The 51,000-nt window shown below is 46.5% G+C and overlaps 1 protein-coding gene across 2 annotated transcripts; it reads right to left on the minus strand.

The window, feature by feature from the left end:
• Positions 1–8,034: 8,034 nt before the first annotated feature.
• LOC144691861 (1-acyl-sn-glycerol-3-phosphate acyltransferase gamma-like) lies at positions 8,035–48,458 on the minus strand. Of its 2 annotated transcripts, none has more exons than XM_078560432.1 (9): positions 48,354–48,458; positions 30,754–30,978; positions 29,103–29,272; positions 28,025–28,186; positions 23,589–23,742; positions 21,319–21,421; positions 20,027–20,102; positions 18,316–18,514; positions 8,035–12,796 (listed from the first exon to the last, which is right to left on the minus strand). In XM_078560432.1, the coding sequence occupies exons 2-9, from the start codon at positions 30,929–30,931 to the stop codon at positions 12,708–12,710; spliced, it is 1,131 nt and encodes a 376-aa protein (XP_078416558.1). In that variant the 5' UTR covers positions 30,932–30,978; positions 48,354–48,458; the 3' UTR covers positions 8,035–12,707. The 2 variants fall into 2 exon arrangements, with proteins under 2 accessions (XP_078416558.1, XP_078416557.1); XM_078560431.1 differs by lacking the exon at positions 48,354–48,458 and adding an exon at positions 45,467–45,629.
• Positions 48,459–51,000: the final 2,542 nt, after the last annotated feature.

Below are 51,000 nucleotides of genomic sequence, written 5' to 3' on the forward strand. Positions count from 1 at the left end.
CTGACTCTCACTGGGGGACAGTTCCTGAAGGTGCTGACTCTCACTGGGAGACAGTTCCTGAAGGTGCTGACTCTCACTGGGGGACAGTTCCTGAAGGTGCTGACTCTCACTGGGGGACAGTTCCTGAAGGTGCCGACTCTCACTGGGGGACAGTTCCTGAAGGTGCTGACTCTCACTGGGAGACAGTTCCTGAAGGTGCTGACTCTCACTGGGGGACAGTTCCTGACTGGTGTATAAATAGTCAGGAACCATGACATATTACACAAACAGCTGTAATTGTGCAACTTCAGCCAGGATGGCCATTGCATAACAGGACAACAGACAGTTCACTCTGGGTCAATTGTTCCAAATCAAACTAACTATTCACTCCTCATGTTCCATCTCCCTTATCATCAATCTTTGGCACAGAGCACACTTTATTCTTTCATAGGATGTGGGTGTCACTGGCAAGGTCAGCATTTATTGCCCATCCCTAATTGCTCTTGAACTGAGTACCTTGCTCGGCCATTTCAGGGGGCAGTTAAGAGTCAATTACTTTGCTGTGGGCCTGGAGTCACATGTGGGCCAGACCAGGTATGGACAACAGATTTCCTTCCCTAAAGGGCATCAGTGAACCAGATGGGTTTTTACAACAATCAAAACACCTAGCCAGATCCCACTCTTGGGGAGCAAGCAGCACTGTGGAGTCAGAGAAACTGAATTATATCACAACACCCAGCCACCACCTGCACTAAAAAGGAGGCTATTCATCCCCTTGAGTCTGTTCCACCACTATTCAATGAAATCTTGCCTGATCTGTATTTAACTCCACCTACCCACCTTAGCTCCGTAGCCCTTTATACCCTCACCAAACAGGTGGGAGGTGGGTTGGAGAGACAGTTCCAGATTCCCAATCCACTGTATGTACAAGTGCTCCCTGATATCACTGCTGAACAGCCTGGCTCGAATTTAAGATTGTGTGCCCTTGCTCTGGAATCTCCAACCACATTAAATAGTTTTCTCTCTCTTCACCTATTAAATCCTTTAATCTTCAAACACTTCAATTAAATCACCCCTTAATCTTCCTTACCTCAAGGGAATGCAAGCTGAGTCTATGCAATCTGACCTAATAGTTTAACCCTTTCAGCCCCAGTATCATTCCAGTGAATCTATATGATGGCCCCTCTAAGGCTAATACATCCTTCTCGAGGAGCAGTGCTCAAAATGGAAATGCTCAAGATGTGATGTAGCCACAGTTTTATATAAACGGTGACATAACTTGCAGCTTCTTGAAATAAACAGACTAATAGGATGTTGGTCTTTCATTTTTATTTTTAGCATCTGTCTACTTGTTTTCAGTGATTCACAAATCCCTCTGTTCCACCACAGTCCTCAGCTTCTGAGTTTAGGAAATATTCTGGTCTTGTTTTCTTTGCTCCAAGGTGACCTCCCCCTTCCCCACGATGAACTCGATCCCAGTTTTGTCTCTTCACTTAAATCTATCAATGTCCCTTTGTAACTTTTTGCTCTCATCTTCATGATTTACTGTGCCACCTAACAGGGTCATCGGCAAACTTGGATATACATATGTACATAAGAATCAGCAGCAGGAGTAGGCCACTCAGCCCTTCGAGCCTGTTCCAACATTCAATAAGACTCTGCTTCCACCACCTTCTGAGGAAGAGAGTTCCAAAAACTCACAACCCTCAGAGAAAACAATTCTCATCGTCTGTCTTAAATGAACGGCCCCTTATTTTTAAACAGCACCCGTTAGTTCTGGATTAGGGGAGGTGGTGGCATGGTGGATTGTCACTGGACTAGTTTTCCAGAGACCCAGGGTAATGGGTTCAAATCCCACTAGGGCAGATTGTGGAATTCAAATTCATTAAAAGTCTAACGATGACCATGAAACCATTGCCGATTGTTGTAAAAACCTATCTGGTTCACTAATGCCCTTTAGGGAAGAAAATCTGCCATCCTTACCTGGTGTGGCCTACATGTGACTCCAGGCCCACAGCAATGTGGTTGACTTTTAAATGCCCGCTGAACAAGGGCAATTAGGGATGGGTAATAAATGCTGGTCTAGCCAGTGACACACTCACACCCCATGAACGAATAAAAAAAATTCCCTCATAAGAGGAAACATCCTCTCCACATCCACCCTGTCAAAACCCCTCAAGATCTTAAAGGTTTCAATTAAGTCACCTCTTACTCTTCTAAATTCCAGTGGATACAAGCCTAACCTGTCCAGCCTTTCCTCATAAGACAATTCGCTTATTCCTGGTATTAGTCCAGTAAACTTTCTCTGAACTGCTTCTAACGCATTTACATCTTTCTTTAAATAAGGAGATCAGTGCTGTACACAATACTCCAGATGTGGTCTCACCAGTGCCCTATGCAACTGAAGCATAACCTCCCTACTTTTGTAATCAATTCTCCTCACAATAAACAACATTCTATGACCTTTCCTAATTACCTGCTGTACCTGCATACTAGCCTTTTGTGACCGATGTACTGGGGCACCCAGATCCCTCTGAATCTCAGAGCTCTGCAATCTCTCACCATTTAGATAATAAGCTTTTTTATTCTTCCTGCAAAATTAACTATTTCACATTTGCCCACATTATGCTTCATTTGCCAGATCTTTGCCCACTCACTTAACCTGTCTATGTCACTTTGTAGCCTCCTTATATTCTCTTCACAACTTACTTTCCTACCTATCTTTGTGTCATTAGCAAATTTAGCAACCATTCCTTCAGTCCCTTCATCCAAGTCATTTATATAAATTGTAAAGAAGTTGAGGCCCCAGCACTGATCCCTGTGGTACACCACTCATCACATCCTGCCAACCAGAAAAATACCCATTTATGCCAACTCTCTGCTTCCTGTTAGCCAGCCAATCTTCTATCCATGCCAATATGTTATCCCCTACACCATGAGCTTTTATTTTCTGCAATAACCTTTGATGTGGCACTTTATCAAATGCCTTCTGGAAATCTAAGTACAGTACATCCACCGGTTCCCCTTTATCCACAGCACATGTAACTTCTTCAAAGAGCTCCAATAAATTGGTTAAACATGAATTCCCTTTTACAAAACCATGTTGACTCCACCTGATTGCCTTGATTTTTCCTGAGTGCCCTGCTATAACATCTTTTATAATAGCTTCTAACATTTTCCCTAAGACAGTTGTTAGGCTAATTGGTCTATAGTTTCCTGCTTTCTGTCTCCCTCCCTTTTTGAATAAAGGGCTTATATTTGCTATTTTCCAACCTAAAGGAGCCTTCCCCAAATCTAGGGAATTTTGAAAAATTGAAACCAATGCACCAACTATCTCACTAGCCACTTCTTTCAAGACTTTAGGATGATGTCCACCCGGACCTGGAGATTTGTCAGCCCGCAGCCCCAACAATTTGCTCAATACCACTTCCCTGGTGATTGTAATTTCCCAGAGTTCTTCCCTCCCTCCCATTTCCTGATTTACAGCTATTTTCGGGATCCTCTATAGTGAAGGTCGAAGCATAATACCTGTTTAATTCATCTACCACCTCCCTACTTTCCATTATCAATTTCCCAAACACACTTTCTATAGGGCCAATGCTCACTTTGTTAACTCTTTTCTTATTTATCGATAGAAACTCTTACTATCCACCTTTATATTTCTAGCTCATACTCTAATTTTTCCCTCCTTATTAATCTTTTTGTCATTCTTTGCTGTTCTTTATATTCTTTGCAATCTTCTGACCTGCCACTTGTCTTTGGGTAATTATATGCTTTTTCTTTAAGTTTGATACTGTCTTTAACTTTTTTAGTTGACCACGGATGGTGGGCCCTCACCTTGGGATTTTTCTTTCTCATTGGAATATATATATATATTCTGTGTGTTCTGAAATATCCCTTTCAATGTCTCCCACTGAACTTTTATTATATATCCCTTAACCTAGTTTGCCAGTTCACTTTAGATAGCTCATGCCCTCATAATTGCCCTTATTTAAGTTTAAAATATTAGGCTTGGATGCACTCGTTTCTCCCTCAAAATGAATGTAAGATTCAAACATATTATGATCGTTGCTACCTGGGGGGCCTTCACTTTGAGGTTATCGATTAATCCTATCTCGTTGCACATTACCAGGTCTAGTATAGGCTGCTCTCTGGTTGGCTCCAGAGCGTGCTGTTCTAAGAAACTATCCCAGAAACATTCTATGAACTCCCCATCTATGCTACCTTTTCCCATCTGATTTTTCCAGTCTATATGTAGATTAAAATTCCCCATGATTATTGCTACACCTTTCCTGGCAAGCTCCCATTATCTCTTACACAACAAAAACAGAATTACCTGGAAAAACTCAGCAGGTCTGGCAGCAACGGTGGAGAAGAAAAGAGTTGACATTTCGAGTCCTCATGACCCTTCAGCAGAACTGAGTAAAGTTAGGAGAGGGGTGAAATATAAGCTGGTTTAAGGTGGGGGGTGGGGTGGGGGGAGAGAAGTTAGGGGGTGGGGGGGGGTGGTTGGTAGTAGGGACAAGCAAGAAGTGATAGGAGCAGATAATCAAAAGATGTCACAGACAAAGGAACAAAGACGTGTTAAAGGTGGTGATATTATCTGAGAGAATGTGCTAATTAAGAATGGATGGCAGGACACAAGGTACAGGTCTAGTGGGGGTGGGGTGGAAAGACGAACAGGGCATTACAGGTATAGATTTAAAAATAATGGAAATAGGTGGGAAAAGAAAAATCTATATAAATTATTGGAAAAAACAAAGGTAGGGGGAAGAAACGGAAAGGGGGTGGGGATGGGGGAGGGAGTTCAAGATCTAAAGTTGTTGAATTCAATATTCAGCCCGGAAGGCTGTAAAGTGCCTAGTCGGAAGATGAGGTGCTGTTCCTACAGTTTGCGTTGAGCTTCACTGGAACAATGCAGCAAGCCAAGGACAGACATGTGGGCATGAGAGCAGGGTGGAGTGTTAAAATGGCAAGCGACGGAGGTTTGGGTCTTTCTTGCGGACAGACCGCAGGTGTTCTGCAAAGTGGTCGCCCAGTCTGCGTTTGGTCTCTCCAGTGTAGAGGAGACCGCATTGGGAGCAACGAATGCAGTAGACTAAGTTAGGGGAAATGCAAGTGAAATGCTGCTTCACTTGAAAGGAGTGTTTGGGCCCTTGGACGGTGAGGAGAGAGGAAGTGAAGAGGCAGGTGTTGCATCTTCTGCGTGGGCATGGGGAGGTGCCATAGGTGGGGGTTGAGGAGTAGGGGGTGATGGAGGAGTGGACCAGGGTGTCCCGGAGGGAACGGTCCCTACGGAATGCCGCCGGGGGGGGGGGGGGGGGGGGAGTGAAGGGAAGATGTATTTGCCATTATCTCTTCTTTGATATCCTAACCTCCTGTGTTGTTACAATTAGGGGGCCTGTACACCACTCCCACAAGTGATTTCTTGCCTTTATTATTCCTCATCTCAACACAAACCACTTCGACATCCTGGTTTCCTGAACTTAGGACATCCCTCTCTAATATGCCAATCCCATCATTAATTATCAGAGCCAGCTCTCCATCTTTTCTAACTTCCCGTCCTTCCTAAATGTCACATACATTTCAATATTTGGTCCCAATCTATGTCATCCTGTAACCGTGTCTCTGTAATGGCTATCAGATTGTACTTATTTATTTCTATTTGCTCTATCAGTTCATCTGTTTTGTTTCGAATGCTACATGCGTTTAGATACAGAGCCTTTAGTTTTTGTCCTTTTATTATTTTTGTAGCGTCTAGCCTTATCTGCTGATTTACTCCTGGATTTGTACCCTGTCCCTGTCTGTTTATCATTTCCCACATTAATAGTTTTCTCTCTTGCCTTGTCTCTACTCTTTGGTTTACCACATCTTCCCAAATTTGATTCCTTGACCCTGCTATTTAGTTTAAAGCCCTCTCTACTTCCCCAGTTTGGCGGCTTGCGAGGACACCAGCCCCAGCACGGTTCAGGTATGGACCATCCCAACCGTACAGATCCCATTTTCCCCAATACTGGTGCCAGTGCCCCACAAACCAGAACCTTCTCCCACACCAGTCTTTGAGCCACACATTCATCTCTCTAATCTTACTTGTCCTATCCCAATGTGCACGTGGCTCAGGTAATAATCCAGAAATTCTTACCTTTGAGGCTCTGCTTCTTAATTTGGTGCCTAGCGCCTCACACTGACAGCCTCCTTCCTCATCCTATGTCATTGGTACCTACATGGACCATGACCACTGGATCCTCCCCCTCCCACTGCAAGTTCCTCTCCAGCCCTGAGCAGATGCCCCAAACCCTGACACCGGGCAGGCAACACAGCCTTCTGGACTCTCGCTCTTTGATTCAGAGAACAGTGTCAATCCCCCTTACAATCCTGTCCCCTAATCTCACTACATTCCTTTTTACTCCCCCCTACCCCCACTTGGAGGCTTCCTGTCCCACGGGGCCATGGTCAGTTAGCTCATCCACCCTGCAGCCCCACTCTCATCCAGACAAACTGAGACCCTCAAACCTGTTGGACAATTGCACAGGCTCACACTCCCGTCCTCTGGGTCCCCTTACCTGCCTCACTCACAGTCACACTCTCATGTCCCTGGCCACTGAACAAATCAGAAGACCCTGTCCTAATGGTGTGACTGCCTCCTGGTACAAAGCATCCAGGTAACTTTCTCCCTCCCTGATGTGTCACAGTGTCTGCAGCTCAGCCTCCAGCTCAATGACTCTGAGCTGAAGTTCCTCGAGCCACAAACACTTACTGCAGACGTGTTCGCCCTGGATCACAATGTTATCCAGGAGCTCCCACATGCTGCAGCCTTGGCACATCACCTGTCCTGCCATCCTTAATGTGTTTTAAATAGTTACTTAATTATATTAATCACTTATTTACATTGCTCTTTTATATATTTTATTAACTTTACCAAACTGTGCACTATTTTAAACCTTAGGGATAGAATGGAACTTACCAGATACTCACCACAGCTCGCTCCTTTCCCTGTCGTAGAGCAAGAACCAATTTCTATGGGATGAGAAAGATAGAAAGGGGAAACAAACGACTCCTCTCCCTTCACTGAACTTCCCTCTCACCAAACTCCAAGTCATCACTCAGTTAGCCGGCCGCAGTCTTTTTGCCTTCGTATATCTTCATCCAAATCATTTATAAATACGGCGAAACCTGAGACCCTGTCCAAATCTGTGGGGGACATCACAAGCTGCATCATGACAATATGAGTGCCTGCATCATGACAATATGAGTGCCTATCCATTAGCCCTACTGTCTCCTATACAATCCCCCATCCACTATCCCAACTGCATCCATCCTCTGCTACAATTCCCCATCTACTATCCTATCTCCATCCTCCTATACAATTCCCCATCCATTATCCCTATCTCCATCCTCCTATACAATTCCCCATCCATTATCCCTACTATCTCCGTCCTATACAATTCTCTATCCAAGCCATTAAGTTGCCTCCAATTCCTTGCACTCGTATTTTTGTTGTGTGCAACATTATTGAACACCTTCTGGGTATAAGTAGCAGGACATTGGCACTTCCTTATTTACCAGCTTCGTCATTTCCTCGGTTAATTCAATTGTTTTTAAACACACCCTTTACAAATTCATGTTGGCTCTATATCAGCTGATAATTACACACTCACTGTCTGTAGTGACGGAATCTAGTCACCTCTTCACAACGGACATGAAAACTAATGCACCTATAGTTTTGTAATTTATCCCTGCTCTCCTTAAATAGTAGAATGACATTGACAATTTTCCAGTTCAATTCTTGAACTTATATTTGTAAAATGCATTACTGCCCGGTGCCTGGCCCCATGTTCTGGAATTCCCTCTCGAAACCTCCCTCCCTTGAAAACCATCTTTAAAACCTACCTCTTCAAGCAAGTTTCTGCTCCCCTGTCCCAGAGGCAGAGAGAGAGGGGAGGGGTTGGAGAGAGAGGGTGGGATTTAATGGGGTGATTTCTATAAAATGCCCCCATGGCTCAAGGTGGTGAAATCTTCTCGACAACAGCATCAAACCCAACACTGGAACAGTGGAATTGTTTACTTGTTTATTCTGAAATGCAAGATTATAACAGCTCTCAGCCCAGTCCGGTGAAGCTGGGGCATGATTCATCCAGTTCAAATTTTTAATCCCTGAAAGTCCATGTAGACATTTAGCAGAACATGCAAAACGGTGAGAATCAGGCGCTCAGGGCCACAACTCAAATGGCAGGAAGACAGAAAGGGTCCTGTCCCATTCAGAGGACTGTATGGAGTATACTGATTCATCAACGCTAAACTCCAATAACACTAACATCATGGCTCCAGTGTGTTTACACACTCATCTACACTTATTAGTAGGTCCATGCCCAGGCCTTGATACCGTTATTCAGGACTGTGTAACAGAGGGAAAAACAGACAACCATTCAAAGGAAGGACCTGCAGTCAGAAACTGCTCATGACAGTCCTGAATGGCAATAAGCAGCCCCACATCCCACCAGTCAGGCTGCCTCTTGCATTTATAAGGGGTATTTAACCCATGTGCACCGGGTGTACAGATCAGTTGATTTATATCGAGTGTTTATGTCCAAGATTCTGACTCCCACTATCCCCATGCAGGAGTGTAGTGAAACTCCCCTGGTGGGGTAAGGAGTCTCGAGTAGAGTCCAGGTCCTCTGTGTGTGGAAATACCCACACTAATATTTTTATTACACCTTTATTAAAATGAACTACCACAAAAATCATTACTCTTTTTATAAGTGAATATTCCCCACATCCCAGGTGGGGAATTAGTGTGGGACCAGATCTCTCTCCATAACCAGTGTCAAACACTCCCAGGACAAGTACATCATGGGGTTAGATACAGAGTAAAGCTCCGTCTACACTGTCCCCATCAAACACTCCCAGGACAGGTACAGCACGGGGTTAGATACAGAGTAAAGCTCCCTCTACACTGTCCCCACCAAACACTCCCAGGACAGGTACAGCACGGGGTTAGATACAGAGTAAAGCTCCCTCTACACTGTCCCCATCAAACACTCCCAGGACAGGTACAGCACGGGGTTAGATACAGAGTAAAGCTCCCTCTACACTGTCCGTGTCAAACACTCCCAGGACAGGTACAGCACGGGGTTAGATACAGAGTAAAGCTCCCTCTACACTGTCCGTGTCAAACACTCCCAGGGTAGGTACAGCATGGTGTTAGATACAGAGTAAAGCTCCCTCTACACTGTCCCCATCACACACTCCCAGGACAGGTACAGCACGGGGTTAGATGGAGTAAAGCACCCTCTGCACTGTCCCCATCAAACACTCCCAGGACAGGTACAGCACAGGGTTAGATACAGAGTAAAGCTCCCTCTACACTGTCCGTGTCAAACACTCCAAGGACAGGTACAGCACGGGGTTAGATGGAGTAAAGCTTTGCAATGTTCCGCTGTCTCTGAAGTGCTTTCTCTAATGGGGAATTTTTCCCATTCCCTCAGCCCTGTTGTATATGATGTCAGTCGATGTGAAATAATTTGGCTGAAAGAAAAATACTGCGGCTACTGGAAATCTGAAATAAAAACAAAAAATGCTGAAAAAACTCAGCAAGTCCGGCAGCATCCGTGGAGAGAGAGACAGAGTTGTAATAACTTTACACAAGCCCCATTGTTGGAGAGCTCTGAACAGCAGTCGTATAGACTCAAAATGTTAACTCTCTCCATAGATGCTGCCAAACCTGAGTTTTTCCAGCATTTTTTGTTTTTATTTGAAATCTTTCGGCATTGTGCTGGATTTGGAGTGTTGACGAGAATGCCACATGGGGGCCTCAGTGTCAGTGACTGCTTGAAGGACAAAACGGCTGGACAGCACACGGCGGCCTCTCAGTGCACACTGCTACATTAATAAACCTGAAATGATGCCCCTTTCCTATGATATGTTATCCTGTGCTGCTTTCATCACAAAGTGAGGAACTGGATGAGAAAGGGAACACCCCACGCAGTCAGTGCCATGAGCCGCTTGCAACCCAGTGAGGTAAAGTGGTCACATCCCAGGCTCAGGCCACACTCCACAGTTCATTCAGACTTTTACTTTAAGTGCTCACAACATCCGTTCCCTCAAAAGAATAAACCGAGCTCAGTGTTCACTTCTCCCCACAGGTTAATCAACCCCGCTCCCCTCCCCTCCCCCAAATTCTTGCAATTTTCATCCTATCAACTCTCCAACAATGGGGCTTGTGTAAAGTTATCACAACCCACCCCAGGTGAGATTATTTCCTCCATACGCTTGGCTTCTGACTTTCAGTTGAATTCCTGGTATATTTGCCCATTTACTTGTTGGACCAAGCTTGCTGGTTTTGTTTTATTTTTAAAATCGTGCTTTCCACAATTGTGTGGTGTGTAAATGAGCACGACGGCCAGGGGTCCCTGTGACGAGCAGCTCTCAGGATAACACAAAAACTCTTCCTACTCTGAGTGTAACAGGATTTTGGCAGGAGGTGGTGGTTGGGGAGGGGGGGGAAAGCAGCAAGCTTTGGACAAAGGGGTCTCAGCTCTCTTCCAGTGCCAGGACCGGGGAGGGAGCAGGTATAGGGAATGAACTCTGTGAACGTAATCGGCGCTGTGGGCCACAGTCACTGAGTTAACATTTTCAGAGTGAGTTAGTAATTATAAATAGTTTTTTTTTCAATTATGTAACTAAGCAACAAAATTATCAGAACCAACCCCTCACCTGAGCCCCATGACTCTGTGGGAAAGGTGGAAGTGATAGATACAGACACAGGCAACTCTCCTTCTAATACAGTTCCAGCTATTTTCAAATGTTTCATTTTAAATTCTGAGCTCCAAATATGTAGGGATTAGAGTCCGAAAATAGAGTTCACCTACAGAGGAAACAGAGACATGTACACATTGTAGACATACATAGGCACTTTCTCTGTTACTTGATTGTGTTATACTTCAAGATAAAAGGGATGGAGCCATTCAACCCTATGAGGAAATTAAGAACAAACTCGATTGTAACCTAAACCCATTGTGGACAGAGGTTTCTAACAGTATATTTGGAGTGTAAATGGGATTAAAACCAGAGGGTGCTCAAAGTCCAAAATGGGCTTTTCCAAAGATTAAAAATTAACACAAAGGTGCAATTAGTTACTGGTTCCACTGAATACCTCACTGCGCAGTTAGCTCATTGCCCAGAATCCCAGCATCATTGAAATCCACCCACAAAGCTCCACTTGCACACTGTAAATACAATTGGAATCCTAAAATGTTGGCTTGGATTTCCTCCTGAATCCAGATTTCACCTGCTCCCAGCTCTGTGTTAACAATAGCGTGCTCCTCACAATGGAATGCTGATCTGTTTGGCTGGTATCAGGAGGTGAGGTGTAATGTCACATTGCTGTTAGGACTGAAACAAAAAAACTGGAGAATTTGGGATGATCAATTATAGGCTGGAAAGGGCTGGGGGAGAGGGGTGGAGTGAGAAACTCTCCACTAAATCCAATCAATCCAGCTCAGACTGTGTGCTTTATATTAGTGCCATGTCAGACCCCTTCACTCTGGGGGTCCCCATCACACAGCACAGATCCCCTTCAGACTGGGGTTCCCATCACACAGCACAGATCCCCTCAGACTGGGGGAGTCCTGTTACACAGCGCAGCACAGAACTGCTCCCTCAACCCTTGTCCAACCCGGAGAGTGGGGGCAGGGGCTGGGGTCTTCAGCACTGTCTCACCGTGACCTCATCCTGTGCCACAGACCAATCAAATGATGAACCTATTCCTGCTTATTCAGAGCTCAAATACACTTGTCAACCCCCAGGTCCTGTTTAACACACTGGGGTCTGGTCCTGGGCAGAGTCAGCATTCAAGATCGAGAGAGAGATAGTAGGCAGGCTGCATGTTAGAGTTCCAGAAGAGACCCCCAACTTCAACCTCAGCTCAAATTACCTTCATAATCTCACCACTAAACTCAAAAAGTCAGTGACATGATTTGATGAAATTAAAGTAAGAATCATTGACCTCTGAAAGCGAGTTCAGTCTGGAATCTGGGAGTGGAGACTTGGTTTGGGGTGGGTGGCAAAAAGGAGATTGAAGGAGGGGAAGAAAAGGAGATTGGAGGGGCAGGAGGAAGGGAGAAGATTATAGAGGATAGAGATGTGGGAAGGGGGGGTGGAACTGTTGTGGAGTCAGGGATCACTACGTCTCTCACTCAGAGACAGAAAGTTACTATTGTGTATGCTGGATGACATTCAGCTCATCCTTGATTTTAAATTCAGTCAGTAGGCAGCCACAATAACACTGCACTGTCCCCTTGGTGCCAGTGTCACTGATCCATTAGTGATGGGTCAGTGCAGTGACAATCACCGGCACTGTAAGGATTCTAACAGCATCAGTCAGTAAACATTATAAAAAGAATCTGGATGGATGGTTACAAACTCAGTCACTTGTAAAACAATATCTTTTGTCAGATCACAGGGTCTTAGAACAGAGGTGGTGGGAGGTTGGGGGGGGGGAGGTGTGGGGGTTTGGGAACCATGGACAGGGATAGGTAATGGTGGACAGAGGGGAGTCAATGGCGTGGATTGGTGGTCAGCACAGCTGCCCATTCACAGGTTGATTATGGAGTAGCCAATTATTGTCTCCTGGTCACTGTTAGTTGCTGTCAGTAGAGAAGAGCAAAACATTCCTAAAAATTCATAAAGTTATTTTCAATAAGCAGCTCGAAGTCTTTCCATTAATACTTCTACATCCTCTTCTTAAATTCCTGGTTTCCGTAACTGGACCCTTTTCCAATCTCTGTCACTCCAATAAGCCACCGCACACAGAGGGATGCTGTGAAAACAGGGAGAGTAACTGGTAAAAATCGAAAGAGGGAGAGACTCTGCTGAAAAACACTCAAATTCAGATTAATAACAATCTCAGGGCTTGATAACAAGTGTTTAAGGTCAGAATCGTATGCATTAACTAGGCAGATTTCACCCAGTGAATCAGCTTGGGATTCATTGCAGACCATTCACAGGGGGTAACACCCCAAAGAGCACAGAGTAGAAAATTCCCCTGCCCTTTCCACACAGTGCTGCAAGTTTCTCCCCCTTAAATATTTATCCAATTCTCTTTTGAAAGTTATGACTGAATCTGGTTCCTCTGCCCTTTCAGGTGATGCATCCTAGATCACAACAAGTCACCATGTAAAAATGTTTCTTCATCTCTCCTCAAGGTCTTTTGCCAATCACCTTAGATCTGTGTCCTCAGGTTATTCACGCTTCAGCCATTGGAAATAGTTTCTCTTTATTTTCTCTAATAAACCCTTGATAATTTTAAACACCTCTATCAAATCTCCTTCCAGCCTTCTCTGGTTCTCCAGCGTCTCCACAGAACTGTAGTCACTCATTCCTGGAATCATTCTAGTAAATTTTGTCTGCACCCTCTCAAAATGTGGGGCCCACAACTGGACATGTTGCTGTAGCTGGGGTCTAACTAATTTTTAAACATAGGCTGACCATAACTTCCTGGCTTTTGTACACCATGCCTATATTTTCACCTCATATTTTACTACTTTGAATTTCATCTGCAATAGCTCACCTATTCCACCAGTCTATGTCCTCTTGAAGTGTGTTCCTATCAGCCTCATTGAGGTGAGAGTGACTGCCCTTGACATCAAGGCTGCATTTGACCGAGTGTGGCATCAAGGAGCCCTAACAAAACTGGAATCAGGGGGAAAGCTCTCTGCTGGTTGGAGTCATACCTAGCACAAAGGAAGATGGTTGTGGTTGTTGGAGGTCAATCATCTCAGCTCCAGGATATCACTGCAGGAGTTCCTCAGGGTAGTGTCCTTGGCCCAACCACCTTCAGCTACTTAATCAATGACCTTCCTTCCATCATAAGGTCAGAAGTGGGGATGTTCACTGATGATTGCACAATGTTCAGCACCATTCGCGACTCCTCAGATACTGAAGCAGTCCATGTCCAAATGCAGCAAGACCTGGACAATATCCAGGCTTGGGCTGACAAGTGGCAAGTAACATTCTTTTTGTTTTAAATCGTTCCTGTGGGTGGGTGTCACTGGAAAGTCCATCATTCACTGCCCTCGAGCAGCCGGTAGTGAGTCGCCTTCAACGAGGGCCCTTTCAACAGGTAGTTAACAGCCAACCACATCCTCTGGGTCTGGTGTCACATGTAGGTCAGACCAGGTAAGGATGGCAGATTTCCTTCCCTGATGGACATGAGTGAACCAGATGGGTTTTTATGACAATCCAGTAGTTTCATGATTATTACTGAGCTTACTTTTATCTTTCTGATTAATTAGTTGAATTTAAACGCTCCCAACTGTTGTTGTGGGATTTGAACTCCTTTCTCCACAGCCATTAGTCCGAGCCTCTAGATTACTAGTCCAGTTACCACTATGATACCATCCCCCACTTAATTCATGCCACACAAGTATCAGGCAATGACCATCTCCAACAAAACAGAATCTAACCAGCTCCCCCTTATTCAATAGCATTACCATCAAGGAATCCTCCACCAGCCTGGAGGTTACCATTGACCAGAAACAGAACTGGACTAGCCACATAAATACTGCGGCTACAAGAGCAGATCTGAGGCTAGGAACCCTGTGATGAGTAGCTCACCTCCTGACTCTCCAAAGCCTGTCCCCACTTGCCTGGATGAGTGCAGCTCCAACAACAATCAAGAAGCTGGACACCATCCAGGACAAAGCAGCCCACTTGATTGGCACCACATCCACAAACATTCACTCCCTCCACCACCGACACACAGTAGCAGCAGTGTGTACCATCTACAAGATGCACTGCAGGAATTCACCAAGGCTCCTTAGACAGCACCTTTCAAATCCATGACCACAACCGCCTAGAAGGACAAGGGCAGCAGACACATGGGAACACCACCACCTAGAAGATCCTCTCCAAGCCGCTCACCATCCTGACTTGGAAATATATCGCCGTTCCTTCACTGTTTTGAAGTATGTGCCCCCAGTCTCTGTTCCTGCATCCCTTTGAAATTGTGCGAGTTAGTTTACATTCTCTCTCTACAGTACTGTGCACAGTTTTGTTCACCTTACTTGAGGAAGGATGTAGTTGCACTGGAGGCGGTTCAGAGGAGGTTCAATAGATTGATTCCAGAGATGCGGGGCTTGTCTTATGAGAGACTGAGCTGTTTAGGGCTATACTCGCTAGAGTTTAGAAGGATAAGAGGGGATCTAATTGAGGTATATAAAATGCTAAAGGGGATAGACAAAATGGACGTGGAGCGGATGTTTCCCCTTGTGGGGCATTCTAGAACAAGAGGCCATAGTTTTAGGCTAAGGGGCGGTAGATTTAAATCAGGGATAAGGAGGGATTACTTTTCTCAAAGGGTTGTGAATCTGTGGAATTCACTACCTCAGAGTGCAGTGGATGCCGGAACGCTGAATAAATTTGAGGAGACAGACAGATTTTTAATTAGTAACAGGTTGAAAAGTTGTGGAGAGAGCGCGGGAAATTGGAGTTGAGGCCGAAATGAAATCAGCCATGATTGTATTGAATGGCGGGGCAGGCTCGAGGGGCTGAATTGCCGACTCCTATTCCCAGTTCTCATGTTCTTATCCTCCCTTCCAAATTGTATCACCATGCCATTAAATTTCATCAGCCATGTGCTTGCCCATTCCACCAGTCTGGCTACACCTTCCTGAGGTCTGTTACATCATCCTCATTGTTTACTACATTTCAATTTAGTGTCATTAGCAAACTTTGAAATGATGCCCTGTATATACCCAAGTCCAGGTCATTAATATATATCAAAAAGTGTAGTGGGTCCTAATACCATCCCCTGGGGAACATCACTTTATACCTCCCTCCAGTCTGAAAAATAACTTCACCACTACGCTCTGCTTTCCTTTAGCTATCTTGGAGTTTCCATGCTGCCACTAAAACCTTTAAACACATAGAATAGACTTGTTAGCAAGATTGAAACCTAAAACATCTTCTGAAAATCTATAAACAAACCATCAATTATAATAACACAACACATGCATTAGGAGCAGGCGTAGGCCATTCGGCCCCTCGATCCTGCTCCACCATTCAATAAGATCACGGCTGACCTGACTGTAACTTCAACCCCACATTCCTGTCTGCCCCCCATAACACTCTTGGTGATCAAAAATCTAACTCACCTTTGAATATATTCAATGGCCCAACCTCCACTGCTCTCTGGGGGAAGAGAATTCCACAGACTAATGACCCTCAGAGAAAAGAATGTAACCTCATCTCCATCTTAAATAGGAGACCCCTTATCTTTAAACTGTGTCTCCTAGTTCTAGACTTCTTCACAAGGTGAAACAATCCCTCAGCATCCACCCTATCAAATCCCCTCAGGATCTTATATATTTCAATAAGATCACCTCTCATTCTTCTAAACTCCAAAGTGTCTGGGCCCAACCTGTTCAACCTTTCTTCATAAGGTAAGCCCCTCATCGCAGCAATCGAGTGAACCTTCTCTGAACTGCTTCTAATGTATTTATATCCTTTCTTAAATAAAGGAAACCAAAACTGTACACAGTACTCCAGGTGCGGTCTTAGCAAGGCCCTGTACAACTGTAGAAAAACAGTCCTACTTTTATATTCCATTCCCCTTGCAATCAATGCCAACATCCCATTTGCCTTCCGAATCACTTGCTGTACCTGCATACTAACTTCTTGTGATTCATGTACCAGGACACCCAGATCCCTCTGTACCACTGAGTTCTGCAATCTCTCTCCATTTAAATAATATGTTGCTTTTTTATTCTTCCTGCCAAAATGGACAGTTTCACATTTTCCCACATTATACTACATTTGCCAGATCTTTGTCCACTCACTTAACCTGTCTGTATCTTTTTATGGCCTCCTTATGCCCTCTTCAACTTACTTTCCTACCTATCTTTGTGTCACCAGCAAATTTAGCAACTATACATTCAGTCCTTTCATTCAATTCATTGATATAGATTGTAAATCCTCTGTTAAATCCACAAGCCTCTCTGTTACTTCAAATAATTCAATCAAGTTAGTCAATCAAGATTCGTCTTCAACAAATCTGTACTGACTTTTTTAATTAACATATTTTTTCCAAGTGACAATTAATTTTGTCATGGGTTATCATGTCTAAAAGTTTCCCCAATTCCAATGTTAGGCTGACTGAACTGTAGTTACCTTGTTTCTCCTCTTTCTTTCCTTGAACAGGAGTACAACATTTACAATGTCCCAATCCTTTGGAACCACACCTGTATTCCCAAGCCTCTACAATTTCCACCCCTACATCGCTCAGTAGTATAGGATGAATTCCATCTGAACTCAGTGACTTTTCTATTTTGAACCCTGCCAGCCCTGCGATATGGGCAGGTTGGAGTGTACGCCCTGGAGTGTAGTACAAGTACCTGATCTTTATTGATTTTTATCCTCACCAGTTTGTCTATTGCCTCCCACTTTGCTGACATCAACAGAAACCTCTTCTTTAATGAAGCAGCAAAGTACTCAATACCTCAGTAATGCCCTCCACATTCACAAGGATTTCTTTAGTCCCTAATTGGCCACCGTTCCTTTGACTGCCCCTTTACCATTTATAAAGAGACTTTTGGGTTTCCTTTGCGTTACCTATTAATCTGCTCTTAGACAGTCTCTTTGTTCCTGTTATTTCCTTTTGCAATTCTCTGCTGTACTTACTGTATTCAGCTTGGTTCTTTACTGAATTGACTGCAGCATTTGTCATAGCTGCTTTTTCCTGTTTCTTTTTTACCTCGATATCTTGGGGAATTCTAACTTTAGATGCCTCGCTTTCCCCTTGTGGTTGTGTCTAGTCCATACCCAAAATATCTCCTCTTTGAAGGCCTCCTGTTGCTCATTTACTGTTTTATCAGCCATATCATTGATTTTAATCCACTCTGTCAGGTTCTTTTTCAACACTCTGAAATTATCCCCCTTCCAGTTGTGTATTTTCACATTTGATTTGTTCTCATCAATAACATTTCTAAATGTGGTATAGCACCCCTGGGATAATGCCCCCCAACGCCCCCATCCTTGCCATTATAAGTCAGGGTCCCTCAGATGTCCCATGGACAGTTATCAGTGGAGATTTCTCAATCTTAGTAACACTGATAGGAGATTGGTGGGGGCATGAGGAGTTTAAACATTACTGAGCAAAATACAGTGGATGCTAGAAATCTGAAATAAAAATCAGAAAATGCTGTAAATACTCAGCAGGTCTGGTAGTTTCTGCGGAGAATGACATGATCGACCTTAAACCTCAACACATTTTCTCTCTGCACCAATGCGTTCAGACCAGTTGAGTATTTCTAGCATTATCTTTTTATTTTAAGATGTTACCTGCTCCAACGAACAGCAGGAATGAACAGATGAGGACTGGGGAACCACTGACAAACACGCCGAAAACAAAGTTTAAGAGTGGCGTCAGGAGCACAGTGACCCAGAAGAGCCAGTTGAGGAAAGGCCACGGTCGACGGCGAGGCTGGATAGGTTGCCCAGGGAATGTGCCATCCTTAGCGTATTGTTCCTGGAGTGCATCCTAGGGAAACAGAGAAAAATACATTCCCATTCAATATGTTTCTGCCTGAGAAGTGCAGCAGCCTCAGATCAGGGCCAGACCCCTCTCAATACTAATCCTGCTTTACACGGTGGAGGTAAATCACATTCCCAAAAGATGTGAAGCAGACAAATAATTTAAAGATGCTGTATCATTTGACTTCATCACAGATCATCAAACCGCAGTGAGAAAGGGAACTGTAACAGCAACCTAAGGCAAACGTGCCCCCAGCTGCAGGGTAAGGTGTGGAGGGGATGGGGACAAGGCACAAGGAGGAACAGCATCCTCAATGCCCAGGAAGTACCAGGTGGGAACAATCTCAGCTCAGACCCCTTCACCCTGTACAGACAGGTTAACATCCGATAACTGACATCGAAAAGGGGATTGAAGATTATGGCACAGCAGCCGAGCTTGGGGACCATTTCTCATTCCTGCTGCGTCTCCTGATGGGATGGTCATGAATAATACACTTTCTCTTTGGGGAATTTAATCCACATTGAGGTTCAGACGTGTCAGTGCCCGATTTAGAGTGAAGCATCCAGCAGATGAAATTGAAGAAGTCGGTATCATTTAACACAATAGCTGACCCTGTCACCTTGCAGTGACTGTATAAAGGACCAAGCCCAACACTTACAATACGTACTGATAGAGGGGGCCAGCAAACCTCATTTGGGCATCAATATTCACTTCAGTGGATTCATTATCCAGTACAAACCCAGATACACTGAACACATTCAAGGAAGATTCAGTGCGTGTGGGACCTGCCAGTGCGTGTGGGACCCCTATCCCAGTGAGAGCCAGTGCGTGTGGGACCCGTACCCCAGTGAGAGCCAGTGTGTGTGGGACCCGTACGCCAGTGAGAGCCAGTGCGTGTGGGACCCGTACCCCAGTGAGAGCCAGTGTGTGTGGGACCCTGTCCCAGTGAGAGCCAGTGTGTGTGGGACCCGTACCCCAGTGAGAGTCAGTGCGTGCGGGATCCGTACCCCAGTGAGAGTCAGTGCGTGCGGGATCCGTACCCCAGTGAGAGTCAGTGCGTGCGGGATCCGTACCCCAGTGAGAGTCAGTGCGTGCGGGATCCGTACCCCAGTGAGAGTCAGTGTGTGTGGGACCCGTACCCCAGTCAGGGTCAGTGTGTGTAGGACCCGTACCCCAGTGAGAGTCAGTGTGTGTGGGACCCGTACCCAGTGAGAGTCAGTGTGTGTGGGACCCGTACCCCAGTGAGAGTCAGTGTGTGCGGGATCCGTACCCCAGTGAGAGTCAGTGTGTGCGGGATCCGTACCCCAGTGAGAGTCAGTGTGTGCGGGATCCGTACCCCAGTGAGAGTCAGTGTGTGCGGGATCCGTACCCCAGTGAGAGGAACGGAGATGATAAAAATTGAATTGAAGTAACGTCTCGGTCACATCCCAAAACCAACATTTCTCCCAAGCTCGACCTTCACTCAACTGAATTCAGGATCCATTATGAACAAAAACCAAACTCTAGATGTGTCATTACCTTTTCCTGGTACAGTCTATGGAGCCAAGCTGCACATTCCTTCTCATCTTCAGGAATATCTTCTAGAGGGAACCTCCTGTCAAACAAACCACAATATCTGAAGCTGTCTGGAACTTCGCTCTGACTGACATTCTCAAGGCTGACGTAACTAACTGCGGTGAACACACACACACTCACTCCTCCCTACACACATGAAGATGTTCAAACACCCAGAGACACAAACTGGTACACCTCACCCCGCCCCCCCCCCCACCGCCCCCATCAGAGGCACACACTTTGGTACACACCTCACATGGAGACATATGCACCCATGGATAGACATTTGTTCACACTCAGGTGTGCTTGTCTCACATATTCAGATGCATGCACTCTTATTTTATGCAGGCCGCTGTCTATGTGCACAGACACCTGTCCACATTCTCCCTCAGAAAATACACCCGCTGTATTCTTTGTAGTAACGATGGTAAGTGACATATTCCCACATTTATACTTTGTGAATTCACTGATTGACTCAGGTCACACAACAAGAGGCAGGTCGGACAGGGTGACAGGGGAGGCAGCCCTGAGGAGGCATTTTCTTGTATTTTCCTTGCAGAGAGAAGGCTGCTAACACCAGACCCTTGGACAACTGTCCTTCTCCCAGTTGAGACTTTGGAGTAGGTGAGGAGACCAGGTCAGCCTGCACAGAATTCCAGATAGCAACATGAAAATAGAAAGGGAGGTGAGGCGTACACAGGAAGGATGCAGCTTATTCCCACACGTGAGGAAGACAGCACGTGTGCACACATCTACCACCTAAAGATCTTGGAACTACTTAGCACGGAAACAGAGGTCACTCAGCCCATCAAGCCTGTGCCAGCTCTTTTAAAGGCCGATCTAATTAGTTCACTCCTTAATATAAAGGCAAAATACTGCAGATGCTGGGAAACTGAAATTAAAAACAGAAAATGCTGCAAAAACTCAGCAGGTCTGGCAGCATCTGTGGAGAGAGAAACAGAGTTAACATTGAGTCTAATATGACTGCTCATCAGAGCTGAGTCTCACTGCCCGCTCTTCCCCCACAGCCCTGCAAATTTCCTTCCCTTACAAGTGTTTATCCAATTCCCCTTTTGAAAGTTATTATTGAATCTGGTTCCACTGCCCTCTCAGGCGATGCATTCCTGGCTGGGCAAAAAGATTCTCCCCCTCTTGTCAATCATGAGCAAAACAGGTTCAAGTTGAGAAATCTGAGTGAGTGAGGTTCTGGTGGCAGACTGACAGATATTTCTCATCACTCACCGCCTGTTTCTCACCTGATACACATGTCGGCGTGGTACTGCTTGCCGTGCAGTATGCCCAGTAGAGTCGGGTTCTTGTTGTCTCGGAAGTTTAATGTCACATCATACACAGCAGCAACTGAAACACAAAAGCAGTGATCGAATGAAGAGGACTGTGGAGCAGCAGGAATCGCTGTAGCACTTGTCAGGGCAGCTCACACACTGGTCCCTGGCCTTCAGACTGTGATGGCTTTTAACAGCCAGGCTGAGGAAAGGGTTTTTTCTTATTCATTCACAAGATGTGGGCAGCACTGGCTAGGTCAACATTTATTGCCCATCTCTAATTGCCCCTAAAAAGGTGGTGAGGCTCCCCAAAGTTGTTGTCACTGTCTGGCCGGGAACACCCCCAAATTGTTAAGCCCCAGGGCAGATGAACTGACTCCCTGTCTTTATTCAGCCCCCTCACTCTGTCGGTCACAACAAAATTTAACTTAAAAAGGATCGCTTTCACGGATACCTTTTCCCCCAAACCCAATCGTTCTGGTTTTGGAGGAACGGTATATGGAACAATCCTTGACTGATAGGGAGTGGTTATTGAGCATTGTGGCTGTTGCAATTAGAGATTCCAGTAGAATTGACTCTGGTAGATGAATAGTCGGTTTTGAGGTTTCAGTCGTGTTGAGTTTGGTATAGAGGGAGAGAGATCAGAAAATGGCGATTTGCAGGGGTACTGTGTGTGGCTGCTGCTTCTGAGTGAAACTCCCTGCACTTGTTCTCTCTCAGAACACCCACCAACAGAGAGACACCGGGGCAGCGTTTCAGCACACTTTTATATGTATATTCCACGTGGGAAGTGAATTCACAAATCTGTCTGGGCATTGTAGGCGGGATTTCTTGCTGAGGTGATGCTCTTGTCCTATTATATCCCATTGTCTCTATCGGGGGGAGTAATTAGTTTCTGGATGTCTTTAGAAGCATCTTGCCTGGCAACAGGGTGGGGTTCCATTACTTCTTAGGGAGTCACCCTGCAGAATTCCAGCCAGTAACTTGTCTGCATTTTTAAAAACTCAGGTCTTATTTTTGAAGTCCAATATTTCCGGATGTAATTTGGTGCTTCTCCTTCATTATCATGACAGAGGTGAGCTACCTAAATGAACTGCTGCAGTCCATGTGGTGTAGGTACACCCACAGTGCTGTTAGGGAGGGAGTTCCAGGGTTTTGACCCAGCGACAGTGAAGGAATAGTGATATATTTCCAAGTCAGGATGGTGAATGACTTGGAGGGGAACTTTCAGGTGGTGGTGTTCCCATCTATCTGCTGCCCTTGTCCTTCTAGATGGCAGTGGTCATGAGTTTGGAAGGTGCTGTTAAAGGAGCCTTGGTGAGTTGCTGCAGTGCATCTTGTAGATGGTACACACTGCTGCTACTGTGCGTTGGTGGTGGAGGGAATGAATGTTTGTGGATGGGTTGCCAATCAAGCAGGCTACTTGGTGTCCTGGATGGTGTCGAGCTTCGAGTGTTGTGGGAGCTGCATTCATCCAGGCAAGTGGGGAGTATTCCATCACACTCCTGACTTGTGCCCTGTAGATGGTGGACAGGCTTTGGGGAGTCAGGAGGTGAGTTACTCACCACAGGATTCCCAGCCCCTGACCTGCTCTTGTAGCCACAGTATTTTTATGGCTAGTCCAGTTCAGTTTCTGGTCAATGATAACCCCCCAGGATGTTGATAATCTTTGTTGGATGAGGATTGAAGAGAGGGGCAGGCATGGCTACTGTGGTTCAGGGTTGTTTCAGAGTATCTGAGTCTCTGGGAATGTGAGCAAGTGGTAGCCAAGGAATCTGCAAAGCCCAATACCAAACACCTCGAATTAGCCAGAGTCAAAAACTGAGACACCAAACCCAGTTCAACTTTAAACTGAAAGAAATGCCCGACTGTTCCCATAGGGAAGTTAATGACCAGTCTCTTGAGACAGGCGCGGGAGCTGCGCATGTAGAAGGAATATTTCCTTATTGTTGGGCTGTGACAAGTGATTCCCTAGGGATCTGCTCTGGGACCTTCACTTTCTAATGACCTGGATGAAGGGATAAAGTGGTATATCCAAGCCTGTATGGGGGCACAATGAATGGGAGACAAGAGCAGGGCGTTAGTCTGATTGGAGGTGCTGGGGTGGGGATGAGGGAATAGCATGCTGGGACCTGGCATCAGAGGCTAGGAGGGTTCTTAAATCCAGCAACACACAAACTCAGCAATACAAGAAACAATCTAAGGTGGGGTTACAAACTGTGTCACTGACTGGCCCAGCTCACCTGTTCCCCTGAGGTATTCGACAGTGGTGGTAAACCCTTTGGTCCTTGGTAACAGGTGATATTTTAGTTTTGGCAAACCCTTCGATTCAGCGACCTCCATACTAATACGATGCTTCTTCTCCGTAAACCGTGTGCCTTCGCAGTACAACAGGAACTAAAATAGGAAGAGTGTCACAAATAAAGGGCCTTCTCACAACTGACTTGTAATCAAGGGTATGCCCACACGCACTCTCACTGGGGTATGGGTCTCACACACACCGACTCTCCCTGGGATACGGGTCCCACACACACCGACTCTCCCTGGGGTACGGGTCCCACACACACCGACTCTCCCTGGGGTACGGGTCCCATACACACCGACTCTCACTGGGGTACAGGTCCCACACACACCGACTCTCACTGGGGTACAGGTCCCACACACACACACTGACTCTTACTGGGGTTCGGGTTCCACACACACCGACTCTCACTGGGGTACGGGTCCCACACACACCGACTCTCACTGGGGTACGGGTCCCACACACACCGACTCTCTCTGGGGTACGGGTCCCACACACACCGACTCTCACTGGGGTACGGGTCCCACACACACCGACTCTCACTGGGGTACGGGTCCCACACACACCGACTCTCACTGGGGTACGGGTCCCACACACACCGACTCTCACTGGGGTACGGGTCCCACACACACCGACTCTCACTGGGGTACGGGTCCCACACACACCGACTCTCACTGGGGTACGGGTCCCACACACACTGACTCTCACTGGGGTCCTGGTCCCACACACACCGACTCTCACTGGGGTACGGGTCCCACACACACACCGACTCTCACTGGGGTACGGGTCCCACACACACACTGACTCTCACTGGGGTACGGGTCCCACACACACTGACTCTCACTGGGGTACGGGTCCCACACACACTGACTCTCACTGGGGTTTGGGTTCCACACACACTGACTCTCACCGGGGTATGGGTCCCACATACACGTTGACTTTCCCTGGGGTCCAGATCTCTCTCACACACACACCCTGGGATACAGGTCCCACACACACTGGCTCTCATTGACATGGATTGTTATGACAATCAATGATAGATTCATAGCTTTCAATTCCAGATTTATTAATTGAATTTAAATGACACCAGCTACTCCAGTGGGATTTGAACCTGTGTGCCCAGAGCCTGGGCCTCTGGATTACTCCTCCTGTGACAATCCCACTGTGTCACCGTCTCCCGTCTCTATAGTTCTCTCTGCGGTTTTCATGTCCGTCAAACTTAAAACTGCACACTCTACTCCTACTGTGGTCTGTTAGCTTGTTCAAACTCATCATTAGATTTTTGCTCCTGTATTGTGCCATTTATTAAATGCAGGTCGTTGTTATGCTTCTTATCGTTGTATTTCCCTGCACTCACCTCTTGGTATTTGCTTTTGCCAATGATATCAAACTTAAAGGAGAAGGAGTGGTAAACAGTGAGAATGATACCAATCAACTGCAACAGGACATAGGCTAGCAGAATGTGTAGACAAATGGCAGATGGAAACTATTATAGGGAAGTGTGAGGTGATGCATTTTGGTAGAAGGGATGGAGAGAGGCAATATAGACTTAATAGCACAGTTGTGAAAAGTACACAGGGGCAGAGGGGCCTGGGTGTGCATGTGCCCAGGTATTTGAAGGTGCCAGGACATACTGAGAGAGGTTCGAATCTTGGCTTCATCAATAGAGGCATTGAGTATAAAAGCAGGGAAGTTATGCTGAACTTTTATAAAACTCTGGTTAGGGCCCCTACTAGAGTATTGTGTCCAGTTCTGATCACTACACTTTAGGAAGGATGTCAGGGTCCCTGAGAAGGTGCAGAGGGAATTTACCAGAAACGTTCCAGGGTTGATGGATTTTAGCAACAAGGTTAGGTTGGGGAAGCTACGCTGTTCTCCTTGGAGCAAAGGAGATTGAGTGGAGATTCGATAGAGGTGTCCAGGATTATGACAGGGTTAGATGAGGTAGACAAGGAAAAGCTGATCCCATTAGGGAACAGAAGGCATAAGGATGAGGGAAACACACATTGAAAATTTTGGGCAAGAGATGCATGAGGAAGAACATTTTAATGCAGTGAGCGGTAGAGATTGAGGTGAGGCGCTGGCAATAATCTTTCAATGTTCCCTGGATTCAGGGGAGGTGATAGAGGACTGGAGAATTGCAAACATTATGCCCTTGTTCAAAAAAGGTTGTAAAGGTCGGTCCTGCAATTACAGACTAGTTAGTTTAACTTCGGTGGTGGGGAAACTTCTAGAAACAATTATTCGGGATAGAATTAATAGTCACATGGAAACACTTGGATTGGTTTGGAAGAGTCAGCATGGATTTGTTAAAGGAAAATCATAGCTCATTTGCTGGAGTTTTTTGAAGAGGTAACCATGATGGTTGATGAGGGCAAGGCCGTTGGTGTGGTGTATATGGGCTTCCAAAAGGCGTTTGATACAGTGCCACACAACAGACTTGAGGAAAGTTATAGGTCATGGGATAAAAGGGACAGTAGCAATGTGGATACAAAATTGGCTGAGGGATAGGAAACAGAGGACAGTGCAAACTTCAAAAAGGACATCGACACATTGGTGGAGTGGGCAGATAGGTGGCAGATGAAGTTCAATGCGGAGAAGTGTGAGATGATACACTTTGGTACAAAGAACAATATAAAATAAAGGATACTATTCTAAAGGGTGCGCAGGGGCAGAGACACCTGGGTGTATATGTACAGGGGTCATTAAAAGGTGGCAGGACAGGTAGAGAGTGAGTTGTTTCTAAAGCATACAATATTCTAGGCTTCATTAATAGGGGCATAGAGTACAAGTGCAGGGAGGTTATGATGAACTTATGTAAGATACTGGTTAGACCTCAGCTGGAGTATTGTGTACAATCCTGGGCACCACACTATAGGAAGGATGTGAATGCACTGTCTGGAAGGCAGGTTCAATCGAGGCATTTAAGAGGGCATTAGATTATTATCTAAATGGAAACAATGTGCAGGGTTATGGGGAAAGGACAGGAGATTGGTACTAAGTTAAAGTGCTCAGAGAGCTGGTGCAGAGATGATGGGCCGATTGACCTCCTTCTACACTATAACAATTCTGTGATTCTACGACCGAGAACTCACTACCCACAAGTGTGGTGGAAGCGGAGACAATGAACGATTTCAAATGGAAACTAATTGGGCGCTTGAAAGAAATAAACTTATGGGCTAAGGCATAGAGTGGGTGAATGGGACTGTCTGGATTACTCAACAAAGATGGGGTTAGATACAGAGTAAAGCTCCCTCTACACTGTCCCCATCAAACACTCCCAGGACAGGTACAGCACCGGGTTAGATACAGAGTAAAGCTCCCTCTACACTGTCCCCATCAAACACTCCCAGGACAGGTACAGCACCGGGTTAGATACAGAGTAAAGCTCCCTCTACACTGTCCCCATCAAACACTCCCAGGACAGGTACAGCACGGAGTTAGATACAGAGTAAAGCTCCCTCTACACTGTCCCCATCAAACACTCCTAGGGCAGGTACAGCACGGGGTTAGATACAGAGTAAAGCTCCCTCTACACTGTCCCCATCAAACAATCCCAGGACAGGTACAGCACGGGGTTAGATACAGAGTAAAGCTCCCTCTACACTGTCCCCATCAAATACTCCCAGGACAGGTACAGCACGGGGTTAGATACAGAGTAAAGCTCCCTCTACACTGTTCCCATCAAACACTCCCAGGGCAGGTACAGCACGCAAATGCGTTGGAAGGATGTAAATGTGTTAGCAGTTCAGAGGTTTACCAGACCAGACCACGAATGGGCAGGTTGTCATATGAGGAAAGGCTGGACAGGCTAGGCTTGTATCCACTGAATTTAGAAGAGTAAGAAGCTACTTGATTGAAACCTTTAATATCCTGAGGGTTCTTGCCAGGCTGGATGTGGAGAGGTTGTTTCCTTTTGTGAGAGAATCTAGATCTAGAGGTAACTATTTAAAAATAAGGGGTCGCTCATTTAAAACAGAGGTGAGGTGGAATTTTTTCTCTCTGAGGGCAGTGAGTCTTTGGAACTCTCTTCCTGAAAAGGCAGTGGAAGCAGACTCTTTGAATATTTTTAAGACAGAGGATAATAGGTTATCGGGGGTAGGTGGGATGCAGACTTCAGGTTACTATCAGGTCAGCCATGATCTTATTAAAATGGCGGAGCAGGCTTGAGGGGCTGAAGGCCTTCCCCTGCTCCTTGTTCATATGTCTGATACAGAGTGAAGCTCTCTCTACACTGTTCCCAGTGCCTTAAGGGCTCCGTGACTTTGAGGGAATTCTGTATTTGTTCCACTGGGTAGCTCAGTTTATTTCCTGTACTGGTGTTGATAGGGTCAGAGACAGTATCCTACTGGGCAGCGTCCAGAGCTATGTACTCACCCACATGTACTCTGGATAGTCCCGCAGTGCCTTCAGTCCATTCAGAACTGTATCCCTGTCCTCATCCCAACGACGTTTACAAAAAACAATCTCCAAGAAATACCATGTCCATCCGATCAGAGGCACATACAGCAGTTCCTTCTTTGCCAATACTTTGGAGCTCTGTAACATTAAGGCAATGAATAAAACACAAGCCACAGCTAAGCAGTACCAGACAACTGAGACTCGGGGAAACCTCACCATTGCACCGCTCCCCCTGACAACCTCTCCTTTAACTGCACCTCTCCCCCCTTCTAGACTCCTCTGCCCCTTGTTCAACAGGATTCAAGCTGGTTGCTGAAGTCAAGACTAAGACACAGAGCCTTTCCTTGCTGAGAGAGTTTATTGACTTTGTCCAGTGTCAACACTCCTCATCCACATCCAGTGTCCCAGCTATCCCTCAACTATATGCTCTTTTAAATAAACAATACACCAATAAAATAATTAACAATTAACAAAGTGACACCCCTTTAAAGGGGCACTGTAACAAAGGGCAAAACTTTAAAGGAAACATATCTAATTGAATTAAAATGTCTCTGCTGGTGCTGATGGTGTGTGTCAGTGTACATCGCATGCTCCCACTCTAGGGACATCCTTGCCCGAATGTAGCTGACAGTGGGCAGACAGTTATCCCCTATTTGTGTGTTCAAATATCCATCATCTGTTTCCCTTAACTGCCTGGTTTTCAACCCTGCTTCACTCACAATTGTGGATGCTAGTCCACGCTTTTAGTTACATTAACCACCGCAACTACTCCCCTACCCCGCTAAACCACCCTACTCCTCCCAGAATCTTTGAACTCCTGGCAGTTTATCTTTGTTTATTGAGATCATCATCCTGGACACTGTAAGAATAAAACACAAAGAGCCATCATGAGAGGGATCAAAACTATCAGGTTCTAAACCAATTGTGAATACCAACTCCTAGCAGCAAGGGACAGGAATGAGGAATCAAATTAAATCAGGAGCATGCATGAGAGTTTCATATTCCACAGGGCTTGGGAGAAAGCAAAAGATATAGAAAGATGAATGTTACTGACCCCAAGGACGCCGTGTCTCTCACACATGGTCCAACCACAGAGGAAGTCAATCTCAAAATTGTGATTTAAGATGACAATAACATGCTCCTTGCCAAATTTGTCCACGGTGACCTGGTCAGTGAAAAGTGTACATTCCGTGCCGGACCACCATTCCAGCAGCAAAACCAGCTCTAGAGACACAGAGGGAAGAGGCCCACATTAACAAGCGCATCAGTAGCACAAACAGACCAAGACTCACAGCGGTCTAGCTGGTCAGTGGAAAGAATTAAAACTAGAAAACATATATCATCAAAGAGAGGAAGAAAAACGTGTTTTTCTCAGTTTGCTCGAGGACAAGGCAGAGAATTGTTTAAAACGTTGCACAGTGGTAGCATTGTTTCAGCAGGAAGCTATCTGGCAGAAACCCAGTTTTTATTCCACCTGCTCTTCTTAGAAACTTTCTCTAGTGCACGGTCCTCAAAAAATCTCCCTCTACACTGTCCCCATCAAACACTCCCAGAACAGGTACAGCACGGGGTTAGATACAGAGTAAAGCTCCCTCTACACTGTCCCCATCAAACACTCCCAGGACAGGTACAGCACGGGGTTAGATACAGAGTAAAGCTCCCTCTACACTGTCCCCGTCAAACACTCCCAGGACAGGTACAGCACGGGGTTAGATACAGAGTAAAGCTCCCTCTACACTGTCCCCATCAAACACTCCCAGGGCAGGTACAGCACGGGGTTAGATACAGAGTAAAGCTCCCTCTACACTGTCCCCATCAAACACTCCCAGGACAGGTACAGCATGGGGTTAGATACAGAGTAAAGCTCCCTCTATACTGTCCCCACCATACACTCCCAGGACAGGTACAGCACCGGGTTAGATACAGAGTAAAGCTCCCTCTACACTGTCCCCATCAAACACTCCCAGGACGGGTACAGCACGGGGTTAGGTACAGAGTAAAGCTCCCTCTACACTGTCCCCATCAAACACTCCCAGGACAGGTACAGCACGAAGTTAGATACAGAGTAAAGCTCCCTCTCCACTGTCCCCATCAAACACTCCCAGGCAGGTACAGCACGGGGTTAGATACAGAGTAAAGCTCCCTCTACACTGTCCCCATCAAACACTCCCAGGACAGGTACAGCACGGGATTAGATACAGAGTAAAGCTCCCTCTACACTGTCCACATCAAACACTCCCAGGACAGGTACAGCACGGGGTTAGATACAGAGTAAAGCTTCCTCTACACTGTCCCCATCAAACACTCCCAGGACAGGTACAGCACGGGATTAGATACAGAGTAAAGCTCCCTCTACACTGTCCCCATCAAACACTCGCAGAGCAGGTACAGGGTTAGCATGGGGTTAGATACAGAGTAAAGCTCCCTGCAACGTATGATATATCTGATTCTCCATGCCAGAATCACATCCACTCAGAGGTAGCTGTCCTTTCTGGAAAGCAGCCTCATTTTGTGTCTCTTATGCTGGTGATGGTGGTCAAGGGTAGTGATGAAACATGGCAAGAATTGAGCAAACTCTATGAACAAGTTTTTTCCAGGGCTGGATTTGCACCCTGGTCCATGGCTGGCATCTCCTAATTCCAATAAATTCAAAATGTGTGCACAGCAGAGTCAGGCCAGGAGCAGGAACATCAAGGAATACTCACGGCTCCACAGGGAATAAGCGAGCCGACAGTTGAGATGCCGATACAGCTGCTTGTTGATGGGCCAGATTGGGAGGGTGCACAGCTGGATGAAGTTGATGAAGAAGCCACTGACAACAAACACAAATCCAAGTAAAAGATGAACGATGAACTGAGTCTTCAGGTAGGCGATCACACTCATGTTTTAATCAGAAACGTCTACAAGGCCCCTCACTCAGAATAACCGTCCTGGAACAGAGAGAGAACACACCATCAGTTTAACCCTTACACTGCAGCACAGTGACACTATTTCACTGAAAGGATGGAGGGCGCTCAGCCCATCCTCTACTCTCATATCACCCCGGGTTATTTTGCCAATTATCTTAAAACTGTGATAAAAAACAAAAAACTGCGGATGCTGGAAATCTAAAACAAAAACAGAAACAGAAATACCTGGAAAAACTCAGCAGGTCTGGCAGCATCGGCGGAGAGGAACACAGTTAATGTTTCGAGTCCTCATGAGGACTTGAAACGTCAACTGTACTCTTCTCCGCCGATACTACCAGACCTGCTGAGTTTTTCCAGGTATTTCTGTTTTTATCTTAAAACTGTGTTCTCTGGTATCATCCCTCCAGCCGCTGGAAACACTTTCAGATGAGGAGTGGCAGACAGGGATTGGGAAAAAGGGGGAGGTAAGAGGAGGCAGGGAGACAGCCGATGGGGCTGAAGAGAAATGAAGGGAGAGAGACTGAGTTGGAGTTGGATGTGGTTTAGTGGTCTAGATCACTGTGGAAGGACAATGCGAGGAGCATTATTACACTCACTAGGCTGATTCCTGGGGTGAAGGGTTGTCTTATGAGGAAAGGTTGAACAGGTTGGGCCTATATTCATTGGACTTTAGAAGAATGAGAGGTGATCTTACTGAAACAGATAAGATCCTGAGGGGTCTTGACAGGGTGGATACCAGGAAGATGTTTCCTCTTGTGGGAGAATCTAGAACTGGGGGGGCACGGTTTAAAAATAAGGAGTTTCCCCATTTAGGATGGAGATTAGGAGGGATTTCTTTTCTCAGAGGCTCATTAATCTTTGGAATTCCTTTTCCCCAGAGGAATGGAGGCTGGGTCAGTGAGTTGGACAGATTTTTGATTTACAAGGTTGATGGGGGTGCTGATAAGGAAGTGGAGTGAAGGCCACAATAAGATCAACTATAATCTTACTGAATGACAGAGCAGGCTCGAGGGATCAAATTGCCTACGCCTGCTATTTCTTATGTTCTTATTGCGGACTGGGATAACAAACCAGGATTGTATCACACCCAGGGCACAAAGGCTATACCACTGGCACTAGGTGGGCACTTGGATGGGTCACATGGCTTTCTGCACACGGCCAGTTGGTGATCGAGTCACTTGAGCCGATTCCTGAAGCTCACAGTCGGTCAATTTTCACTGTATAAAGAGGACTACATGTGTGTGCCTCTTCCCAGGGCCAGTGGTGCTTTCCAGAGTTGGTTCTTCCTAAAAGGATGTTGGTGTTTGTTGGGGACTGGGTAAGGGATCTAGACAGCAGCTATTTGCACTGATGTAAGTGACTTCTTTACATAAACCAGAAGCATTGTGTTAGTGCCGATTAGTACAGAGTCCAACCAGTACACAGATCATAAGAGGCAGGTAACAAGCCATTGATTCTATTTTCAGTTTCAATATGATTATTGCGGAATTTTCACATCTGCTACAGATTGCAAAGATCCCATAGCTCACCCAACAAAAGATAACTTTAGAAAATGAACATTTATATAGAAACAGAATCCATATGGGTTGAGACAGATAATAAGAGGTGATTGATCACAATAATAGTAGGTAATCTCCAAATCATTGACAGGATGTGGGCGTCGCTGGCTGGGCCAGCATTTATTCCCCATCCCTAATTGCCCTTGAGTAGGTGGTGGTGAGCTGCCTTCTTGAACCGCTGCAGTCCATGTGGTGTAGGTACACCCACAGTGCTGTTAGGGAGGGAGTTCCAGGATTTTGACCCAGCGATAGTGAAGGAACAGCGATATATTTCCAAGTCAGGATGGTGAGTGGCTTGGAGGGGAACTTCCAGGTGGTGGTGTTCCCATCTATCTGCTGCTCTTGTCCTTCTAGGTGGTAGTGGTCATGGTTTAGGAAGGTGCTGTCTAAGGAGCCTTGGTGAATTCCTGCAGTGCATCTTGTAGACGGTACACACTGCTGCTACTGTGCGTCGGTGGTAAAGGGAGTGAATGATTAAGGTGGAGGATGGGGTATCAAACAAGCGGGCTGCTTTGTCCTGGACGGTGTCAAGCTTCTTGAGTGTTGTGGGAGCTGCACTCATCCAGGCAAGCGGGGAGTATTCCATCACACTCCTGACTTGTGCCTTGTAGATGGTGGACAGGCTTTGGGGAGTCAGGAGGTGAGTTACACTTCACAGAATTCCTAGCCTCTGACCTGCTCTTGTAGCCACAGTATTTATATGGCTGGTCCAGTTCATTTTCTGGTCAATGGTAACCCCCAGGATGTTGACAGTGGGGCTTCAGTGATAGCAATGCCATTGAACTCCAAGGGGCGATGGTTAGATTGTGGAACGGTAATGCAGGAAGAAATGTGGAGGTAAATCTTTGAAATGAGTAAAAGAGATGGAATAGTAATCATGGGAGATTTTAACTGCACCAAATAAACCAGTAAAAGGTAGTGAAAGCATCCGGAGTGTTTTACAGTGTGTTCAGGATATTAATAATTTATATGTAGAGAAAATCTTTCCACTGTGTGGAGTCCAAGTATAGGGAATATTAATATAAGATATTCACGAATAAATCCAATCGAGAATTCAGGAGAAACTTCTTCACCCAGAGTGATGAGAATGTGGAACTCAGCACCACAGGGAGTGGTTAAGATGAATAGTGTAGATACACAAGGGCAAGCTGGATAAGTATATGAGGGAGAAAGGAATTGAAGCTGATAAAGAGAGAGACCAATAGGGTGGTAGGAGGCTCACATGGAGCATAAACACCAGCACAGACTGGTCAGGCTGAATGGCCTGTTTCTGTGCTATACATTCTAGGTAAAGCTGCATCATTACACACAGCTATCTCAACATTGTGAATCTCATTCAGAAGGGACTGGAGCTACAAAGCTCAAATTACATAGAAGTTACAGCACAGAAACAGGCTATTCGGCCCAGCTCATCTATGCCAGCGTTGTGCTCCACATGAGCCTCTTACCATGCTACTTCATCCACCTGATCAGCATATCCTTCTAACCCTTTATCCCTTATGTACTGATCGAGCTTCACTTTAAACGTACCCAAGTTATTTGCCTCAAATATTCCTTGTGGTACCGAGTTTCACATCCCAGCTACAGTCTGTGTAATCCTTTACTGAATTAATTAACTGTCTTAATTTAAGGTTCTTTTGATTTTTGATTTAAGATAGTTTTGCTATCCCCCACAAGTGGAAACATTATCTTTTTGCCTATCCTATCAAAACTTTCCTTAATTTTAAAGATCTTAGGTCAGCCTCCAACCTTCTCTTATCTAGAAGAAACAGCGATAGATTACTATCTCAAATTATTCCTAATGAATTGCTAACTCTGGTTTAATACAAAAAGCAAATTCTACCCACACAAAATTCAATTAGAAAGCTACCGGTCCTAAACACTGAGGGTGAGATTTAAGAGCACAGGTTGCATGGACAGGTGTAAATTCCCTTGAGTTTAAAAGATTAATGGATGATCTAATTTATCTGATTAAGATGATTAAAGATGTTGTGGCATAGTTAAGAGAGAAACTACTTCCTCTGATGGAGGAGTCCAGAACAAGGGGGCAGAACCTTAAAATTGGAGCTGTTCAGGGGTGATGTCAAAAAGCACTTTTTCACATAAAGGAAGAACAAATGCAGCAAGACCTGGACAATATCCAGGCTTGGGCTGACAAGTGGAAAGTAACATTCATGCCACACACATTCGTACCAAGCAATGACCATCTCCAATAAGAGAGAATCTAACCATCGCTCCATGACATTCAATGGCATTAGCATCACTGAATCTCCCACTATCAACATCCTGGGATGTTATCATTGACCAGAAATTTAACTGGACTAGCCATATAAATACTGTGGCTGCAAGAGCAGGTCAGAGGCTAGGAATCCTGTGACAAGTAACTCACCTCCTGACTCCCCAAAGCTTCTCCACCATCTACAAGGGACATGTCAGGAGTGTGATGGAATATTCTCTACTTCCCTAGATGAGTGCAGCTCCCACAACACTCAAGAAGCTTGGCACCATCCAGGACAAAGCAGTCTACTTGTTTGGCACCACATCCACAAACATTCACTCCCTCCACCACCGACGCACAGTACCAGCAGTGTGTACCATCTACAAGATGCACTGCAGGAACTCACCAAGTCTCCTTTGACAGCACCTTCCAAACCCACAACCACTACCATCTAGAAGGACAAGGGCAGCAGATACATGGGAACACCACCACCTGGAAGTTCCCCTCCAAGTCATTCACTTTCCTGACTTGGAAATATATCGGCAGTTCCTTCACTGTCGCTGGGTCAAAATCCTGGAACTCCCTTCCTAACAGCTCTGTGGGTGTACCCACACCACATGGACTGTAGCGGTTCAAGAAGGCAGCTCACCACCACCTTCTCAAGGGCAACTAGGGATGGGTAACAAATGCTGGCCCAGCCAGCGAAGCCCACATCCTGTGGAAGAATAAGTAAAAATGGAGTGGAAATCTCCCAAAAAGCTGTTGACGGTGGGGGTTAAATGAAAACTTAAAGATGGGGACTGATAGATTTTTGTTGGGTAAAAGAATGGCACAGATCAGCTACAATCAAATCGAATGGTGGAACTGGCTCGAGAGGATGGATGGCCTTTACTGTTCCAAGGATCTCCGCTAGCAGCCAGTCTTCCAGTTTCTCATTTACAAGCTCTTCCATAGCTAGCATATGCCACCTCCCTTCCCTCCACATCCCCTCTGGAACAAAATGCTCCATCATTCATCCACAGAAAAATCAGGCTCATGTAGCAGACACATCCAAAATTCTTCCTGGTTTGATAGGGTAGACACAGATTGTTTCTGCTGCTCAGGGAATCTAGAAAACAGGGGCAGAGTCTCAGGATAAGGGACCAATCATTTAGGATTGAGATCAGGAGGAATTGCTTCACTCAGAGCGTTGTGAATCTTGGGAATTCTCTATCCCAGAGGGTTGCGGATGATCCATCGTTGAATACATTAAAGGATAGACAGATTATTGGTCTCAGGCAATCAAGGGATATGGGGAGCGGGCAGGAGAGTGGGGTTGAAGCCCAAGTTCAGCCATGATAATATTGAATGGTGAAGTAGGTTCAAGGGGCTGAATGGCCTACTCCTATTTCTTATGCTTGACAGTGCCCGCGTCCGCGCAGCGTCCGCGAGAGAGGGAGCGCGCGCACGCTCAGTGAGTACGGGTTCACGCACAAGCACACACTCTTGCAAACTTTCTGTACATGGATAAAAACAACAATACATCCTGCTTCTGAGTATCATTGTGGAGCAATTCTCTGTGCTGTAACAAGAAAATTGTTACACATGTTTGACAGCTTAAAATAAAGACTCAATTTTGAAGTAGGATATAAATCAAAAGGATTTGAGAACCAATAAAGAATAAAGTCTAACCAGGATTAATCAGGCTCCAGCAGAAAGCACTGCTTCCCTTCAGAGAGAGATTCTTAGTGGCTGATTAAAACAATCAAGACCTGGTAAATTAGTATTGTGTGAGAGCAGCAGCCTTCCAAATAGCTGGAACCACATCGTAACATGAGGATAAATACAAAATTGTCACACCTCATGGCCGGCCTCTCAGTGAATGTTATTGTGTAAACATAACTGGTGGTGAAGAATTGGATTTAGTCCAGGACAGATGCAACCTGTTTCACGGAATTCAAAGCCAACCTCGTGTTTTAACTGGTGATCATCACCTGCAGTAATATTTTCTGCATTGCTCCCTGTCTAGGGTTTAAATAAAGACTGAGCGAAAAGAAACTGTACAAAACAGTCAGAATGTTGCTAAGCAACAGGAGGCTAAGCTCCCAATAATGGAGCCTTGTCGCTAGCACATTCAGCAAATCCTTCCTGAACAAATTTCTGTACTGGATAATCAAGGCATCGGCAGGAGCAACATGCTGTCAGCTGCAGAAGAGCCCACGACAAGGGGATGCGGAGGGGGATGAGGATCTATTCTTTGTTTCTCAGTGTTGGAGGTTGTGAACTGAGTGGCAGCACTCCACTCTGGGTCACAAGGTTGTGGGGTCAAACCCCATTCCAAAGACTTAAGCACAGGTCAGCACCATGCGGCTGGAAGGGCCATAAGACCATAAGGCATAGGAGCAGAAATTAGGCCATTCGGCCCATCGAGTCTGCTCCGCCATTCAATCATGGCTGATAAGTTTCTCAACCCCATTCTCCCGCCTTCTCCCCGTAACCTTTGATCCCCTTACCAATCAAGAACCTATCTATCTCGGTCTTAAATACACTCAATGACCTGGCCTCCACAGCCTTCTGTGGCAATGAATTCCATAGATTCACCACTCTCTGGCTAAAGAAGTTTCTCCTCATCTCTGTTCTAAAAGGTCTTCCCTTTAATCTGAGGCTGTGCCCTCGGGTCCTAGTCTCTCCTACTAATGGAAACATCTTCCCCACGTCCACGCTATCCAGGCCTTTCAGTATTCTGTAAGTTTTAATCAGATCCCCCCTCATCCTTCTAAACTCCATCGAGTATAGACCCAGAGTCCTCAAACGTTCCTCATATGTTAAGCCTTACATTCCTGGGATCGTTCTCGTGAACCTCCTCTGGACCCTCTCCAGGGTCAGAACATACTTCCTGAGATACGGGGCCCAAAATTGCTCACAATATTCTAAATGTGGTCTGACCAGAGCCTTATAAAGCCTCAGCAGCACATCCCTGCTTTTATATTCTAGCCCTCTCAAAATAAATGCCAACATTGCATTTGCCTTCCTAACTACCGACTCAACCTGCAAGTTAACCTTAAGAGAATCCTGGACTAGGACTCCCAAGTCCCTTTGCACTCAAGGTTTCTGAATTCTCTCCCCATTTAGAAAATAGTCTATGCCTCTATTCTTCCTACCAAAGTGCATGACCTCACACTTCCCCACATTGTATTCCATCTGCCACTTCTTTACCCATTCTCCTAATCTGTCCAAATCCTTCTGCAGCCTCCCCACCTCCTCAATACTACCTGTCCCTCCACCTATTTTTGTATCATCTGCAAACTTAGCCAGGATGCCCTCAGTTCTGGAAGGGGCCATCACCGCGCGGCTGGAGAGGCCTCTGGATTACATAACCTCCTTGTTACTGTACCCTGAGAATATTTGTGGAAGATTAAAACTAATACAGTATAGAAACAGGCTATTCAGTCCAACGATTCTGTGTTGGGCTTTGTACGCCACACCAGTCTCCTCCCCTCCCACCTCCCTTATCCCAGCCTTTCAGCATCTCTTTCTATTCCCTTTTCTCTCATGTATTCATCTAGATTCCTTTTCAAAACATCAAAGCTGTTTGCTTCCTGTGGTAACAAATTTCACATTCTAACCACTCTGAGGAATTTCTCTTTATTTCCCTATTGGATTGATTTGCAACTATCCTGTGTTTATCACCCTAATCTCGGATTCTCCCACAAGATGGAACATTCCCCCCATATCTACCCAGTTTTAAAGGCCTCGATCAGGTCTCCTCCAACTCCTCTTTTCTGAGGGAAAAGCTCCTTTTTGTTCAATCTTTCCCAATTGTTGTAATCTCTCAGTTCTGGTACCAGCCGTGTAAATCTTTCTCCAGCCCTTTCTGTCCTTTTATAATATGGAGACCAGAACTTTGCGCAGTACTCAAAGAGCAGCCTCACTGGATCATAACCAGTTTAACATGACTTCACTACTTTTGAATTTTATATCTGAGAAATGAGTCCCAGAGCTTTGTTAGCATTTTAATTGTTCCGTTAACCTGCCATGCTGCTTTTAGTGATTTATTTACCCAAATCCCTTTGCTCTTCTACTCCATTCAGTTTCTCATTTTTTAAGGTTAAGTGAAATTTCTGTGTTTCTCACCAAAGTGCATCACCCCACATTTATCCATGTTAAACTTCATTTGCCACTTACCTGCCCGGTCTGCAAGTTTTCTAATGGCTTCCTGTATTATGTCGTCATTCTTCCTCAGTGTTAGCTATAACCCCCAGAATGGTATCATCTGCTAACCTTTATACTGATTTGTTTATTCCTAAATTTAAATCATTAATGTAAATTAGCAAAAACAGTGGTTCCAATACTGGCCATTCTTGTGGAACATCATTTTTGAGCTTGCTTCAATCTGAATAACTACCCTTTACTCTTACTGTCTGCTTTCTATTGATCCAGCCATTTCAGCCACTCCTTAACCATGTGGTGCCTTATTGAAGGCAAGTATGACATCGACTGCATTACTTATACCTGCTCCATTAGAATTCTTTTAAAGAGTTCTATCAGGTTAAACAGGATTTTTAGCCTTTCAGTATCATGAATATTTTAAATTATATTTTCTGTCTCTAGATGCTCATCTATCACCTCTTATAATAGAGGTGAGGGTTGAGAATCTTTGGAACTCTCTTCCTGAGAAGGTGGTGGAAGCAGAGTTTTTGAATATTTTTAAGGCAGAGCTGGATAGATTCTTGGTAAGCAAGGGGGTGATAGGCTATCGGGGGTAGGCGAGATGCAGATTTCAGGGAACTATCAGATCAGCCATGAAATTAAATGGCAGAGCAGGCTCGAGGGGCTGAATGGCCTATTCCTGCTTCTTGTTCATATGTAGACTCCAGTTTTTTTCCTATCACTAACATTCAGCCAACTGGTAGATAGTTGCCAGGTTTTGTTCAATCTCCATAAGTTGTATATATAGGAACAACCTCCTCTTAATCCAAACTTCTCCAGTCTCTCCACATAACTGAAGTCCCTCATCCCATTCTAGTAAACCTTCAGCACGCCATCTCAAAAACCTTGACATCCTTCTTGAAGCGTGGTGCTCAGACAACACTCTGAGGTTAAGCCAGCATTTTATAAAGGTTTACCATAATTTGCTTGCTTTTGCAGTGGGTGCATCTATTTAAAAAGCTAATGATCCTCTATGTCTGTTTATCCACTTTCTCAACTTACCCTTCCACCTTCATGACTGTCCCTTCGCCACCTTTCAAATGATTCTTTTAGTTTAGGATCTCCTCATTCCACCTGCCAATATGCATCACTTCATGGAGTCTTCAGTGCAGTCTACGTTGGTGTTTATGCTCCACACTTCTCTAAGAAATTTAATCTGCTATGTGTCTGACCATTTACCAGCCCACATCCTCCTGAAGTCTGTTACTATTTATAACCTGCATCATCTCTGAAGAAGGGTCACACAGACTCGAAATATTAACTCTGTTATTCTCTCCACATATGCTGTTAGACCTATTGAGCTTTTCCAGCATTTTCTGTTTTTGTACCTGTGTAGCCAGGTTTAGGTTATTAATACAGATCAAAAAGAGAAATGGTCCCAACAAACAGTTCAACTATCCCACTAATTGCTCTCTGCTTTTTGTCTCTTAACTAATTTTATATCCATGCTGTGCTCATGGTCATACAGTCAGAGAGGTCGACAGCACAGAAAAAGGCCCTTTGGCCCATCGAGTCTGTGCTGGTCAAACAAGTACCTAACTATTGTAATCCCATTTCCCAGTACTAGGCCCATAGCCTTGTATGCCATGGCATCGCAAGTGCACGTCCAAATACTTCTTAAATGTTATGAGGGTTTACATAGAAACACAAGATAAGAGCAGGAATAGGCCATTCAGCCCTTCGAGCCTGCTCCGCCATTCATTATGATCATGGCTGATCATCCAACTCAATAGCCTGCTCCCACTTTCTCCCCATATCCTTTGATCCCTTTCGCCCCAAGAGCTATATCTAACTCCTTCTTGAAAACATACAATGTTTTGGTCTCAACTACTTTCTGTGGTAGCGAATTCCACAGGCTCACCACTCTCTGGGTGAAGAAATTTCTCCTCATCTCAGTCCTAAATGGTCTACCCCATATCCTGAGACTGTGACCCCTGATTCTGGACTCGCCCACCATCGGGAACATCCTTCCTGCAGCTACCCTGTCTAGTCCTGTTAGAATTTTATAGGTTTCTATGAGATCCCCCCTCATTCTTCTGAACTCCAGCAAATATAATCCTAACCGACTCAATCTCTCCTCATGTCAGTCCCGCCATCCCAGGAATCAGTCTGGTAAACCTTCGCTGCAATCCCTCTATAACAAGTACATCCTTCCTCAGATAAGGAGACCAAAACTGCACACAATATTCCAGGTGTGGTCTCACCAAGGCCCTGTACATTTGCAGCAAGACATCCCTGCTCCTGTACTCGAATCCTCTGGCTATGAAGGCCAACATACCATTTGCCTTCTTTACCGCCTGCTGCACCTGTATACTTACCTTCAGTGACTGGTGTACGAGGACACCCAGGTCTCGTTGCACATTCCCCTCTCTCAATTTATAGCCATTCAGATAATAATCTGCCTTCCTGTTTTTGCTACCAAAGCGGATAACCTCACATTTATCCACATTATACTGCATCTGCCATGTATTCGCCCACTCACTTAGCTTGTCCAAATCACACTGAAGCATCTCTGCATCCTCCTCACAGCTCACCCTCCCACCCAGCTTTGTGTCATCTGAAAATTTGGAGATATTACATTTAATTCCCTCATCTAAATCATTAATATATATTGTGAATAGCTGGGGTCCCAGCACCGATCCCTGCGGTATCCCACTAGTCACTGCCTGCCATTCAGAAAAAGATTCGTTTAGTCCTACTCTTTGTTTCCTGTCTGCCAACCAGTTAACAGCCTCGACCACCCTTTCAGGCAGTGAGTTCCAGGTTCCCAACACCCTCTGGGTGAAACAATTCTTCCTCACATCCCCTCTAAACCCCCTGTTCCTTACCTTAAATCTATGCCCCCTGGTTATTGATCCCTCCACCAAGGGGAAAAGTTCCTTCCTGCCTACTCTATCTATGCCCCTCAATTTTATACACTTCAATCATGTTCCCCCTCAATCTCCTCTGTTCCAGGGAAAATAACCCTAGTCTATCCAATCTCTCCTCATAACTAAAACTCTCCAGCCAAGGCAACAACCTGGTAAATCTCCTCTGCACTCTCTCTAGTGCAATCACATCCTTCCTATAATGCGGATTCCAGAACTGCACACAATACTCTAGCTGTGGCCTAACCAGTGTTTTATACAGTTCCAGCATAACCTCCCTGCTATTATATTCTATGCCTCGGCTAATAAAGGCAAGTATCCCATATGACTTCTTAACCACCTTATCTACCTGTCCCCTACCTTAAGGGACCGGTGGACATGCACACCAAGGTCCCTCTGATCCTTGGTACTTCCCAGGGTCCTACCATTCATCATATATTCCCGTGCCTTGTTTGTTCTGCCCAAGTACATCACCCCACACTTAACCGGATTAAATTCCATTTGCCACTGATCAGCCCATCTGACCAGCCCATCTATATCCTCCTGTAATCTAAGGCTATCCTCCTCATTATTTACCACCACACCAATTTTCGTGTCCTCTGTGAACTTACTGATCAACCCTCCTACATTCAAGTCTAAATTGTTTATATATACCACAAACAGCAAGGGACCCAACACCGATCCTTGTGGAACCCCATTGGACACAGGCATCCAGTCACAAAAACACCCCTCGACCATCACCCTCTGCTTCCTGCCACTCAGCCAATTTTGGATCCAATTTGCCAAATTGCCTTGGGTCCCATGGTCTGTGATTGGGTCAAAGACAGGTGAGATTGAATGACAGAAGAGTTAGTCTTCTAACTCTAACAGCGGAAGCCCTCAAGGAGTATAGAATGTGTAGGGAACTTAAAAAGGAAATTAGGAGAGCAAAAAGGGGGCTTGAAAAAACATTGGCAGGTAAAATAAAGGAAAATCCAAAATTATTTTACAAGTACATTAAGAGTAAGAGGATAACTAGGGAAAGAGTAGGACCCATTAAGGACCATAGTGGTAATTTGTGTGTGGAGCTGGAAGACGTAGGTAGGGTTCTAAATATATACTTTGCGTTGGTGTTCACAAGTGAGAGGGACATTATCAGTCTCCCATGCAGCACCTAAAAGCCTTGCTGAAGTCCAAGTAGACTACGTCAAATGCATTGCCCTCATCTACACACCTGGTCACCTCTTCGAAAAATTCAATCAAATTGGTCAGACATGACCTCCCCTTAACAAAACCATGCTGACTGTCCTTGATTAATCCCTGCCTCTCCAAGTGTAGATTAATTCTGTCCCTCAGGATTGCTTCCAATAGTTTCCCCACCACTGAGGTTAGACTGACTGGCCTGTAGTTCCCTGGTTTATCCCTTCCTCCCTTCTTGAATAACAGTACCACATTGGCTGTCCTCCAGTCCTCTAGCATCTCTACTGTGGCCAGAGAAGCATTGAAAATTATTGCCAGTGCCCCTGCTATCTCCTCCCTTGCCTCACTCAACAGCCTGGGATACATTTCATCCGGGCCTGGAGGTTGATCTACTTTTAAGCCTGCCAGACTACTTAGAACCTCCTCCCTTTCTATGCCAATTTCTTTAATTATAGCACAGTCCTTCTGCCCGATTTCCATACCCACATCGTCCCCCTCACTTGTGAACACCGACACAAAGTATTCATTTAGAACCCTACCTAAGTCTTCCAGCTCCACACACAAATTACCACTATGGTCCTTAATGGGCCCTACTCTTTCCCTAGTTATCCTCCTACTCTTAATGTACTTGTAAAATAACTTTGGATTTTCCTTTATTTTACCTGCCAATGTTTTTTCATGCCCCCTTTTTGTTCTCCTAATTTCCTTTTTAAGATCCCCCCTACACATTCTATACTCCTCTAGGGCTTCTGCTGTTTTGAGCCTAACTCAAAGAAGACTGGAAGACTAACTCTTCTGTCATTCAATCTCACCTGTCTTTGACCAATCACAGACCTTCCTTTTGTCCAGGTGCCACCCAGCCCTTGCTCAAAACCTTTTCCATCTCGGTCATTTCCTCACTCTGATGAAAGGTCAGAAACTGTTTCTCTCTCCACTGATGCTGTCATTCAGTATTTCCAGCACTATTTGCCGTTAACAAGTCTGTGCTGACTTTTATTTATTAACCCATATAATTCCAAGCAGAAATTAATTCTGACCCAGACTGTTATCTCAAAAAGTTTTCCCATGACTAATGTTAGGCTGACTTTAGCGTAGATTGTAGTGCACTTGCACATGCAATCAGCCTGAATAACCAGCAGTGCTGATGGTCAGCCAGTTCCCAAGCAATGCTTCACCTCAGAGACAGCACAGGACAGTCTCTCCACATGTGGAATGATGTTAGGCAGAATATTGCTGCTGGCAGATTCTGCACAGTAGGGTCGGAAGAAGGTGAAGGTGAGTTTTAGTCCAGTCTTAAAACAGTTCAGAAGGCACGATGAACATCACAGGCCCAGTGGTCACACTTACAAAAAGCCCTGACTGCTTGCAACTACTGACCTAGATCAGCCACAGTCTCTCTGAATATTAGAACAGTCTCGATGGGCTAAATGGCCTCCTCCTGCTTCGATGAGATTGTACCAGAAAAGTCTGGGTTCCGGAGGATAACCACAGTCTACAGAGACCAGTCCAGGTACCCACACAGACAGAGACTCCAAGCACTCTCGTTCTGCACTGTGTGCTAATACAGAAGAGTCAGACCCAGAGCAGGATGAAACCTGCACTGCAGGAAATAACAGTGAGAGTGTTGCTGGAGGATGACCACACGAACATAGCAAGATCATATCACTGCTCAGAATACATACACTCTGCTATACAGTCACACGTTCTATATAAAAAGCACTGGTTGTCCTGGAAATGTAGGACGACACAATCTAATGTTAGTTAACTCAATGAACTGCCCACCCACACAGAGACAAAGTCCTATAGGGTAAGTGACTGTTCAAACCACGCGCATGCAGATATCAAAGATTGCAGCAGCCATAGTTACTGATCCTTCTACTAGTCAGCACTGCTCCAAGGCAGCACATTGCTGCATTGTACATGGGCCAGATACAGGCCAGTGCCTGAACAGAGCCCCCAGTGCAGTCTCTGGTCTCTGCTATCCTCATGTTTCACAAAGGACGTGACATCAAACAGCACGAGCTGTGACAGAGGGGCTGGGCCAGGTTTCACCAGAAGAAGCATGACAGGGCGAGAGACAGTGAAAAAGAGTGCAGGTTTTAAATCACTCAGGAGCAGGTTTAACGAGGCTCAGTCCCTGCAGAGGAACATGTAAACATCCAGCCAATAACAGTTGATGCTGAGCGAGCTGATACAGGTCAGGGAGTGCCTGTATAAACATCTGTACTCCACCTAGTCACTGGGACACTGCATGGCAACATCTCAAACACCAAACAAGAACCGGAGGGGGGCCTGAACCCCTGCACAGAGAGGCCTGAACCCCTGCACAGAGAGGCCTGAACCCCTGCACAGAGAGGCCTGAACCCCTGCACAGAGAGGCCTGAACCCCTGCACAGAGAGGCCTGAACCCCTGCACAGAGAGGCCTGAACCCCTGCACAGAGAGGCCTGAACCCCTGCACAGAGAGGCCGCTCAGAGAGCAATAAGAAGTGCCAATACCTGCATAGGGGAAACAAGCCTGAGCTTGCACAGCTTTTCAATCCTCACAGTCACCGCTGAGCCAGCTGTCACCTTCAGTTGGATCTGTCGAGCCCAGCAGAGACAAACAGCAGTTGACCAGAAGCTGGCAGATTGGCCCATGTCCTTGTTCTCTAATCTGCCCATTTTCAGGCGTAACACATTATTATATGGTTACAATCTCGAGGGTGAGACATCAGTCAAGGACACACAGCTGACACGTTAGCCAGGAGGCATGAAGTCATTCTGATGTTAGCACATATCAGCTGGATGAGATCAGGGATCTGAGGGCCAGCATTCCTCATCCACTGAAGGACAGGCAAACAGGGATTGTCCACATCCCTGAAGATGCTGTGGACTCACATAGGAACAATACTCCTTCAAGAAAAGAACTATTACAGTGCAATTTCAGATGTTCAGCTTACAATACTCAGCTATCAGTCAGAAAGTTCAGCCACAGTGACAGCTACGTAACAATGACCTTTGTACAAGGGCAAATGAATTATACCAGGGCTCATTCCAAACTCTGGATTTTCACCAATCAGCTGATCACCTCAGCCCAGTAATACTGAAGTCAAAGAACAAAGGGCAGGGTGCAGGAGTCAGTAATCACACTGCCACATCACCGATACTCCATTTCAAATCATCGCAATCCAAACCTTAGCAGCTACTGCTCTTCATTCACTGAGCAATCCTTATAGAACTGTTTGCTTTAAAATAAAGTAATCATTCTTTAGAGAAATCAGTTCACTGCATCACATTGTGTTACCGGATCAACACCCAAAAAATTATCTTGGCTAGGGACCTCACCAGTACTGTACCCCAGTGTTATACAGTGACAGACCCGTCCCCACCAGTACTGTACCCCAGTGTTATACAGTGACAGACCCGTCCCCATCAGTACTGTACCCGTGTTATACAGTGACAGACCTGTCCCCACCAGTACTGTACCCCAGTGTTATACAGGGACAGACCCGTCCCCACCAGTACTGTACCCCAGTGTTATACAGTGACAGAGATATAAAAACAAAAAACTACTGCGGATGCTGGAAATCCAAAACAAAAACAGAATTACCTGGAAAAACTCAGCAGGTCTGGCAGCATCGGTGGAGAAGAAAAGAGTCGACGTTTCGAGTCCAGATGACCCTTCAACAGTTCTGCTGACGGGTCATCTGGACCCGAAACGTCGACTCTTTTCTTCTCCACCGATGCTGCCAGACCTGCTGAGTTTTTCCAGGTAATTCTGTTTTTGTTTTATACAGTGACAGACCTGGCCCCACCAGTACTGTACCCCAGTGTTATACAGTGACAGACCTGTCCCCACCAGTACTGTACCAGTGTTATACAGTGACAGACCTGTCCCCACCAGTACTGTACCCCAGTGTTATACAGTGACAGACCCGTCCCCACCAGTGTTGTACCCCAGTGTTATACAGTGACAGGCCCGTCCCCACCAGTACTGTACCCCAGTGTTATACAGTGACAGACCCGTCCCCACCAGTACTGTACCCCAGTGTTATACAGTGACAGACCTGATGCACCAGTACTGTACCCGTGTTATACAGTGACAGACCTGTCCCCACCAGTACTGTACCCCAGTGTTATACAGTGACAGACCCGTCCCCACCAGTACTGTACCCCAGTGTTATACAGTGACAGACCTGATGCACCAGTACTGTACCCGTGTTATACAGGGACAGACCTGTCCCCACCAGTACTGTTCCCCAGTGTTATACAGGGACAGACCTGTCCCCACCAGTACTGTACCCGTGTTATACAGTGACAGACCCGTCCCCACCAGTACTGTACCCCAGTGTTATACAGTGACAGACCTGTCCCCACCAGTACTGTACCCCAGTGTTATACAGTGACAGACCTGTCCCCACCAGTACTGTACCCCAGTGTTATACAGTGACAGGCCTGATGCACCAGTACTGTACCCCAGTGTTATACAGTGACAGACCCGTCCCCACCAGTACTGTACCCCAGTGTTATACAGTGACAGACCTGTCCCCACCAGTACTGTACCAGTGTTATACAGTGACAGACCTGTCCCCACCAGTACTGTTCCCCAGTGTTATACAGTGACAGACCTGTCCCCACCAGTACTGTACCCCAGTGTTATACAGTGACAGACCTGTCCCCACCAGTACTGTACCCCAGTGTTATACAGTGACAGACCTGACCCACCAGTACTGTACCCCAGTGTTATACAGTGACAGGCCTGATGCACCAGTACTGTACCCCAGTGTTATACAGTGACAGACCTGTCCCCACCAGTACTGTACCCCAGTGTTATACAGTGACTGACCCGTCCCCACCAGTACTGTACCAGTGTTATACAGTGACAGACCTGTCCCCACCAGTACTGTTCCCCAGTGTTATACAGTGACAGACCTGTCCCCACCAGTACTGTACCCCAGTGTTATACAGTGACAGACCCGTCCCCACCAGTACTGTACCCCAGTGTTATACAGTGACAGACCCGTCCCCACCAGTACTGTACCCCAGTGTTATACAGTGACAGACCTGTCCCCACCAGTACTGTACCCCAGTGTTATAGTGACAGACCTGTCCCCACCAGTACTGTACCCCAGTGTTATACAGAGCAGACTTGACCCACCAGTACTGTACCCCAGTGTTATACAGTGACAGACCTGTCCCCACCAGTACTGTACCCCAGTGTTATACAGTGACAGACCTTTCCCCACCAGTACTGTACCCCAGTGTTATACAGTGACAGACTTGACCCCACCAGTACTGTACCCCAGTGTTATACAGTGACAGACTTGACCCCACCAGTACTGTACCCCAGTGTTTATGGTAGTGTCGTTCCTCTGGAGCCAGGCTGGTTGCTGCTGCCCCTTACCAGTAGGTGTAGTATGCCAGGGCAAAGAATAGGAGAGTGAGGCAAAGCGCCGAGAACAGGAGGTAGACAGTCTGGGTCGCCGTCATCTTCAGCAGCACGCTCGTTCCAAGAACAACAGTGCGACTGTGTGCTGGCCTGACAAGCTGCCTAATTCCACCACAGATTATGACAGAGGCAGTCTGATAAAAAGCTGAGAGCACAACAGCTCCCAGAAACACCTTCCTCAGCAAGGCTGGGATCGTAGGCAGTGACAGACACGTTCTCTCGCTGGAACACTGCTGTTATTATTCCAAAATTAACACAAAGATTAATCCTCACAATACACCTCTGTCTGACTGAAATGAAAGAAATCAGGCATTCCCTTCTCCAGAGGGAGAATCACACAGGATTGTGTAACACACTGCTTGCTTTATAATCCCTTAAACTGCTTAACAATTTGCTTGTCGAAATGCCCTGGATCAGTCCCACTGCATTTACATCAACTCATTGCTGGAACAAAGTCCCTCTCTTCGTGACCTCTCAACCTGTACCTCAAACCCCCAACCGGCCCCATCAAGAACAACCCTCCCACCACAACCCCTCTCACCCCAGGCATACCACAAACCCTCCCCCTCTCTCACCATCCCCTCAACAACCCCCACCCTCTCTCACTGTCCCCTCAACAACCCCCACCCTCATGCCCCTCTCCCCGACCTCTGGTCATTCTCACCCCGGTTGCTCCACACCAGCTGACCAGGCACTCTTGCCCCAGCCGTACCACCAACTCCTGCCCCACTGTGTCCCTCTCTCCCTGTCCCCTCAACAACCCCTACCCCCATGCCCCTCTATCTAACCCTCCCACCATCACCCTTGGCCCCGTCATTGCACACCTCCCCACGCCACCACCCAACCCCACCCCATGACCCCCTTTCCCCGGCTTCTCACCAGCCAGGCACTAAGGGCAATGAGCTGGGTTGCTGCTCTGGCACACTCCCTGTCTCAGTGTCATCCTGAACGATGGACTTTCATCGGCACACAGGCTGAGCTGGGACAGAGGCAGAATATTCCTCCCCACCCCACTGATCCAGTCCATTCAGCTAACCCTCCCTCCCTGCCCCTCTTCCAGGAGTGCCCCCCCACCCCCCACCCCGGCCCACCCCTCCACCATCTGCATGCCCACAGTTTCCAACCTTGTTTAAAATTAGACCTTCCACTTGTTGAGGTTTCCTGAGCAGGTCAATGTTAAGAGAGGTGACACAGTCTATTACAGAATACTTTGAATGGAGCAGGGGGCCCTGGTGTGTACATACACAGATCACTAACAGTGCAGCAGGAGGTGGAAACGGGTAAAACACGCAGGTGGACCCTAGGCTCATATTCACAGAGTTACAAAGGCTCGGAGACAGCTCAATTTCAATGATCTTGGTTACAATACACACAGTTCCTGGGCAAGAGATACAGGACACTGGGTTGTACTGGGTGGGATATTAAAGAGTGTGGAGAGCGGGCAGGAGGTGGGTGGGATATTAAAGAGTGTGGAGAGCGGGCAGGAGGTGGGTGGGATATTAAAGAGTGTGGAGAGCGGGCAGGAGGTGGGTGGGATATTAAAGAGTGTGGAGAGCGGGCAGGAGGTGGGTGGGATATTAAAGAGTGTGGAGAGCGGGCAGGAGGTGGGTGGGATATTAAAGAGTGTGGAGAGCGGGCAGGAGGTGGGTGGGATATTAAAGAGTGTGGAGAGCGGGCAGGAGGTGGGTGGGATATTAAAGAGTGTGGAGAGCGGGCAGGAGGTGGGTGGGATATTAAAGAGTGTGGAGAGCGGGCAGGAGGTGGGTGGGATATTAAAGAGTGTGGAGAGCGGGCAGGAGGTGGGTGGGATATTAAAGAGTGTGGAGAGCGGGCAGGAGGTGGGTGGGATATTAAAGAGTGTGGAGAGCGGGCAGGAGGTGGGTGGGATATTAAAGAGTGTGGAGAGCGGGCAGGAGGTGGGTGGGATATTAAAGAGTGTGGAGAGCGGGCAGGAGGTGGGTGGGATATTAAAGGGGACAGGGAATGGAGAGGGAGAGTGGCCTAAAGGGCCTGATTCTGGACAGGAACCGGTCTCGCATCCAAGGAGGGGCTTTGTCTAACATCACATCTGAAAACCCGCCCCGCCCCCAGCGCCCGACCCTCCCCCCAGCGCCCGACCCTCCCACCCCCCCCAGCGCCCGACCCTCCCACCCCCCCCCCCCCAGCGCCCGACCCTCCCCCCCACCCCCCCAGCGCCCGACCCTCCCACCCCCCCCCCCCAGCGCCCGACCCTCCCACCCCCCCCCCAGCGCCCGACCCTCCCACCCCCCCCAGCGCCCGACCCTCTCACCCCCCCCCAGCGCCCGACCCTCCCCCCCCCCCAGCGCCCGACCCTCCCACCCCCCCCCCCCCAGCGCCCGACCCTCCCACCCCCCCCCCCCCCAGCGCCCGACCCTCCCACCACCCCCCCCCAGCGCCCGACCCTCCCACCCCCCCCCAGCGCCCGACCCTCCCACCCCTCCCCCAGCGCCTGACCCTCCCACCCCCCCCAGCGCCCGACCCTCCCACCCCTCCCCCAGCGCCCGACCCTCCCACCCCCCCAGCGCCCGACCCTCCCACCCCCCCCAGCGCCTGACCCTCCCGCCTTGTCGTGCCACCTTTG

This window comes from Cetorhinus maximus, chromosome 16 (assembly GCF_964194155.1).
Source record: "Cetorhinus maximus chromosome 16, sCetMax3.hap1.1, whole genome shotgun sequence".
NCBI classification, from domain to species: domain Eukaryota; kingdom Metazoa; phylum Chordata; class Chondrichthyes; order Lamniformes; family Cetorhinidae; genus Cetorhinus; species Cetorhinus maximus.

What these genes read in the sequence shown, in the direction of transcription:
- LOC144691861 (XM_078560432.1), bottom strand. Translation starts at nt 30,931, where the DNA reads ATGAGTGTGATCGCCTACCTGAAGACTCAGTTCATCGTTCATCTTTTA. An exon ending in CGAATACCTCAGGGGAACAG is followed by an intron (nt 21,422 to 23,588) that starts GTGAGCTGGGCC and finishes TTTGTGTTTCAG; the next exon opens with TTGCTGCTGTGTATGATGTG. An exon ending in CACGCCGACATGTGTATCAG is followed by an intron (nt 20,103 to 21,318) that starts GTGAGAAACAGG and finishes TTTGTTTGACAG; the next exon opens with GAGGTTCCCTCTAGAAGATA.